The sequence below is a fragment of the Ceratotherium simum genome, chromosome 6, assembly GCF_057802395.1.
Source record: "Ceratotherium simum simum isolate JZ-2026a chromosome 6, ASM5780239v1, whole genome shotgun sequence".
NCBI classification, from domain to species: domain Eukaryota; kingdom Metazoa; phylum Chordata; class Mammalia; order Perissodactyla; family Rhinocerotidae; genus Ceratotherium; species Ceratotherium simum.
In genome coordinates this window covers 3,603,103-3,673,667 of record NC_141905.1, presented here as the reverse complement: position 1 = coordinate 3,673,667, position 70,565 = coordinate 3,603,103, and the positions used below count along the sequence as shown (strand labels likewise).

The window sequence follows — 70,565 nt, the reverse complement described above, 5'->3', positions numbered from 1 at the left end:
GCTGGCTGTTCACGGCATAGGGGGTAGGAGCCGACTCAAGTGTATTTCACCCCACAGTAGAACCCTACCGTAATTCACTTAGAAGGTTCCAAAAAATTCGATTTTATAAAATGTACAGGGTTATGTTATTGTGAGTTTAATGAGATGAAAAGAAGAGGAAGTAGTCTTTAGAGCTGGGACTTCCCCAAATCCATCCAGGTCCTGCCTGCATTTGGCGCTACCTGCTAGCAGATGGCTGCCCCAACCTAAATACTCATGAGGGTGATTCTGGGTTCTATGGCTGATTCAGAAGTCCAGGACAGGAGCAAACTCCCAGGATCCCTCAGCTGTTTGGTATCCAATTGACCTGGGATGAATGGGCCAGGAGAATCCCAGGAAGTTGGAGCCCACATTCTCTTCATTTCATTGCCTAATCTCACATCTTCTAACATCCCCCTACCCCTGAGAAAGATAAGAATTTTAGCTTGCCCCATTTGAAAAGGAGGAGGAGGGCCGAGAGGAGGGGAGAAGTGAAGCACCAATCTCAATAGATCTAAATTTGCATTATGTACAAATTTACATTATTTGTGGGGCAAATTATGGCAAGATTGTAATGTCTATAGAAATTAAAGACAATGAGAATGCTACATGTTGAATTAATGGGATACAGCCAAACTATATGAAAAGATAAACTTTTAACCTCAAATGTTTTATCATGTAAGAAGAAAGATGCATTGAGTGGTGGTGATGTGAAGGGATGATACAGTGGAGGGGTAGTGGAGAAGGTGTCCACAATAAAAACGGCACATATCACATGAGTCCATTTGCCTAAAATTACATATTTGTATGTAAGTGTGAAATATATTGTTAAAGTTCAAGATGATGAAAACAAACTAAGCTTTCCATTCAAGATGTTAGAAAAAAATCTCAAAATGAAGAACATCATAAAGGTTACTGAATCTGATTCAGATTCAATATACAGATTATTGAATCTGAAAATAGGAAAAGAGTAGAATTAATAAATAAAACCAAATAAAGAAGCATAAACAAGTAGACAAATGGTAGTAAGTGTAATGAAGAAAAAAGATAACACAATTACTACATGTATTAGGGGCAGTATTTCAAAAACATTAAACTACGTATTTTTTAATATTGTCTAAATCATGTTCCCCAGAAGCTGCCCTGCCATTATGGCCCCGGGAAGGTAGCCAAATGTCCACCACAGGAAGGAGGCATTAACAATGGAGAAGCAATTTCCAGACAAGAAGGGAAATAAAAGAAAGCCTTTCTGGTTCTGGGAGGAAAAGAGAGGAGAGAGAGATACTTACGCTGCCAGATGTCAGTGTCCTTGTGCTCACCTCTTTCCACATTTGGGTTCTAATGTTAAAATGGGGGAAGATGATAGAGAAAAATTACACCTTCAAATCAAAAGCCTAAAGCAAAAGGAGCTTGTGTTTCTTTTCCCATTTGGCACTTTGGAAGGATGCCCCTCACAGGGAGCTCTCACATCATTTTAGGGAAGAGGATGTGGCATGGAATGCTCATCAGAGGGAGAACTAGGGGAAGCACTCCCCCATCCCTGTTTCTCTTGTGGGATGCAAGGAATCCAGAAGTTCTTTTGAGCTCCCAGTAATGTGTGGGGTAGACAGCTGAGCTGAGAACAGTGAGCCAGCCATATGACCACCTCAGTGAGAGCAAAGGGACCCCAAAGCAGAGGTTGTGGTGGAGATGTGGACAAGGGCCCTGCAAAGCATAGCCCCTGGACCTGCCTCACCTGGGAGCTTATTAGAAATGGAAACTCTCAGCCCCACCCCAGACCTACTAATCAGAATCTCTAGGTGTGGTGCCCAGGAATCTGTTTGTTTGTCTGTTTCTAGTTTTATTGAGAAATAATTGATATACGTCATTGTATGGTTTGATTTACATATATTGTGAAATGATTATTGCAATAGGTTCAGCTAACATCCATCATCTCACATGGATACAATATAAAGAAAAGAAAGAAGGAAAATTATTTTCTTATTGTGATGCAAACTCTTAGGATTTACTCTCTTAACTTTCTTATATATCATATGGCAGTGTTAACTATAGTCATTATGTTATACATCCCTAGTACTTATTTATCTCATAACTGGAAATTTGTGCCCTTTGACCGCTTTCCTCCAATTCCCCCTCCCCCCCACCCTTCTCCATCACTGGTAACCACATCTGATCTCTTTTTCTATGAGTTTTTTTTTTTTTTTTTTTTTTTTGATTCCACATGTAAGTGAATCACCAGGCTCTCCTAGTGATTCCTCTGCATGCTGAAGTTTGAAAAGCACTGGTGAAGACAGCCTGGCCAGGAGCCTGATGGAGAAAGTGTCTAGACTCAGAGGGTTTGCAGAAGTTGGGGTGGGAGGCTCAGTTGACAGAGAGGGGCTCCCAGAGACTTCAGGTGTGTGCTAGACCCCATGGCCAGATGTGACACAGTACACAGCTGGGAGGCCTGCCCGGGGACCAGCCCTCCCACATCCCCAGAACACACCATGCTCCCATCAATCCAGATACTGATTTCAGAAGTAGGAAACTGAATATTGACAGAAGATTTATCTCTAATAAGCGACACAAACCAGAAGAGAAAGCTGAGTTTTTAAATGGCTGGTCTAAGTTTTTCTCATTACTCCACATGACAGAGACTATCATGTGATAATTACAGAGAAATTTCAAAGCTGCACTCTTTTGTACCTAAGTAGACCACGCAAACTTTTTACCCCACCACTGACACACAATTTGAAACAATAAAAGGCTGTTTGTAATTGACAATGGATGCTAATAAAGAATGATACAAACATGTGAAGAAATACTAGGCAGCCACTAAAAATTATGTTGTTGACTTTTTCCTGAAAAGTATTCATGACTTACTGTTAACTGGTAAAAAGAAAATTATAAGATGGTATCACAAGATTCATTTTGTAAAGAGATGTGTGTGTGTGTGTATATACATATATGGGAAAAAGACTTACAATATATACACAAATATAATGTGATTATCTTTGGTGGGTAATATTACAAGTAGCTTTTGTTTTCTTTTTTTGCTCATCTGCGTTGTCTATTTTTTCTATGATGAATATAAATTATTTGTGTAATTAAGTTTCACAAGAAAATTGTACAAGGATTTTATCAAAGTGAGCTTTAGGAAAAAGAAACTCTAAATTTTAAAATGAGGATGGCTAAATTTAGAAAAAAGTAATAGCTACAACTTATCAAATGCTCACTAAGTGACAGATCCTGATCCAAGCACTTTGCACATATTTGTTTACTGAATCTCACAACCACCCTGTGAAGTAGGTCATTTTACAGAGGCAGAAACTGAAGCTGAGTGTCCCCAAGGTCACACAGCTGGAAAGCGGCAGGTCAGGGCTCTAGCTCAGAAGATGTGACCGGTACACCTGCACTCTTAACCAGCACAGCGTTGTGTTTTTGGATTTGCCACTAACATGGTGTATCTACAGAGTGAGACCAGATCTCATTTAGATCAAATTTCCAAAGGACACATATTGCATGAAAAAAAGTGCCCATAAGACAATGTTAAGTGAAAAAAGCAAAATACAGAGCTGTGTGAAACATGTGTGTCTATCTTGCCTTCCCCACTCAAGGCCAGCTTCCTCTCACAGAGATGGAGAGAAGGTTCAGACCTATGTCTCTTGGGAGGGGTCCTTGCGGGGGGGTCCTCAGCATCAACAGCTCTTCCCTGGCTGCAACCTGCTGGACCGCTGGTTGCTGCTCATCTGGGCCCTGGCAGCTGCTCGTCCTCCAAGATGGCATAGAGACGTAGGGTCGTGCAGGAAGCCCCTCTCCTCCACCTCCCCCCTGCAGTCCCCAGGACACCCTCTCCCTATGCCAGCTATACAAGCAGGCACACTTCCATTTTCCGAATAATTTTATAGACTTAAAATTTTTTGTAGAAGTCATACACAAACATGGCTAAGAGTACTAAGAGGGTGATGAAGAGGACTATGGTAAAGCAATACCTCACGCCACCTCTGACCACACCCCAGCTCTCCCTAGACGACCACTTTTGATCATAATTTATTAATTTTAGACCTCTCTGTACTTCCTATAGATCATGATTTAGCTCTCTTACATCACCTTCCCCTCCTTTCATTCTCCCAATATAGCTCTATTATTATATTTGGTTAAATCAATGAGCAGAGGCTACCTTGTTATGTCTATGCTGACAATGTTCTTGGTAGCGCTAGAGGGTGTGTTGTGACTGCGTTTCCTTTCTTATATATCTTTGTGTCTTCTTTCCTGGAGTCCTAACATTCTTTCTTTTCTTCCATTAAACAATAACCACAAAACCAAGGCCCCCGTGATATCAGGTATGGCATTATTCCCTTTTTTCCAGGAGACAGAGCGCCCTCTCAGTGGCATCTGTCTGTCTACTCTGATCTGGACCTGCTGCCCTGATGTCATTTCAGGGACTTTGATTAGGGCAGGGGAGGAAGATCTGCAATGTAGAGGGTGGTAATTAGCACTTCTCCCCAAGATCTAAAGGACAGCACCAAGGAGATGAGCCCCTCACAGAAGGGGGCCCTCAGGTCATGACCCAGGTCCTAATCCAGCTCTGGGCCTCCTACTCACACCTGCCCACTGTGGGGATGACTCTCTCTTTAAACCTCCACCCACATTTTGGGCAACACAGTCCCATGTGAGGAACAGGATCTCACTCCCCACACCCATCCCTATACGTGGCCCCAGTACCTTTCCCCAAGTCTGAGTCTTTCACCCCAAGCAGCCCCCAGGGCTTCGGAAGGATAATGGAGAACCCCCACTCCCTGACTTAGGCCCCTGCGCATCTTAGGTGGGGAGGGGTTTGGTGCTCAGATGCCAGTGGTCCAGGTGGCCGCTGCCATCTGGTCAGCTTTCCTTTGCCATATCACCACAGGTGTGACCCTCGGGCTCGTCTGCTTCCTCAAATTATGCACCTGTTAAATCCAACGTCAACAACCACATGTCCCAAGGACAAACACCAATGCTAATTGTCAGGGGCAGTGCCCAAACCCACAATGAGGAAGGCGTTCTTCCCTGAACAGCCTCACGATTAGTAGCGCACCTCCCTTTTCCCTGGGAGTCAGTATGCTGCATTGTTGTGCTGTGTTGTGTTTGCTTCATATCCTGCCTTTCCTTGGGGCCCGCCTGAAAAATAAAGGAGCCACATGTGCCTCAGAGGAGGCTCCCTCAGTTACCCTGAGAGGGGCTGTGGAATGCCCCTTCTAAGAACGCCTTCACGTCGTTCTCAGCCAAGAGCCTTCGGTCCCCCAAGCCCTTCTGAAAGAAAGGGAGATAATGGCCAATTCTTCCCATTACAAGGATGTGTGGTATATTTCCAACTTTATATATATTGGGAAGAAAGAAACAGTAAGGAAATACACCGATATGCTAGCAGTTGCTATCTCTAGGTAAGGATGTAGAAGCAATCATTTTCTTTTTTATACTTTTCTACATTTTCCTATTTTTAAAACTATATCCACTGCGAGATGCTATTTAACAAACGTTAAAAAATTTAAAAAAAATATATATAATGTTGGTGGGGTTAGAGAGCCCATCCAGAGTTTGAACTGGAACCAGGCCTATTCGGACACATCTGACCACTGGTGCGATGGGAGCAGAGGTCTCTTTCAAGAGTGGGACTCCAGAGTGGCGGAGACTGTGGTCATTGCTGAATCCCCAGCACCTAGAGCCGGGCCTGGTGCATTACAGGCACACACAGTATGTTTTTAAAATACACTCCTGAGTGAACGAGAGGGGAAGAATTCCCACAGGTGGAGCCTGACCCAATCAGGAGCTTGGTCATAGGGAGGAGGCCAGACCCGGCGTCTCTCAGTTTTGTCTCTCAGCCCAGCCTTTAACGTCCAAGTCCCGGGAGAACAGGATGTTGTAAGCACAACTGAGGGAGCTGCCCTTCTAAAGACAACACCCTGCTTTATAACCACACCCAGAAAATGCATCACAGAAGGCAGGATGACTACACTCACTCCCGTGAATCTTTGAAGACCACCACAATCTTTGGCAGGAGGGACGTGCCTGCAACACGAGGGTAGAGCCCACCCCAGGGGCGCTGAGGTGCAGGGGAGGTGGCAGAGCTGCAGCGGTGGCAGTGTGGACTGGGTTCTGAGCAGCTGAGCTCTCACAGCAGGGATCACTGTTGTTGAGATTCAGCAGAGTAGCAGGATGCTCACTCACAGTTTCCTATCTGCGGGGAGGGTGGTGGCAGCTTCTATCTGTGTGTTTTCCCACCTGGCCGAGTCTACAAGCTCATTCTTGGGAGTCAGGAGACATAACTGGAATAGGAAGTGGGACTTCCCACCTCAGTCATCCCTGATTATTAGGTCTGTGGCCTAATCCTTCCTTGTTCTTACCTCAACTAACATCACACTGCCTATGTCAGTGTTCTCAGCGTCTTCACCAAACCTCAGCTTCTCTAGGACTGAGACCCTACTTTCAGGTTCAGGTGACAATTTTTTTCTCTCCTTGGTGATGCACCTGTATGAAATGCCCCAAAACGTCATTGCTCAACAGGCAGAGTCTGAGGGAGGCAGATGTTCCCAGACCAGGGGGTCTCCGGACAGAAGATGTCCACTTGAGGAAAAGGAACAAATATTTTCTACCTCATTTTTATCTCCATGTTATAAAGAGAGGCATTGTAGAGGAGAGGGGTCCTTTACATTGTCTTCTTTAAAAATGGGATCAGGGGCAAGTGAGCACCCCTCAGAAGCCAAAGTGGACTGAACATGCCCAGCTGTTCAGTGATGGACCGTTTCCTTGGACGCTGTGATGGTTAATTCTATGACAACATGGCTAAGCTATGGTACCAGTTTCTGGTCAAATTTTTGTCTAGATGTTGCCGTGAAGGTATTTTGTAGAAGTGATTAACATTTACAAGTAGTTGATTTTGAATGAAGCAGGTTACCCTTCATAATGTGGGTGGGTCTCGTCCCATCCGTTGAAGGCCTTAAGAGCAAAAACTGAGGTTTCCCAGAGAAGAAGACATTCTGCCTCAAGAATGTATCATGGCAATTCAGCCTCTGTCTCCAGCCGGCGGGCCCGCCCTGTGGCTTTCAGACTGGCCAGCCTCCACAATTACATGAGTCAATTCCTTAAAATAAATCTCTTTCTCTCTCTTCCTTCCTTCCCTCCCTCCCTCCCTCCCTTCTCTCTCTTTCTGTCTGTCTCTCTCTCCATAGACATATTCCCGCTGGTTCTGTTTCTCTGGAGAATTCTGATTGATACTGACAAAGACTCCCTGCTTGACCTTCTTGACTAGGTCTCACATTTGGCCTGCTGAGCCCAGTTTTACCAAAGAATCCTGCAAAGCCAGTTTATGAGGAATATTCCCTGCCCACCCCCCTCCAATATCGAGTCAAGTTTTTCTTCCTCCACCCTTGATACCTAACCAAGTTCCTCTTAGTAAATTTTTACCCTCTCTTGCACCCTGCCCCGGCTATAAATCCCCACTTGTCCCTGTTTATATTTAGAGTTGAGTTTAGTCTCTCTCCTAGTGCAACAATCTTTCTCCTGTTGCAATAGTCTTGAATAAATTCCGTCTTGGTATTTCTAACAAACCTTCACTGAATAATTTCTCTTTAACAACACAGACTGGAAACCCAAGGCCAGTTATTATAAGGGATTTATAGTACTCCAGAGTCAAACTCAGTTTCTCATGTGGCTACTATTTCCCATGTTCCTACAGCAATCAGAAATACTGAAATCAGGAACGGCACACAGGCTTGGCTGGGGTGCAGCAAGCAGGTGGAGGGGAGAGACTGCATTTTACTGTGTCCACTAAGGGGGGTGGTACAGAACGGAAGGTGGTAGCTCTAATGGATGGGAAAGTTTCTGAATCTCTTTGGCCCGAGTGAGTAAACCAGACAGCTGGCTGCAGTCAGGCGGGAAGTAGGGCCCAGGAACTGAAGATCAGGCTTAATTGCAAGCAGCTTCTTTTGTGTATAGGATGTTCTTTGTGAGTTTATCTGCAAGATGCACAGGGACCTCAGCAATATCAAATTGTGGGAAAGATTGGGAAGCCAGATTAGGTCATCACAGGATTGGAGACCCTCTCTAGAAAGCAGCTGGTGATCCACAGGGGTGTGGCGAGTACTCGTCTGGTGAGGGAGTCACAGTGACAGCTGGCACATTAAACAGATAGTGCCATCATTCTTCTGACAGTTGGCACTCATACAGGACTGAGCTCAGCTGTCATGTGAGGGCATGGGAGCCTCTTCCCTTCAACCTCTGGGCAAGAGACCGCAAGAGCCAGGTGGGAATCCAGCCCCAGCCAAGTGTCCAGCAGAGAAAACCAGTCAGGGACAAGGTTGGATGGACAAGGACAAGAGAAGGGGTGACCTGGGATTCAGTGGCCACCTGATAAGAGGCTTAACTGTGGCACAGCTGGTGGGTTGAGGCCGTGATGTCCTCCTGTCCTGGCTGGGAATGGTTCAGGACGTGAGTGGGGCTGCTGGAGAGGAATGCCACTGACACTCCAACAGGGAGGGTCTGGGGCAGCGAGGCCAAGTCCATCCTGTCTTTCCAGCTCCACTTCAGGGAATATGGAGACACACTGAGGAGTTGCTTTCTTTTATTGTTGAAAATCTGCAACTTTTCTTTCAGTGACCTGCATCACTGCACAGAAATGGTAATAATAAAAATAGCTAAAGTTTACTGAATACTTTCCATAGGCCAAGCACATAAATACATAACTGCATATGAACAACCCTATTATCCTCATTATACATGGGAAAACTGAGGCTTATGGAGTTAAGTAAATGCCCCCAAATTACACAGTTAGTGGAAACTTAATCTGAGTTGACACTTAACCATCACGCTATTATATTACCTTACAATAAAAGGTTCAACCCAAAGTGCAGTTATTGTGAACTGACCACATTTCAGGCATGGCTTCAAGAAGGGCTCTAGTCTTAGTGTGTCAGGCCCATTCTGTTCCCTGGGGACCTAACCACACACCAGGAAATCCCTACTTGCTGTCAAGTATTGATGCTCTTTGGCTTAAGTCACTGTCCTAGGGCATTGCCAACCCAAGTCTTCAGGGATGGCCTCACTTTCTGCCACTGAGTCAGAATGTAGCTATTTGTAGGCTCTTTCTGGCACCAAGAAGAGCTCCCCTGAAGGCTGAAGAATGGGGTATGGAGGGAGCAGGATCCTCTGGCTTCAAGCAGACCACCACAATAATAAATAATCAGTGATATTTATTACCCAATCCAAATGCTCCTTAATTCTTCTTACATAGATCAAAGGTCTGCAGTGACATTAACTTTTGGGAAATAGCAGCATCCAGAGTGTAAGGAGCTGGGGCTTTGGACTGAGGGAGACCTGGAATTAAATTCTTTCCCCACTGCTGATTAGCTAGGTGACCTTCAGTGAGTTCCTTAAATTCTCTGTGCCTCAGGTTCTTCATAAGTAAGGAAACACTACATAGCATTGGGAGGACCAAATAAAATAATGTTTATAAAGTGCCTAGCCCAGTGATAAACATAGATCCTGAGTTCTATGAACGTCCACTCTTTTCTTGTTCTTTGTTAAAAAGGTATCTGGGTGCAAAGGCAGCTCACATCAGGCCAGAAGGCCTTGGCTGATTCAGGTTTCGTTTCGTTTTGTTTTAAGAGACTTTTTGTTCCCAGGGGTCCCCAGCTCTGCTAGGCAGTGTTCCCCATGGCTCCTGGGAGGGAGCTGAGTCCATACGCTGCTACTGGGCAGAAGTGGGACCTGTGGGATCATTCAGCACTGAGGGAAGGGACAGCACCTCTTCCCTGGGTTCCCGTACTCCAACTCCCTGGGGAACAACTTTTGGCCATGGTGCTGAAGGACATTTTTCTAGATCCCCTGACTACTTTCCCTTCTCTCCACTTCCGTGGGTTGCAGGTTGGCTCACAGGTCTTGTGGTCAGCCTGAGTCTGGCCTCTGGTCAGTCTCTGTAGTTAAGCTCCACAGCTCTTCATGGGAGTCATTTCCCCAACTGAGGAAGAGGCTGAGTAAGGTTGGAAATTAGAAGAAAGGCCAGTTCTCATAATTTCTGATTCAGCATTCATCCTAATAACCAACTCCCTGCTCAGAAATGTAATAAGAATAACAATGCCGATAGCTAGCATTTATTGAGTCTCTACTACATCCCAGACACTATACTCAGTGTATTATTAAATTATGTATTGACATATAATAAGCTTGGATTCCAGCCTGATATACAGTAAGCACTCAATAACTGTTGCTTTTGCTGTTATTTTCATTTAATCTTCCCCAAACCCTGATGAGTAGATATCGTCATTCTCATTTTCCAGATGAAGAATCTGATGCTTATCATTAGTAAGTAGTATATACTGAGACCACTCAGGTAGAAAATAGCAGAGGCAAAGTTAGACCATAGGTGGTTAGGTCCCAAAGCTATTGTCAAAACATTATGATACTTCTTAAGATGTCCCTTGTGACGTGGGTGGAGGTTAGGTGGACTACTTGACCCTATCTGTTTCTTCCGAGCTCAATCCAGTGGTGTACTGGAGCTGACTCACAGGGTCTCTCAAGAGCCAATTGTGTGCAACTCTTTCCAACTGTGTTGGAAGCATGACATTAGTCATAGTGGGAGTATTTATACCACAGAACTAGGTAAACATTGCAAGTCATCACTTTCTAAATATTTCTAGAGATATAGCTTACCAGCACACCACTGGCCCAGTCTGTTAGAACAAGACATGGGCAATGTCAAGGGCTATCATTTACACTTGTGGTTTTTAGTCTGTGGTTTTCTGACTACCTATGTACCACACAAGGGAAATGGGAATTAACATAATTGGTGCATTAGCTATCTATTGCTGCATAACAAATTGCCCTGAAATTTAGTGGCTTAAAACAATAGTATGTATGTATTCTTTCTAAGTTTCTTTGGGGCCAGGAATTTGAGAGTGACTTAGCTGTGTGGTTCTGGCTTGAGGTCTCTCACGAAATTGCAAGCAAGATGTCAGCTGGGCTTCCAGTCATCTGAAGCTAGAACTGGAGGATCTCTGCAAAGTTGGCTCACTCACACGGCCAGCAAATTCAGGCTGGCTGTTGGCAGGAGGCCTCAGGTTCTGGTCACATGGACTTTGCCATAGGATTGCTTGGGTGTTTACCCGACGTGGGAGCTTACTTCCTCCAGAACGAGTAATCCAAGAGAGCAAGATAAAAGCTACAATGTCTTTTATGACTTAGCTTCAAAAGTCAAATTCAAATTTTGTCCTTTTCACAATATCCTATTAGTCGCGCATCAGCCCTGTCCAACATTGGAGAGGACTACACAAGGGCCTGAATCACAGGAGGTGAGAATCATTTGAGGATCTCGAAGGCTGCCTACTAAAATTTGTATAGAGAAATTGTAATTTGTTCATCCATAAGGGCTGGTAGCAAATCATTCTCTCCTAAATCCCATGGCCACCTGCCTGATATCCGTAGCAAGCAGCTTTTTTCTCAGCATTAAAGAGAAGGATGGCTGCTGGATAGCCAGATAAACGGAAGTGTCTGCCACATTACACCCTCTCCAGACGAGAAACCCTTCTTGTGCCCACCACACAATTGGCCTCTACATGTTTTCTCCCAGCTTATTAACCAGAATAAATTGCTCTTGTGTCTTTTAGGCTTGGTTTGCACAAGCCAACTTTGTGTCTCTCTGATTGAATAGAAGGCCTTTTCATGGGGTGGGGCTGCATCTCCGGGCAGAGGGTTAAGGAGAAAAAGGAGGCTGATGTGGAAATGCAGTTTTCTGTCTCTGAGGAGACAAGAGTAGATACTTCTTCTACCACATTTGGCTTGATCACAGATTGCAGAATTCTGAAGCTGCTGCTTGCTGTTAATATCCAGGTTGAAGGAGAATGTTCCGTGACTGCTCCCAAGACAGTTGTCTTTGGAAATATGTGAAACGTTTTCAGAGCAGTGTACAATGAAGGAAAGAGAGGTGAAAGCAGTTTTTTATAACAAAGTGTTTAGATTACTAACATTTGATTCCCTGATAATATAAATGGCACAAATGAGTTCTGAGGTAGGAAGATGCTATTTCCTTGGCATCACAGACTGTGCTTTTCACTCAAAACTTTAATATGAAGAGCTCAAAACAATGAGTAGTCAATAAACTTCACCTTGTAAAAAGATTTGGATAAAGTAGATGCTGCAAATTCCCCTCCTTATTCCCTTCAACCCCCAAATTGAAGACTTAAATCCAAGGATTCTCAAATAGAAAACATATGTTCCTTCTAATGGAGATAGCTGAGTCTGGGACAAAATGCTCCGAATGTAGCTTTCTTTATTAATTTGATCATTTGTCCCGTCCCCCTATGATGAGTGCACTGTGTAGAAAATCACAGCAAGCACAAGGCGTGCCATGCTCAACTGAGCACCTTGTGATGGGATCGCCAGAGAGGCCGAACAGAGAACTGCTTCAGACGGTGGGTACCTGGACTTCAGCAAGGCGCAGGAGGAGCACCCTCTCATTGCTGAGGACAGGAGTGAGGGATGGGGCTGGAGGATGATATCCTAGAGAGTCGTAATCGGTTGTTTTGAAAGGGTCCCAAATGACAATCTCTATCGACCTGAAGGGAGGTTCCCTTTCTTCCTCCTAGAAACTATTAAATATGTTCTTGTCAAAATCCCTCTTCACAGGGTCTTTTGTAGAGCAAAGGTTTTTAATTTTGATGAAGACTAATTTACCAGGTTTTCCTTTTATGAATCCCCCTTTTGCTAAGTCTAAGAACACTTTGCCTGGCTCTATATCCCATAGATTTTTTTCCTAATTTTTTTTCTAACAGTTTTATAGTTTTACATTTTATATTTATGCCCATGATTCATTTTAAGTTAACTTTTGTATAAATTTAACTAAGCATGAGACTTAGGTCAAGGTTCTTATTCATTCATTCATTCATGCATTCATTCATGCCTATAGATGTCCAATTGCAGCATTTGTTGAAAAGCTTCTCCTTACTCCATTGAATTGCTTCTGCACCTTTGTCAAAAATCAGTTGGGCATATTGGTGTGGGTCTTTTTCTGGGTTCTCTGTTCTGTTCCACTGATCTACGTGACTATTCTTCTGCCAATACTACAGTCCTGATTCCTGTAGTTCTATAATAACTCTTGAAATTGGGTAGATGGATTCCTCTCTGTTTATTATTCTTTTTGAAAAATTTTAAGTTATTTTAGTTCCTTTGCCTTTCCATATAATACTTTGAAAAATCTATATCTATAAAAAGTTTTGCTAGGATTTTAATAGGAATTGCACTATACCTGCATATCATTTTGGGAAGAATCAGCATCTTTACTGTGTGGAGTCTTCCAATTCATGAACAGGATGAGTCTCTCCAGTTATTTAAATCTTTGATTTCTTTCATCAGCATTGCATAGTTTTCAGCATACAAGTCCTGTATATGTTTTGTTAGATTTACACCTAAGTATTTCATTTTCTTTGAACAATTGTAAATGGTATTGTATTTTAATTTCAGTTTACACATGTTAGTATATAGAAATACAATAGATTTTTGTATGTTTTTCTAGGAGATTATTTGTATATTCATTGGGATTTTCTACATAGACAATCTTGTCATCTGCAAATAGAGGCAGTTTTATTTCTTCCTTTCTGATCTGTATGCTACTTGTTTCCTTTTCTTGTCTTGGTTACACTGGCTAGAACTTCCAGTACTATATTGAATAAGAGTTGTGAAAGTGGACATCCTCTCTTTGCTCCTGATCTTAGGGAGAAAGCATTCAGCTTTTCACCATTAAGTATAATGTTAGCTCTAAGTTTTTGTAGATGCTCATTATCAAGTTAAGGAAGTTCCTCTCTATTCCTATTTTTTCCAAGAGTTTTTATTATGAATGGCTGTTGAATTTTATCAAATGCTTTTTCTACACCTATTTCTACATCTAAGATCATGTTATTTTTATTCTTTAGTCTGTTAGTATGGTGGACTACATTGACAGATTTTCCCACTTTGAACCAGCCTTGTACCCTGGGAATACACTCTTCTTGATCATGGTTGTTTTTACGTATTGTTGATTTCTATTTGCTGATACTCTGCTAAGGGTTTTTGCATCTATATTCATGATGTATATTGGTCTGTAGTTTTCTTGTCCTGTCTTTGTCTGGTTTTGGTATCAGGGTGATAACAGCTTCATAAAATGAACTGAGAAGTGTTTCCTCCTCTTCTCTTGTCTGGAAGAGATTGAATAGAATTGATGTTAATTCTTCTTTAAACATCTGATAGAATTCTCTGGGCCTGGAGATTTCTTTTCTTGGAGATTTTAAATTATAAATTCAATTTCCTTAATAGTTGTAGGGCTATACAAATTATCTATTTCATATTGGGTGAGTTATGATAGTTTGTGCTTTTTAAGGAATGGGTCCATTTCATCCAAGTTGTGAAATTTATGTGTGTAGAGTTGTGTGTAGCATTCCCATATTATGCTTTTGCTATCTGCAGAGTCTGAGGTAGTGTCCTTGCTTCATTCCTGATATTGGTAATTTCTGTCTTCTCCCTTTATTCTTTGTCATACTTACTAGAATATTGCCAATTTTATTGACCTTTGGGGAAAAAAACTAGTTTTTTGTTTTATTGATTTTCTGTATTATTTTTCTGTTTTCAATTTAATTGATTCAGGCTCTTCTCTTTATTATTTCCTTCCTTCTGCTTGTTTTGGGTTTATTTTGCTCTTCCGTTTGTAGATTCTTGATGCGGGTGCAGGGACAATTCAGTTGACACCTATCTTCTTTCTAATGAATGCATTTATTGCTATCCATTTCCCTCTCAGCACTGCTTCACCTGTTTCTCACTCATTTTCATATGTTGTATTTTTATTTTCATTCAGTTAAATGCATTTTTAAAATTTCCCTTAAACCTTCCCCTTTGACTCATAAATCATTAGAAATGTTTTGTTTAGTTTCTAAGTATTGGGAGATTTTCCTGTTATCTTTCTGTTATTGATTTCTAATTTGACTCCAGCATGCTCAGAGATCATACTGTATATGATTTTAATTATTGTAAATTTGTTAAGGCTTGCTGTATGGCCCAAGATATGGTATCTTGGTCTATGTTCTGTGACCACTTGAAAAGAATGCGTCTTCTGCTGTTAGTGGTTGGGATGTTCTATAAATATTGATTAGATATGTTGTTTGGTGGTGGTGTTGAGCTCCTCTACATCCTGGCTGATTTTCTGTCTGGTTGTTCTCTTGATTATTGAAAGGGAGGTATTGAAGTTTCCAATCACAGTTGTGTATTTGTCTAGTTGTCTTGCCAGTTCTATCAGCTTTTGCTTCACATATTTTATGGCTCTGTTGCTTGGTGTGGACAGTTAGGATTGCTGTGTCTCCTTGGGGGGATTTACACTTATATCATCATAGTGTAATGATGATATAAGTGTGACTTATATCATCTTCTGACTCTGGTAATTTTCTTTGCTCTGAAGTCTTCTTTATCTGACATTATGTGGCCACTCTTGATTTCCTTTGATTAATTTTTCCTCTGTCCCTTCCATTCTGCTATTGAGCCCATCCAGTGAGCTTTTTATTTTAGTTATTGCATTTTTCAGTTCTAAAATTTCCATTTTGTTTTTCTTTATGTCTTCTATTTCTTTGATGAGATTTTTCTTATTATTTTCATTTGCTTCGAGCATGTTTGTAATTGCTTGTTGAAATATTTTTATCATGTCTGCTTTAAAATCTTTGCCAGATAATCCTAACCTCTTTCCCATCTTGGTGTTGGCAACTATTGATGTCTTTTTTCATTGTTTGAGATCTTCCTGGTTCTTTGTATGATGAGTCATTTTCAATTGAAACCTGGACACTTTCATATTATGTTATGAGTTTCTGGATCTTACTTAAATCTGTTTTAGCTGGCTTTCTAAAGGGGCTTTCTAAAGGGGAAGGGGTGGTACCTCCTCATTATTTCCAGGTGGGGATAGAAGTTCAGCTTCTCTATCTGGTCTCCATTGATACTTGAAGCAGGGAGAGGGCTCCTTATTGCTGCCAGGTGGAGGTGGAAGTCCGGGCTCCCCACGTGGTGTCCAACCACATGGAGGAGGGGCGCTCATTACCCATGAGTGATGGTGAAAATCATGACTTTCCACTAGGCCTCCTTTGTCACTACCCCAGCAGAGAGACGGAAGGGAGAGGTGAAAGTACAGGCTCTCAGCATGGTCTCCACTGACACTCTGGGGTGGGGCTCATTACTGGGGGTTGATTTAGTTGAGGATGAAAGTCCTTGCTCCCTGCTTGACCTTCCCTGACGCTGTCTTGGCACGGGTTTTGCAGTACATTGTTACAGCTTCACAAGAGTGGAAGTCTAGCCTCCTCACTCAGTTTTTCCTGGTGTGAGTGGGGAAGGGGTTTTTCCATGGTCTTTGGCTGGCTGGAGTGGGGCAGTTATTGTCTAAAAGTTTTCTGTCTTGCTAGGCTGGGCCTTCCCTGTTAATTTGGCTGGGGGGAGCAGGCTTTTATTGTGCTCTTTTTTTCCTGCACTAATTTTCATGACTTGGCTGCTGCTTTCTTCAGCTTCAAATCTGTGAGATATGAAGCAAAAAGAAAACCCAGGGAACTCACTGCTGTGTCATTCCTTGATCATTTTCTTATGTTAGTTTTGTATATAATGTCTAGAGTTTTTAGTTACACTTAGTGGGAAGAATAGGGAATAGTACATCTATTCCATTTTCCTGGAAGCAGAAGTTCTCTCATTGTGGTTGTAAATTGCATCCCCCTAACGTCTAATGATGTTAAACATCTTGTCATGTGCTTATTGGCCATCTGTAATCCTCTTCAGTGAAATTCAGCCTTTATTTTAAACCTTCTTCATTCTTCTCATTCTTCCCAATCCTCTGACAGTCTCAGTTCCTCCCTTGCAGATTTCCTTCTTCACAAACAAAATTGAAGTCATTAATGGGAATTTCCTTCAACACACCCAAATCTCCCTCCCTCCAGTCTTTCTCTCCTCCTGCATTGGGTCCTATCCCCTTCCTCTTCTCAGAACCCCACCCCATTACTGCTTATGTCTCCCATATGTTCAACCGTTCCTTCTCAATTGAGCTTTCCCAATAACACTTTTTTTTTTTTTTTTTGAGGAAGATCGGCCCTGAGCTAACATCTGCCAATCCTCCCCTTTTTGCTGAGGAAGACTGGCCCCGGGCCAACATCCATGCCCATCTTCCTCCACTTTACATGGGACGCCACCACAGCATGGCTTGACAAGTGGTGCGTCAGTGCACACCCGGGATCCGAACTGGCGAACCCCGGACCACTGCAGTGGAGCGCGCACACTCAACTGCTTGCGCCACCGGGCTGGCCCCCCATTAACATTTAAGCTTGCTCAATTTCACCTTCTTTACAAGAGCACACAGAGCTCCTTCTCTCTCCCATATTACCTTTATTCACTCTTTACCTCACGGTTAAAATTCTTAAAATAATCCCCTGTATTTCCAGTTTGGCTTCCATTCTCTTCCCTTCACTGAAACAGCTCTTGCTCAGGTCAACAATGGCCGCCAAGTCACCAAATCCAATGGACATTTTTCCATCCTTACTTTATGTGGCCATTCTTTCCTTCTTGAAACACTCACTTCCCTAGACTCCTGGACACCCTCACTCTAGGTTTTCCTGCTACTACTCTGGATACTCATTCTCTGTCTCCTTTGAAGACTCTTCCTCCCCCCTCAGGCCATTAAGTATATTGAAGTTCCTCAAGGCTCAGTTCAGGCTCTTTTCTCTTCTCCATCTATAATTTTTCCTTGGGAAATCTTGCCTAGGACTACAGCTTTAGTTATCAACTCTGTAGCAAAGGCTTGCATGTCTGCATCCCCATCTAGACTTCTCTGAGCTCCAAACTGAATCACCTTCTCTTCATCTCCGCTTGAGTATCACATAGGTACGTCAACCACAATTCCAGGCCAAACTCATGATCTTCCCCCATAAACCCAGCCCCCTTCCAAAGTTCTTTTCCCCATTTCCACTGCCACCCCCACAGTCCAAGTTACCTTTCACATGGATGTCTGTAAATAGCCTTTAACTGGTCCCCTGCATCCATTCTGCCTAGCAAAGACTGTTTTTTGTGCCAAGATGCTAAAACATAAATTGGTTCATATTGGCCTCTGTTTAAACCCTTTCAATGCCTTCCAATGGCACTTGGTGTGAAGTCCAAAATCTTTAACCTGGCCTATAAGGCTTTATGCGGTCTGGTCAGTGCCTCTTATCCAGCCTCAGCTTATATCATTCCTTCTCTTTCATTTGTTATTTCAGCCCCAATGGCCTTAGATCAATGACTCCTCTCTCATCTCAAAAACACCCCAACTAAAATATTATGACTTTCTTAAACCACAGCAATGCTGAGTCCAGAGAGTCAGAGCAGAGGCCACTTTTTGTTCTAAAGATGAACACTGCCTGCTCCAGGACCTAGAGTTAGAACTCCACTCCTCTCAGCCCATCTTCAAATCTATCCTTCATCCATGGTGCCCTTTGGATGCTTCCACCACTGTTTGCCTGTTTTTTCTGTACTCTGTCTCCCACTCAGATCAATAGGAAACCTAATGGATTGTGGCATTGGGCCATAGTTTTCTTATCAGCATTGTTTCTATGGCACACAACTGTGATACAAGCTTAGTGCTTGGCAAAACCATGCTACAAATCACAGGATAATGCCCCTTCCACCCTGACATTCCTTCCCTTACATCCCCATGGGCAGACTCTCCCACCCTGCTCCAGCCTTGAACATGGGGAAGATGTGGAAATTCTCATGCAAGATGTCTACTAGATATTGATTTAAAAGTGACTGTGAAAAAATGTATTCAGATGTAGAAGAAACATCCCCTGAGGAATGGATGGACACATGGGGCTTGGAGGATTTTGTGAATGTGATTTAAAGCTTGTATAGAGGAAAGGAAGGCACTAGCAAGGAGTATCAGAGTGTGAACTGGAACCTCGCTGCTGCAGTGAGGCAATGTTTTGGAAAATGATTGTGAGCCAACTATATCTCAGCTGTGAAATCTAGGAAGAGGAGAATTTGCATTACCTCCTCAGGGAAGTGTTCCTGGATCCCCCCACATAACTTTTAACTTTCCTCTGAGCTCCTGTAGCACTTTTAATTCACTTACCATAAAATTGAGATATATATTGAGATATAAGTCACACACCATAAAATTCACTCTTTTAAAGTGTATAATTCAGTGGTTTTTAATATATTCACAAAGTTGTGCAATCAATACCACTATCTAATTCCAGAACATTTTCAATATCATCAAAGAGCCTGGTCCCCATCAGCAGTCATTCTCCCTTTCACCCTTCACCCAGGTCCTGGCAACCACTAATCTACTTTCTGTCTCTATGTATTTGCCTACTGAAATAATGAAATCATATAAAATAAAAATAATAATAAAATGTGGTCTTTTGTGTCTGGCTTCTTTTACTTAGTATAATATTTTCAAGATTCATCCATGTTGTAGCATATATCAGTACTTCATTACTTTTTATGGCTGAATAATATTTCACTGTATGCATAACTTACATTTTGTTTATCCATTCATCAGTTGATTGATATTTGGATTGTTTCCACATTATGACTATTATGAATAATGTTGCTATGAACATTAGTAAACAAGATTTTTTGTAGAAATATGTTTTCAATTTTCTTGGGTATAAACCTAGGAGTAGAATTGCTGGGTCACAAGATAACTACATGTTTAAATTTTTGAGCAACTTCCGAACTGTTTTCCAAAATTCTGCACCATTTAGCATTCCTCCCAGAAATGTATGAGGGTTTCAATATCTCCACATCCTTGTAAATACTTGTTACTGTCAATCTTTTTGATTACAGCCTAGCAGGTATGAAATGGCATCTCATTATGGTTTTGATTTGCATTTCTCTAATAACTAATGATGTTGAGCATTTTCATGGGCTGATTTGCCAGTTGTGTATCTTCTTTGGGGAAATGTCTATATGAATGCCTTGCCCATTTAAGAAAAATGGATTATTTGTCTTTTTATTGTTGAATTGTAAGAGTTCTTTATATATTCTGGATACTAGTCTCTTATAAGATATATGATTTGCAAATGTTTCTCTTAGTTTGCAGGTTGTCTTTTCACTTTTTTGACTGTCCTTTCAAGTACAGAAGTTCTTAATTTTGAAGAAGTACAATTTACCCATCTTTGTTGTTGTTGCTTGTGCTTTTGGTATCCTAGTTAAGAAACCACTGCCTAATCCAAGGTTATGAAGATTTATGCCTGTGTTTTCTTCTAAGAGTTTTATAGTTTTAACTCTTACATTTAGGTCTATGGTTCATTTTGAGTTAAGTTTTGTATATGGAGTATAGTAGAGGTTTAATGTCATTCTTTTGCATGTGGTTATCTAGTTGTCCCAGCACCATTTGTTGAAGAGACTCTTCTTTCCCTGTTGAATTGTCTTGGCATCCTTGTTGAAAATTAGTTGATCATAAATGTAAGGGTTTATTTCTGGACTTGATTCTATTTATTAATCTGTATGTCTACCCTTATCCCAGTAGCACACTGTTTTGATTACTGTAGCTTTGTAGTAAGTTTTGAAGTCAGAAAGTGTGAGTCCTCCAACATTGTTCTTTTTCAAGATTATTTTGGCTGTTCTGGGTCCTGTGCATTTCCATGTGACTTTTAGGATCAGGTTGTCAATTTCTGCAAAAACACCAGCCAGGATTTTGATAGGGATTGCAATGAATCTGTAGACTAATTTGGAGAATATTGCCAGTTTAACAATGTTAAGCCTTACAATCCAAGATTACTGAATGTCTTTCCATTTATTTGGGTCTTCAATTTCTTTCAAAAGTGTTTTATAGTTTTCAGTGTATAAATCTTGCACATCTTTTGATAAATTTGTTCCTAGGCATTTAAAAAAAATTTTTGATGCTATTACAAATGGAATTGTTTTCTTAATTTATTTTCCAGATTATTCATTGCTAGTGTATTGAAATACAATCGCTATTTATATTTTGATCTTGTATCCTGCAAACTTTCTGTAGGATACAGGTTTTGAGTGTGTATGTGTGTGTGTGGTTTCCATAGGATTTTTTTATATACAAGATCATGTCATCTGCAAACAGAGATAGTTTTACTTTTTCCTTTCTAATTTGGATTCATTTTATTTCTTTTAAACTTCCTGGTTGCCCTCCAGTACAATGTTGAAGAGAAGTGGCAAGAGTAGCATCTTTGCCTTGTTCCTGATCCTAGTTAGAAAGCTTTCAGCCTTTCACCATTAAGTATGATGTTAACTGTGGGTTTTTCATAGATACATTTCATCAATTTAAGGAAGTTCCCTTCTATTCCTAGTTTGTTGAGTGCTTTTATCATGAGAGGATGTTGGCTTTTTGTTAAATGCTTTTTCTATGTCTATTAAGACGATCATGTGTAGATTAATGTTTTTCATTAATATTGTGAAATTTGGGGCCATTATTTCTTCAAGTATTCTTTCTGCCCCTTTATCTCTATTCTCTCTTTCTGGAATTCCCATTATGCGCATGTTGGTATGCTTGATGGTGTGCCATAGGTCTCTGAGACTCTGTTCATTTTCCTTAATTCTTTTTCCTTTCTGTTCTTCACACTGGAAAATCTCCAATGGCCTATATTCAAGTTCACTGATTCTTTTTTCTGCCTGCTCAAATTTGTCACTGAGCCCCTCTGGTAAATTTTTTAGGTCAGTTATTGTATTTTTCAACTCTAGAATTTTTACTTGGCTTTTTATATAATTTTTCTTTATTGATATTCTATACTTGGTGAGACATTGATCTTATAGTTTCCTTTAGTTTTTAGATGGTTTCCTTTAGTTCTTTGAACATGTTTAAAATGCCTGATTTAAAGTCTTTGTCTAGTAAGTCTAAAATGTGAGCTTTCTCAAGCACTGGGTATGGGACATACTTTCCTGTTCCTTTGCATACCTTATAATTTTTTGTTGAAAACAAGATTCAGCCATTTTTCCTTAACAAACACTTACCAGATTGTTGCAAGCTTTTGGTTAATTTCTAGGGTTATGAAAACATTGATTTGGACATTTTTTGCCAGTGTTCTTACTGCTTTTGTGGAGGAGAAGATTTTCAGAGGCTCTTATTCCATCATTCCTCCTGACACCCCCACAGCACTTTGAATCATCCTTGTTATAGCACTTGCAACAAATGGTTATGTAGGACCTACTTTATTTCCCTGCTAGGCTGTGAGCTCCTAGGGGGAAAGGCTGTGTCTTAGTCACCTCCTTATCTTCCCCTTCCAGAACAAAGCTGGATGCTTGGTAAACAGCAGATTGAAGGAATGAGTGATTGAACCCCCAAAGAAGGTACCCATTGAGAAAAAGTTTGTGTGTTGTCTTGGGAGGCTATGGCTTTATCTCTTTTTCTCTTTTTGTTTTTTTTGTGAGGTGATCAGCCCTGTGCTAACATCTGCCAATCCTCCTCTTTTTTTGCCGAGGAAGACTGGCCCTGGGCTAACACTCATGCCCCTAACACTCATGCCCATCTTCCTCCACTTTATATGGGACGCCACCACAGCATGGCTTGCCAAGCAGTGCGTCAGTGCACGCTCAGGATCCAAACCAGCGAACCCCGGGCCGCCGCAGCGGAGCATGCACACTTAACCACTTGCACCACCGGCCGGCCCCACGGCTTTATTTCTTAATCCTAGAGAATCCTGGAAAAACTATTCTTGCATTTGTATCTAGACAGTTCTTGAGGTTTCCATCCCAATTGTGTCGCTTATTAATAGAGTGTCCTAAGGCACTTTTCATAATCATTTAGAGCCTCAGTTTCCTCACATATGCAATGTGGATAATAACACTTAAGATCACAACATTGTGATCCTAGTATGGCTTAGATGATCAGCCGAGATGACGTGTGTAAAGTGCGTGGCACAGTGCCAGGCAATCCCGCTCTTAATTATGAGAGTTTCTTCTTCTTGCCTTTTCCAGCTCCAGGGTGCCCTTTAATCATTTCCTGTTTAACGTGAGCAAGAGTTTGGCAAGCGCACCCACCAACAGCAACTGAGGGACAGTGGTGTCTTTAGCCCTCTGAGGGACAGTGGTGTCTTAACCCTCTGAGGGACAGTGGTGTCTTTAGCCCTCTGAGGGACAGTGGTGTCTTTAGCCCTCTGAGGGACAGTGGTGTCTTTAGCCCTCTGAGGGACAGTGGTGTCTTAACCCTCTGAGGGACAGTGGTATCTTTAGCCCTCTGAGGGACAGTGGTGTCTTTAGCCCTCTGAGGGACAGTGGTGTCTTAACCCTCTGAGGGACAGTGGTATCTTTAGCCCTCTGAGGGACAGTGGTGTCTTTAGCCCTCTGAGGGACAGTGGTGTCTTTAGCCCTCTGCTGCCTCGGCTTCCACAGAGGTCTTCCTTGGAATCCAGGCAGGCAGGACAACCCGAGTGCCCTCCACGGGGTCCACACACTGACAGAGCTGTGAACAGAAAACATCTGCTCCTTGTGGTGCTGGCCAGTGTGGGGACAGGGCTGCAAGCAGCTTTCCTGCAGCACAGGGGGTTTAAAGCTGGGAAGACAGGCAACCCCGGACTTATGTAGAAAGGGAAGCAACCCACAGACTCCTAGAAAGCAAAGCAGACAGGTCCTCAGACCTTCCAGGATGACGGTCCTGGGGAAGGAGGATGGGGGACAACTAATACTGGGATGTCTCTAATTTATTTACACTTCCTAGTATGGTTTTTCTCCAAAATAAAATAAAATAAAATAAAAAACAAAGCCTTAGTTTTTTCTTTTAAACTTTGAAGACAACTGATCTAATCTAAACCCCTTATTAGATGAAAATGCAGGTCAGAAAGATTCAGGGACCCACCCAACGCCAGACAGGAAGGCAGCAGCAGAGCTGGAACTCCAGGGTGGGTGTGGTTCTGACTGGGAGTCCAGGGTTCTGTCCACCTCACCTGCTGCTGCCCCATTAGGTCATCTCCCGCTGCAGCTGAAAACACACCTGAGCACGTGCCATCCTGAGTCATGTACATACTGCGTCTCCAAGAACAGTGTATGCGACCGCAGATGCCTGCACCTGCAGCGCTCGCTGCTAAATCCAGAATCAAGGGATGAGGTTCAAACACAGGCTCTGGTGTCGTCAGTTAACCTGTGTGAATCTCTGTTTCTTCATCTAAAAATGGGGCTCCAAATCCCCTTCCTGCTTCCCTCCTTTGGTTGTTCTAAGGATCACAGAAATAAAAGACATGAAAAAGGTATTTGATTCTAATATTCTTCAGTCCACATGTTCACCCATTTATTCCCTTAGTAACAGAATGCAGATGCTCGTGGCTTGCTTTGTTTTGGAGAATCACTAGCCCCAAACCTCCCATCAGAATCGAGGCCTCCCTGCTCCTCACGCTGAGCTGTCAAGGAGAGACTGTGTCAGTGGCTGGAATGTGTCACTCTGTCCCACACGTAGAGGATGCCATGTGGTGTGGGTGACTCCACCCAGGACAATTCCCTTTAGCTCCTGCTCGTATTTCCAAATGTGCACTGGACTCAGACACTTGAGTATCTAAAAGGCATCTGTATTTATTCCCTTCCAAGCTTGTTTATCTTCCCCATCTTAGCATATGACACCTTCACAGACCTTGGTGTCACTCTTCTGTCCTCGCATGCCTTCAAACCTCATATAGTTCACATAATAGAAACTGTAATTCTATCCTCAACATCCATGCTGTTCTCCCCAACCTGTGCCATTTGGGTAGGACTGACTGCACCCATACCTTAACTGGTCCAAGCCAACCATGATAATCACACCCCCTTACCCATGGTGATTGTTTCCAGTACCTCCTATCTAAGCTAACCAATTCACTGGCAATGGAGGTATAGTGGGGATATTAAGCCAACTATCTGATCCATTCTCCTGGCAACAGGGACTTGTTCAGAGATGGCACAATCAATTCAAGATCAAGATTTTCATTTTATGGTTGTTGGAAATGACGCTTGCTCCTCCTCCATGCAAATGGAGCCATCTTGCAACCATGTATGTATCTTGCTCTCGAAGATCTCTTGCAACCATCTATGAAGTCAGCATAAGGATAAATGGACACATAGAGGGTCAGGGAGAGATGGGGCAGGACTGAGAATTATAGAAAAATAAGGCTAGAACCCTGATCAAACCTTGCCTGAAGCCTACATCCATCACACTTTTCATTTGTGTAAGTCTGTAAGTTGCTCTTATTTTCTGAAGATAGTTAACATTGTGTTTTGTTTCCTGAAATCAAAAGCATCCAAACTAATAAACTTATTCAAACCATCAAACCATCAGCAAGTCCTGTCATATCTGTTTCTAAAACCATATGCCAGGTCTGTTCACTTCTCAGCACCACCACCCCCACCACCACCCTAGTTCGATGCAACAGCACCTCCAGCCTGAGCTGTTGTAACAGTCCCCACTTCACCTTCCTACCTCCACTGTTGGCCCCTCCAGTGTAGTCTCCACACAGCAGCCAGAGAGACCAGTGAAAAATGGAAATCAGATCTGGTTACTTTATTGATTAAAACCTTTCAAAAGCTTTTATTTGCTCTTAAAATAAAACCTAATCCCTCTTCTCCATCCACCCCCCGCCCCCAACTACAGTCCCGCTAGACATGGCCCCTGCAACTTCTATCGCTTCTCCTCGGCTCCGCCCGCTCCAGATCATGAATCTCTACATCCTTGAACAGCCAAGCCCTTTCCCACTGGCTGGTCCCTGGCCTGGAGAGCTTTTCCCCTGCTCTCACCCGACTGCCTTATTCTCATCCTTATTCTCAGTCAATTGTCGCCTCCTCAGAGACGTCTCTCTTGACTACCTCTCCCAGTCACTTCCCACCTTGTCCCTTGTTTATCTCCTCAGAGTGCTTATCACAGCTCGCAGTGGTCTATTTTATACACTTGTTTGTTGTCACTAGAAGGTGAGCTCCTCACGAGGACCTTGACTGTCTTATTTAAACTTCGTCTGACATAATCAGGCTCAATAAATATTTGTTGGATGAACACCCAAGAGCTGCTCAGCAACATGAAATCCCGTAGGGCGTGTTCCCAGAGTGCCACCCAGTGGTGAGTGAGGTCGGCGTGGAGGTCGGGGACTCCCACAGCCCCACGACGCACCTTGAAACGTTGGTCTGAATCATTTGGTAGGTGGGAGAGACCAAATGACACTCCCGTCGGCTGCTGGGAGGTGAAGGCCAGGCAGCAGGGCTGGTGGATCATGGTGCACTGATCTGGCCACACACACCACAGCCTCAGCAGCCTCGCTTCACTAGGGAGCTCGTTACAGATGCAGCACCTCGGGGCGGCCAAGCTCTACTGAACCAGAGATGGCACCTGACAAGATCCCAGGAGATTCGTGCGCACTGGATGGTTTGAGAAGCTGGGCTTTCTACACTGGACATGCCCTGCCTGCACTGACCCCCGAGAATCTCTGGGCCCGGAGTCAGGAGCCAGGATGCCTGACTGTCAGCAGGATGGGGAACCTCATCACGTCTTAGTCCCTCCACTACTTACCAAACTTGACCCTGTTATCTTGTAAATGAAATCATGGCGACACAACGAAAAGCCTGGGCTGAGTGTGCCTGCTGGTCTGTGATCTTTGGGCTTTTGGGAATTAGTAAGAGAAAGATGAGGGCAAGCCATAGGACAAGATGCGGTGAGTAAACAAGGAATGGACTTCTAGAGAGAAATGTGTGTGCAGATATGTGTGTGTATATATATATATATATATACATATTATATATTCATATCAAAGAGCAAAGAATGGCCCTCAGAGATGACTCAGAGAAAATTTCAGCTAAATCACTCTTCACAAAATGGAAGTGTCCGTACCTCACGCCTGTTAGAATGGCTATAATCACCAAGACAAAAAACAACAAATGTTGGAGAGGATGTGGAGAAACAGGAACCCTCATACACAGCTGGTGGGAATGCAAACTGGTGCAGCCTCTATGGAAAATGGTATGGAGATTCCTCAAAGAATTAAAATAGAGATGCCCTATGACCCAGCCATCCCACTACTGGGAATCTATCCAACGAACCTGAAATCAACAATCCAGAGAGGCTTATGCACCCCTATGTTCATTGCAGCATTATTCACCATAGCCAAGATGTGGAAGCAACCTAAGTGTCCCTCGACTGATGAATGGATAAAGAAGATGTGGTGCATATATACCATGGAATACTACTCAGCCATAAAAAAAGACAAAATCGTCCCATTTGCAACAACATGGATGGGCCTGGAGGGTATTATGTTAAGTGAAATAAGCCAGAAAGAGAAAGACAAACACAGTATGATCTCACTCAGATGTGTGATATAAACCAACACATGGACAGAGAAAACTGTACTGTGGTTACCAGGGGCAGTGGGGGTGGGAGGTGGGCACAAGGGGTGAAGGGAGACATGTATATGGTGATGGACAAACAAAAATGTACAACCAAAAATTTCACAATGTTATAAACTATTAAAACATCAATTAAAAAAAAACAGGAAAAAAAAAAAAGGAAGTTCCGTTAACACAGACCCCACCAAAATCAGTGATTCCTAATCCTGGCTGCACAGTAGAATCACGTGGGAGCTTTCCACAGCCCCAAGACCAGCTGGCCCTTCAGACCAATGACATCTGAGGCTCTGTGGGAGGGACCCAACAGTGCTGGTCTGCAAAGCCCCGCTGTGCTTCTCAAGCTGCAAGGTGCGCACAGAGCACCTGGGGGGTTGTGAAAGCACGTGTGGTCAGCCCGTCTGGGGTGAGGCCTGAGAGTCGACATTTCTAACCAGCACCCAGGTGAGGCTGATGCTCCTGGTCCAGGGACCACTTTGAATCACCAGACCCCAAATGACTCAAACGTGCAGACAAGTTTGAGAACTATGCTGTTGAGGATGTTGTGGGGAATAAATGAGGCAGCAGATGTGACGCATGTCGCATATAATTGTCACTCATCATAATTCCCCCATACATCCCTTTCTTGAGTGACTAATAAAAATAATCAGAGAATAGCAAGGAATAGCTGATAAGATCCCCAACGGAGGGAATCTAATATTTATTGAACACCCACTACATGCCGTGTGCTGTAAAATATGCCACCCCAATGAGTCCATTTTGGTGGGAGTGGAACAAATTCTGAGAGGAGAAACTTGCTCAAACTTGGCCACGCATTGCATAAACGGCAAATCCTGGATTCCTGCCCAGGTCTTTCCAACACCCAGACCTAATGCTTTCCAACTCCACGCTGCCTCTCACCTAGAAGAGCCAAGGACGTGCACGTGTCTTGACAGCTGCGGAGGGAGGGCAGCTGGCCCGACGGCCTGCGGGGAGACAATGGAGCCACTGTGGCAGCAGCTGGACGGCGGAGGGAAGAACAGGTGTGGGTGTCTGGGCCAGGGAACAGCTTAAGACGGGAGCGGCACGATACCTCAACCAAGAGGGAGGGAAGGTTTAGGGATTATGATTTTGGCTTTCATCCAGGGCTTTTCCAGCACTCATCACCGTAGGCACCTTACCATCACCAAGCACCCTTTACTGCGCATCTGCTGGGCCGTGGCTGCTTCTCCGGGCATGGTGCCAGGAACGCCCTCCTGTCCTGTACCCGCCTACAGTGTGTTCCCACATGTAATGTCAGCATAAGGTGCTCACCCTACTGTCCAGATGAACGATCCAGGTCAGAAATTCAGGGACTGCCCGTAATTCTCACGATTAGACAGGGGCAAAACCCGGACCCGGACGTCCTCACCAAATCCTCTGCGCAGGAGGACTTGGGGGTTTACATCTGGCTGGGCTTCCAGCAGCTGTTCTGCAGGCAGAGAAAAGGGGCACTCTAGACTAGGGCCGCCTGGGAGTCCTCTGGCCCATGGGCGTGCAATCCTGTTCCCTTCAAGGAGAGATGTGGAATCACATCATCATTTGTGGTAGAAAACAGCTAGACATCAGGCTTCTGTACCAAGAGCAGAAAAGAAAGCTCTTCGGAGACCCCGCAGGAATCAGTAACTTACCCATAAGGCCTTGCCGGGGAGCTCCCTGGCTCTGCAGGAAGACACCTCCGGGGCTGGAGGCCCAGGATGAATTTATCATTGAGTTAGCACTGCCACCTTGTAGTGGAAGCTAAGTACTGCGGCATCCTAACCTGCCAGGTATTTATGCAGATCAGATCTTTGCTTTGTTTTCCTCCTTTTCTCTTTATTTAGCTTATATGACAGGGCAGATAGTGATAATATTTATTGAGATACGGAAGATAATATGAGAGGTATTTTGGTGGGAGGGAGAGTGAGCTTATATTTGAGTAAATTGAACTAGGAGTGCCTCTAACAGGGAAAACAGCAAAAATCCTATCAATTTCATGACAAGGAGAATGATACAAATAAATTAGGCCTACTACCTTGCCGCAGAATTTATTTCTCTATGTGGAAAACTTGAAAACTCCTCTTACTTTTCATAGAGAATATAGACATGGTTTAGGCTATAATTAGTTTATGTTTCCTTTTTTGCTAATCAACCAGGCACACAGTCCCTCTCTCCCCAGGAAAATTGTCCAGTGGGGATCCTGGGAGGAGGCCAGGGACTGCACATTCCTTTAGCTCAGAGACAACTTGCTACTCTATTTGTGACTTTAATTCAGGTCCATTTGTCAATAGGCAGAGCCATCTTACCCAGCAAGAAGATGGGGTGGGATGGGGGATATAGTTCTACCTTATATTTCTTTGCTAAAGATCTTAAATAAACTCTGAAATCAATAGATCTTAGAATGGTAGGTGATCTTGGAAAACAAATTTTGTGTCTTTTAAATTGGGCTTCATGCAATCCTGGGGTTCTGCAGAAGTGGCACTGGGTACTCTGCCGGGGGGGCAGTGGCACCAGCCGGGCTCCCCATCCCCTCTGCTGTCATTTGTTTTAAACAACGAGCTTTGCTGTAACATTGTATTGGTCTGCTAAGGCTGCTGTAACAAAATACCACAGGCTGGGGGGCTCAAACAACAGACATTGATTGTCTCATAGTTCTGGAGGCAGAAGTCCAAGATCAAGAGTTGGTGTCTGGTGTTGGTGTCTGGTGACAGCTCTGCCCTTGGCTTGCAGACAGCCACCTTCTCGCTGTGTCCTCGCACGGCCTTTCCTTTGTGTGTATGAGCAGGGGAGAGAGGGGGAGAGAACACTTTCGTATCTCTTCTTATAAGGACGATAATACTGTCAGATCAGGGCCCCACCCTATGACCTCATTTAAGCTTAATCACTTCTGTAAAGGCTCTATCTGCAAATATAGTCACTTTGAGGGTTAGCGCTTCAACAGATTAATTTTGAGGGGACACAAACATTCCATGCATAACAAACATCTTGTTTGAAAAAGACTTAGACTTATAGTTTGAAAGCCCTCTGCCCTGTCAGAGCCCCTCAGATGGAGAAGATGGAGAGAATGGGCCAGAGAGGACTCGTGACTCACCCAGGGCCCCCCGTGAGGGGGTGGCAGGGCTGGATGGGGCCCTCCTCCTCTGGAGGTTACATTTGAAATATGATGGTGGCATTTAGGTTTTTCAAAGTCAGGGGGACAATTCTGTTGAAACACACAATTAAACCGAGTCCACACTGAAACACAGGGGGCATGTTTAATTTATCTAGAATGAGGAAAAAGGCTTTAGTTTTGAGGTAAAGACTTGCCGAGATTGTAAAGGAAACTTCTGGGTACTCTTGCTCACTCTTGTCGCTGTGCCTGATTCCACTTACTCAGGCACAGCTGTACCCTAGTCTCTGCTTTGGACTCCTCAGCAGGGTGAGCACCTGGTTTACGCTCACAGATGCGGGAGGAGACCAAGAGGCCGTGGGCTTTCCCGAGGGAAGTGGAAAGGGTCTTGGCCCCTCGTCCCGTCAGCGCAGGGTCTGACATGATATTACTGAATGAACAGGTGAGCAAGAGCTACGTGACAGAGTCGGGGGACCGGGGTCAAAAGGACACAGACTCACAAGTGAGGAAGCGATGGCTCGAGGCGGCCTTTCCTGGCTCCTGGCACTTGCCTGGCCCTGGTTGTCGGCCCAACTCCTGGAGGCCTCCTCTGAATGCTGTGGGGCCTGGAGCACAGGCAGGGCCTGAGGCGAGGTGGGCGTCCCCAGGCCCCAGTGAGGACGCCCTGAGGCTGCTTCCACTCTTCTGTCCTGGTCTTGGGCTCGGACTTCCCCTCCCCAGCATGTGGCCTCAGTTCTCCTGGCATGCAGAGACTTGGGGAGAGTGTGGTGGCCCCAGTGATGGGTGGTGTGGGCAGGGGAACCATGCTGGCGAGTCCCCCAAAGCCCATTGTGTCGGTGTGTGTGGCGGCAGGGAACCATCCCTTCTGGGCAGCATTAGGGCCACACGAGTGAATGGAGGAAGGAGACCCCAGGGTGCCGGAGACGGGCTAGAGGTTGCTCACCAAGAGCCTGAGAGGGGCAGAAGGGTGAGGGGGGTGGGGAGGGACCGTCGCCAAATTCAGAGGGACAGAAGGGGCCAGGAAAGGCAGAAGCAGTTTCTTCCTCACACGTGTTCCTTGTAGGAAATCAGCAGACAGAGTGAGGGCTGCGGATCCACCGGACCGCGCAGAGCCAGCCAGGCCAGAGGTTCTGGGGCGGCGGGTGCTGGGCACCATCCAGGGACGGCGGCTCTGACCCCGCTCCCTGCCCAGTGACTGTGCCGAGGGCCTGCAGGGAGGTGGGCCTCAGATGGGACTCAGCCACCTCCGTTGTCCCTGTGGCCCCCAGAGGTGGCTGAGCTGCTTCCGGGAGGCGGGCGGGTGCTGGAGGTTGTGGAAAGGAGGGCAGAGGGGAGGCCTGCACAGGGTCCACAGGCAACTCGAGATCCTGAAAGGGCTTTGGGACATGGCAAAGGTGACAAGGCTCCCTACACCCATTCTGTGAGTGAGACGCGGGGTGTGGGGGACTTGGGGCTTCTGAACAAACGGCTTCAGGCGGGGCCCTGGCCATTCCCCACAGGGTGCTGCTCCAGCCCCTCCTGTCTCCTGCCCACCCAGTCCAGCGGGGCGATGCCGAGCCCACCGTCCCCTCCTCCAGACAGACTTGGGGATGCAGGACTTGAGCCTACGGTGTGCTTGACTGTGCCCCTGACCTGCCTTCCTCCCCCTCTCCTCGGAGCACAGGCGGGGCCTGTGTCTTTGGGGACACTGTTTGGGGACACTGGCCTCCCCTGCTGGGTGTTGTCAGCCAACTCTTATCTCCCGCCCCTTCTCTCCCTGAGTCTGGAGATCGTCTCCCTTCTCTCCTCACTGTCCTCCCTCGTCCTCCTCAGGGCCTTAGTGTCTCTGGTGGTGGAGTGAAGGGCGAGTCCCCAGGGAAGACAATTAAGGATCCACGGGCTATGGGGGCAGGGTCAGCACCTCTGGGCCCCGGACTCCATTGCCATCCTGCCCCTACTCAGCCTGTGTGTGAGCCCGGCCCCCACTCCAGGGCCCAAGACAAGGACCCATGTGGGCGCTGGGGTGAGGCAGAGGGGCCTCTTGTCTCCACAGCGCCCGGCACAGGGCCCTGTCTAGGAAATGGCACTGTGGGAAGGCTGCCTCCCCTCCCCACCCCACCTGGTTCTGCAAAATGACTGAATGGCCTCTGCTTTGTGCAGGCTTCTTGTGAGTTATATGTTCACAAGGCCTGATTTTCTGCATCTGCAAAACTGCGAGGCAGGTCCTGGTGCACAGGGGCCCCAGATGCTGTTCTCATGACCACTCCACTCCCCACCCCCAGAGACTTGTCTCTGCCCCCGTCAGTCCACGGAACCAAGCTTTTGTCCTTCCTGCCTCCTCAGTGCATCGGGCAGCTCCCTTCCATCATCAGACCTTCTGCAGAGCCCTCGATCACTCTGCCAACCATCTCCATTTCCCTCTAGGGCAATGGATCCCACCGAGGTCTGTGCACCTGCCACACCTTGTCCCCGAAGAGCTGACTTGGAGGGAAGTGCAGACGTACATCCAGGGATGGGGACCCAGCATCAGTATCACAAACCCAGATGCCCACAGGTTCTGCAAGAGCAATGAGCTGCAGCTGATGGGAGGTGACACGCCCTGGGCAAAGGGCAGAGGCATGCTGAACTCACAAACCGTCCCCGTGGAGGAGGGCAGGCCAGTGGGACCTCATCCTTGGACATCTGGAGGTTTAAATAAGTTGTTCTGATTTTTTAATGTCGGCAACTAAGCAACATGCAGCCAGCTGTCTTCGGCTGGTGGCTTCTGGTGGCTAACACAGAGAGCACTTAACATGCCAGGTAACGTTCCGGTCCTCTCTGCACAGTCAAGTCACCATTACTGTCATCACGTCTCACAAGCTGGGAGACAGATGCAGAGCAGAGTAGGGCACTGGCACCAGATCACAATTTAATAAGTGGCATTTGAACAAGTAAACCCAGGGCTTTCACCCCTTTCTACGTCAGACACTGAGTCCTAACAGCTCTGTCTTAATGAGCAGCTTCTGTGTGCGTGGTGAGTGCACGTTATCTTGTTCAAGCCCCACAACAGCCCTGTGGAGTCCATGTTAACATCCTTACTTAGGGGTCAGAGATAGTGACCTTCCAAGATCTCTCAGCCTGTGTGGAAGGCTCTGACCAACACTCAGGCCTGTCTGCTCCAAAGTCCCAGCTCCTTCTGTGCAGCTTGGTCTCTCTGAATCCCCTGTGTCCAGCCTGGGGCCAGGCCCACCAGGGCCATCAGAGACGGTGGGTGAGTGTCTGGAGCTTGGCTTCGGAGGCTGCTGGGCAGGACTCCTGGGGGAGCCTCCCGGCGTGGGGCTTGGGGAGGGTGGCAGGACTGGGCCTGGGACTGAGCAGCCCCAGGGAGAGGCTCACTGGGCTCGATCCCGCTCACTTTTCTGTGGCGAAAGGCACTGCCAGATTCCCTTGTGGAGCATCTCACTGCCCAGGGCATAGTTGACAGCATTGATCGTGGGCACCGTCTTGGCAATGAGGGCAGGTACCTGTTGTGACAGAAAAGTCCAGGAGAGAAGCTTCAGAGCCTCTGCTCCTCTCCCTGGTCCCAACTGGTGACCCCTGCCTCCCCCACCCGCCCCACAGCCACCAGTCTCTTGTCCTTGGCTGGATTCTGCAGGCTTGGAGCTTTCTCTGAGCAGTTGGCAGATGCGTGGGAACGCCCCCCTCCCGGGCACCAGTCTCAGCCCCTCGTCCCAGAGTGCACTGTTCACCATCTGGCTGTCCCTCCCTGTCATCTCACATGAGGCCTCGCAGTGTCCAGCCGCAGCCCCGCGTGGCCGGGTGACCAGCAAACACGCAGTGTGGTGAAGATTCAAAGGAAAAGCAAAAGAGAGACTATCGCGGAGGCCATAAGCCAGAAAGAGAGACAGGGCGAAACAGAGACACAAAGACGGGGAGGGGTCTCGCTTGGGTACTGGAGGCGTCTATACCATCCGCAGCTTGGGGGAGAGGGCGGTCGCATCTGCGATGGCGGCGTAAAGATACAGGAGGGCATAGGGGCCCCAGCAGAGCAGCAGCGTCCTGGCTGGCAGCGTGGTGTTCACCTGGGGAGAAATGGTCACAGGAGGGAGGCATCGACGTGCTCCAGGTGGCCGGCAGCCCCACGAGGCCCCGGGATCCTGTCGGCACTAGGCAGGGCTGCGGGCAGATGCTGAGCCTGCGGAGGACCTTGGGACCAGATGAATCTCTCTTCTACTTAAGATGCGTGACCCTAAGCCTCTCATTTAAGCTCACTTGACCTCAGTAGCCTTGTCTGTAAGATGGCCTGATAAGACCTGACTTGCCTGGAGGCAGGGACTGGGGGCGGAGAACGAGCTTCCTTCCTGGTCGGGCTGCTTTTGAGAACTCCTGGGCTCCGTGAGTGTGGCCGTGTGCAGGAGGGTCCCCTGGCTGAGCCGCCCTCACACCTCAGTCCCAGACCCAGCTCGTCATCAGCAGCTACAGCCACCTGGCCGGACAACCTGTCCTGGGTTCAAAGGGGCCGCTTTCCGCCCTGCGAGATACAACCAGGCCGTGCGGTGCCACCTGGGGCCGCGGGGGGCGCACGACTGGCCCTCTAATTGCGCAGTGGAAGCTGCACGTTCCTGCTCCCCATATACACGCAGATGCTCAAGTTTAGACGCTGGGAATCAGTGCCTGTGTTCTCGTTGACCACGCCTCCCTTTAACAAAGAAGGTGATTTAAGTTGGAAGAGGATACTTTTTTTTCATGGAGTTTTGACTTTTAAAATATATTGACTGGGAGACATTTTTTTCTCTTGAATTGTCCCTCAATCAAAAAAAAAAAGGTGCTGTGCGGGCCCGTGGCTTAGTGGTTAAGTGCCCGCACTCCGCTGCTGGCGGCCCGGGTTGGCACCCAGGGCGTGCACCCACGCACCGCTTCTCCCGGCCATGCTGAGGCTGCGTCCCACATACAGCAACTAGAAGGATGTGCAACTATGACATACAACTATCCACTGGGGCTTTGGGGGAGAAAAAGGAGGAGGATTGGCAATAGACGTTAGCTCAGAGCCGGTCTTCCTCAGCAAAAAGAGGAGGATTAGCACGGATGTTAGCTCAGGGCTGATCTTCCTCACACACACAAAAAAAAAGGTGCTTAGCACAGAGGGAGGGCCTCCTGGTCGGAGGAGAACTGACCCCCTCTGCGGAGAGGCCGTGTGGCCTCCTAGGGGAACCACTCAGCTTGCAGCCTGGGTCCCTGGGCTGCACAGCGGCCTCTGCTGATGCTGCCAGAACTGATGGTTCCAAGTCGACCCGGAAAAGGGAGAAAATCCTTGTGGCAGCCGTGTCTCCTGGCTGATTGAGCCTCCGATGAATAAGGTGACTTGGAGCACCCAGGCGGGGCAGCGCGGGGGACACCCGGGAGGCAGTGATGAGCAGGGGAGCGCCCAGCCAGGGTCCAGGGATGCGATCTGGTCCTGGCACAGCCTCACCCTCCTTCTGTGACTCAGGGGAACCTGGGAGTCCAGCTAAAATCGATTTGTACAGTCCTTCTCCAATTCTCAGGGGAAAAAAGGTGGCAGGTTAAATGTCTCAACAAAGAGTGTTTCTTATAGGCATTATGATTAACCACTTGGGTCCTGGTGGGCCGGACTTCAGTTTGGATCCAAGTGGTCTATTTCTAGTTGTGTGGCTTTTGGTGAGTTGCATAGCGAATCCCTTTCAGCCTCCATTTTCTAGTTGTAACACTGGGATAACCTTCCTTCCTCAGAGAGCAGTTGTGAAGACGTCATAACATAATGCACAGAATGTAATATTTATATATTTTTTGAATCTTTGATACTTGTTATGACTCATCTGCTAGAGATTGTCCAGGCAACAAAGTTAAAAGAAACTGGTGACGGGAACATATGAATGCAGAAGTTCAGAACTGGCTGGGGCTTATTCTGAGGTGTCGTTTCTCTCAGACAAATGTAGCTGCAGGTGTGATTTCATGTTGTGGGTCACAGCCTGTGCCTGTGATTAAATTAAACATCCCAGAGCAATTTAAAAGCATGTAGTGTTGGGCCAGCCCGGTGGCATAGTGGTTAAGTTCATGTGCCTTGCTCTGGCGGCCTGGGGTTCACAGTTTCAGATCCCAGGCACGGACTTAACACACTGCTCATCAAGCCATGCTGTGGCGGCATCCCACATATAAAGTAAAGGAAGATGGGCACGGATGTTAGCCCAGGGCCAATCATCCTCAGCAAAAAGAGGAGGATTGGCAATAAATGTTAGCTCAGGGTTAATCTTCCTCACCAAAAAAAAAAAAAAAAAGGCCTGTAATTTCGTGCCAACCCTCAAATCCTTGGGAAGCAGTAAATGGAACAGCGTGGATGGTGGCCGGCAGGGGGCCCTGGCTCTCCAGGTTGCGGGGTGTGGGTAAGTCTGAGCAGTCCTTGATCTTTCCTCCTGGGTCTTGGCAATTCCCAGCAGAGAGGAGGGTGTGTTCCTGCCCTGACACCCAATGCTATACGGTAAGTGGATTTTCTCCTGATCGTTGAAGACACAGAAAACCCCTGATTGCTGTCTGTCACTTTGTTCACGTTCCCTGGTGGCCCTGAGGGGGACAGAGATCTCTCCTGCTCTGGGAGTTGGCCCTTACCTGGAGATGGCCAGTCTTCCCGAGCTTCTGCTCCATGAGCCGATAGGATGTGACTGTGATGAGTAGGGGCAGGAGGAAGTTGAAAAAGGCCATAGTGAAGAGGAAGCTGGTGAAGTTTCTGCAGGTGGAGGGGGAGAGGAGCAAGGATCATCCCTCAGGGATCATCAGCTGCCCTTGAACATCCATCAGACTTTGGTCTAGACGGGCAGATGGGGGAAGTGCTCCTATCAGACAAGTGCTCAGAATGTGGTCACTCCCGGGGTCCAGCGGGAGCCGAGGAGCCACCAGGTCCTCCTAGAACTTGCCTGTAGGGGCAGGGGCCGGATGAGGGAGAGTCCTCCTTCACCTGGCTGCGGGGCAGTTCAGGTGCTCAGCCCTGCTCTCTGTGTGTGCCCCTGGCATGGAGAACGGGACACTTCAGCTTGGGAAACATGTTTACCAAATGGAGGAGATGTCAGTGGACCGAGAGGAAGGATCACTCAAGGAGTGTTCTAGGCACAGCGATTGGAAAGGGCCTGCAGATGAATAAAAAAGGCTGGACATTGTGTCACTGAAGAAATCATTGAAGGGACCACAGAAGAGCCTGGGTCATGACCAGGTGGTAGTCATGGGGAGGTGGGGGGGGGCTGCCCAGGAGCAGGTGAGAGTCACAGGGAGGAGATTCCCATTCCGTGCAGCAGAGACCATGTCACCTTGGCACTGTCCTCTATGGAGAGGTAGGAGGAAGGACTGGACACCGGCTGGGGCACTATCTGCAGGGAATGCCCTGGATGGACACTTGGTCCAGACCCAGTGTTCTCACGCGGGTTTCACCTGGGAAGCCTCTCATCAGGGCAGATGCTTCATGAGTAAACACGAGAAAACATGTAAAGCAGATGAATGCAACATGGCTCTAGTGGAAGCAAGAGGGAGGCTGAACCGTGTGACCACCCCTCCCCCAAGGCAGCCCCTAATGGGTCTCCCTGAGCCCTGGTCTCCCCAGAGCCATGTGGATGGGGCAATTCCAGGCACGTGCTCCGTGATGGTGGGGGCCATCATGCATTCAATCCTGTCTCTCTAGGGCTTGGCCCAAGGGTTGGCTCACAGCAGATGCTCAGGGAATTCAGAGAACTGAACTCCATGCCAAGAAGGCCTCTCCCAATGCAAAGACCTTAACATTCTTTGAATCTGTTGAACCAAGGATATGGCTCCTTCTAGAAATTGATAAAGTCAGAGCTGGGACAGCTGGCTGTGCTGAAGATGGCAAAGGGGTCACAGGGCTCAGTGACTGTTATAACTGACACAGGCCAATGGCTCACTGGATAATGCCCCATCCTGGGCACAATTCTATGCCCCGATCTGCATAATGTTGCCATCACTTGGGCTTTCCCCAGTCCTGCTGTCAAGTGGGCATCAGGACTAAGGAGTCGAGACTGTCGGGCAAGTGTTGACATTTCCCCATTTGGATTCTCAGCTGTGAATGTGTTGTCAGAAGAGCTCAAAGCCAAGAATCCCATGAAAAGGAGCCTGCAAGCTGCTCCTCCCACCTCACCTGTCCCCCTTGGAGTAGTCCAGGGTGCAGCATGTCCCCAGTGGCTCATAGTCATAGTGGCCCCAGCCCAGGAGGGGCATTGCTGCCCAGAAGGCAGAAGACAGCCACACAAAGAACACCAAGAAGATGGCCGTGTTCCACGCCAGTCGGCTGCCTGCATGGACAAAGGAGGAGGGTGGTTGACAGGAAGAGATAGTTTGGCAGAGTGGAAAAGAATGGACGTCATGGTCACATGAATGTCCCTAAATCCTGGCTCTGATGCTTAATGGCTTAGCGCCTCAGGCAAGTGAAGAGTTTCTCTGAGCCTCAGTCTTCTCCTCCACAGAATGGGAATGACAGTCCCTTCCTCAGAGGATTGTTATGAAGAATAAAAGAGATAAGGGACGCTGAAGGTCTCCTAGGAGACACTCTGTACCATCTTCTTCAGAGGACAGAGAGAAGGAGGGGGTGGCAAAGAGACGGGTGTGTTTCCCAAGCCAAGTTAGGGAAGAAGCCTGGGCAGAGGTTCAGGTGAGGGTCGTGGGGAGGAAGGCAGAAGTCTGGTCTCACCGCCATCCTTAGCTCTTGCTCAGAAGCAGGCCACTGCCTCCGCTTCCACTGCCTGATGCCCCTCAGAGAACTCCGAACTTAGGGGTTGGGGCCCCACCGCAGTGCCAGTGGCAGAGGCTGGGTTCCGGCAGCATCTTCTGGTGTGAGCAGTCCCACTGAGCTGACCTCCTCCACAGTCCCTCCGCCTGTGCCCCTCACAGCCTCATCCAGCCCTTCCCATCCAGTGGTTCCTAGATCTGGCTTCAGAATGCCTTTCCCAGGTGCCTCCTCTGTCTATGGGTTATCTGTCTTGTTCCTTTGCAGACAAGACCCCAGGGCAGAGGACAGGACTCCAGGGGGGTGTGATCAGCAAAGAAGAGCAGGTCTATGACCCCCTTCATCCCAACACTTGGCTTCCCTTGACACAGCCCCAGGTGGAGTTTGCCTGGATGTGTCCCCGCTGTGGATTGAATGTTTATGTCCCCCTAAAATTTATATGTTGAAGCCTTAATCCCCATAAGATGGTATTCAGAGGTGGGGCCTTTGGGAGGTAATTAGGTCATGAGGGTGGAGCCCCCATGATGGGATTAGTGCCCTTATAAGAAAAGACATGAGAGAGGGGATCTCGCTCTCTTCCATGTGAGGGTACAGTGAGAAGGCAGCCGTCTGCAAGCCAGCAAGAGGGCTCTCACCAGAATGTGAATCTGCCAGCACCTTCATCTTGGACTTCCAGCTTCCAGAACTGAGAAATAAACGTCTGTTGTTTAAGCTGCCCAGCTGTGGTATTTTGTTATGGCGGCCTGAGCAGACTAAGACCACCCCCCAACTGTGGGCACAATAATTAATATCCACCTTGACCCGTGTGTCATATCAGCTTTTTCGGCTTTGGAAACAGATGACCACAGTGGCCTGCCCAAGGTCGCCTGGTAGTGGAGTGATGAGCTCAGACCCCTCCCCTTCCTTGTTTTCCTACCCCTCCAGCACAGAAGGGGCCCTGATCTGAGGCCCCTGGAACAGGGATCAACCGCTCCATATTAAGGCAGAGAAGCCCGTTGCTGTCTGAGAAGGTGTGTGTATGTGTGTGCGTGCACGTGTGTGCGTGCACGTGTGTGTGTGATGGTCCGAGGGAGCTCTGGCGGCAGGGCTGGAATAGGAAGGTGGGAGAGGAGCTCCATGGTCAGGTGGGGCAGGGTAGGAGTTAGGGTAGGAGAAGAACAAAGGCCAGATTTTTGGCCTGGACGGAGGCATGTGGCTTCGCCAAGGGCAGGGGGCTGTGTGTGTCTGTGGCAAGGGCAGATCTGTGATTCCAGGGGGTGATGTCAGGGCTTGAGGCCGTGCTGGCCATGGACCACACAGTAGCCTCCGTCCCAGGCACATCCACAGCTCTGGACTCGGAGCCCAGGAGACAAAGGGAGAGACCACCTCCGCAGGCAGCCAGGCCATGCCCACTCCCAGCTCTGCCCTACGAGCTGTGTGACCCTGGGCAAGCTACCTAACTTCTCTGAGCCTCTGCTTCCCAGTCTGCAAGCTGGGGGTTTGCCGTGAGGGTTGGCTGAGCCACGGCTCCCCAAAGTATGTTTGCACACCTCTGGCGGTGAGTGGAATTCTAGAGGGTTTATGAGTGAATGTGTTTATTCTTTTCATGTATATTAAAATTATAAAAACATTAAAGTTGTGATTTCACAGATGTTATTTAGAATGAGACTAAAGCAGGTGTTTAAATGTTTAAAAGTGTGTTATTTTTAAGAAAAAAATATCAAGTAAATAGCAGAGCAGTTGGTACACTGATATGGCCAATTCAGAAGATGGTATTTGACAATACAGCTTGGAAAATCTGGAGCTAGGTTAGTTTTCATGAAGCCCCAGCATAGCAGAAGCCCTGTGGAAGTGTGAGGTACAGGGGCACCTGCCTAGCTACATACACACACACACACACCCCCCACCTCTCTGACTCCCAAAGTGCCTGTCTTCAAGGGCATTTTCTGTATCCATGATCTCATCTGATTTTCAAAATAAAACTGTGATGTTGGTTACAAAAATCATCTTGCAGAGGAGACTAAGGTTCAGAGAAGACCCCTGACTTGCCTGAGACTCCAGTGAAGGTACAGGCAGCCTTTCCAGCACGTGCCTCAACACCTTTCCTGTACTCTCCCTCCTTCCCCGAATGCCCACACCCTACATTCATGCACCCTCACACCCACCCACACTCCCCTGAACTGGGAAACACCAAGCAGACCTTTGGCCTGATCACCCTCCTCATGTGGCTGTCCTTCCACTCTGGGACCCAAAGACAAGACGTACGCGTGCAGTAGTGGTGATAGCGCCCCCAGGCGATTGCCGCGCTGCTGCAGAGGCTGGCCAGCGCCGTCACAAAGCCCTGGAAGCCGTGGGCCTGGCAGCCTTCGGAGCCATAGGGCCAGCGCCTGTGGAGACACTGGGCACCAGTGAGCCCGCCCTGGGTCCCTGCCCTCCCCCACCTGCAGCGGGGAGGGTACCTTCCTGCACGTGGGCCCAGCTCCTCAGAAGAGAGCTTTGTTATCTGCTTTTCCTCTGAGGGAACTGAGGCCTTAGAGAGCAAGTCATGAGCGGGAAGGGGTGAGCCCGGGGCACACTCTCAGGCGCAGGGTCTTTCACTGACCTCGGCTGGACCAGAGGGTCTCTGTGTGATCAGATGCCTCCATCACAGGAAATGGGACACCCCAGCTGGGAGGAGAGCCCATGCCTTTATTCTATAGATGGGGAAACTGAGGCTCAGAGAGGAAAATGTACTGAGCCAAGGTCACAGCAGATGATGGCAAAGAGGGTAGACCCCAGGCCTCCCAACTCTCAGCCCATGGGCCAAGCAAAGGTGGAAGCTTCAGTTGCCCCCTCCCCCACCCTGGGCAGGGGCAGCAGGATATCAGGGTTAAGGAATCCTCATTGATTCAGGCCCCACGGACTAGTCAGCCCTGAACATCCACAGCCAGGTGGGCTCCAGCCTCCATCTGTAGTGCCCGAAAACAGAACAGGAATGTTCCGTCCGCTTAAGAAAACCATCCCGGAAACACCTTCGGAGGCCATATTGGCACACCCTGGTTTGTACATGTGGAGGTCTGAGACACTTTTCAAAATCCTATTTGCTTTCACAAACACTCAGTTAGGGCTTTCTAGGTGCCAAGCATCATTTTGAGTTATTTACAAGTAATAACAAGCTTTCAACCACCACATAAGATAGGAAATAAGATCCAGTTTACTGAAGAAGCTAAGGGATGGAAATAACGAAGCCTGAATTCAAACCCAGGGCCCTGGTTTCAGGGCCTGTGCTCTTAATCCCTACAGTCAGCCAGCTCTGTGGGCCAGGTCCGAGCAATTGCTGTGTTCCAGAAATTGGCTGCGGTTCTTCAGGGATGGTCTGGAATTCTGATTTAGCCTAGTTCAGCCTGCTCACCGTCTCTGCTATAAGTTTCTATAGTTGGGAAGAACGCCCCTGGCCTGGCTGCTCGATGCCCAGAGGTCAGACCCCAGGCAGGGTCCCGGGGCTCGGGGACTGGGGAGGGGCGGGTACCGGAGGAGGCTGGAGGTGGCTGCGACGAGAGCATTCAGGCTGAGCCCACTGTCCGCCAGAGCCAAGCTCAGTACCAGCAGGTGGCTGGGGGTCCGCAGCTCTGGGCTCTTGCAGAAGGAGAGGATGGTCAGGCTATTGAGGCTGAGACCGGCGAGAGCTGAAAGGAAGGGTGGGGGCTGGCATCGGGGCTGGAGAGGCCTGCCCGGGTCAGAGCCAGGGGCCTCAGTGCCTCCTCTTCAGGCTCACCACCCTCCCAGTGCAGCTCGTGGACCACCTACGAGGTGGGCTGGCCCTCAGATACCGAAAGCCACAGACGCATACCCTGCCCTCTACCAGCTCAGTGTGATGGGAATACAGAAGAGGAGGAAAACCAGTGAAGCGCAGCCCGGTTCACTCCAGAGCCATCACATTCAGGGAGGGCTCCAGGCACCGTCACTTGCCGGGCACATGCTGAGCACGTTCCGCGGCTCCTCCCATGCATCTTCACTGGGTACTGCCCTCCCCATCCACAGCTGGGAAACCGAGGCTCAGAGACGCCAGCCAACTTGCCCTAAGTACACAGCTGGTAAGTGGCAGAGCTGGGACTCGAACTCAGGTCTTTCAAATTCCAAAATGCCTTCTCCAAGGGCTGTGGAGCAGCATCAGGGCGAGCCTCGGTGGGGAGGAGCCAGGTCAGAGCTGGGAGCCGCCCTGGCCCCCAGCAGTGAGCTGAGCTGGAGGGGCGTCTCCGGGGGCAGACAGGCCGACCTTCAGTTTCAGCTCCGTCACTCACTTGCTGCTCCTCATGCTCCTGAACCCTGACTTCAAAACTATGAGAGTGTACAAGGAGGACAGGGTGTGGAAGAGCGTTCTAGAAAAAGGGAATGGCATAAAGTGGTCATGTTTCCATGTTTGAGGACCTAGAGGGGTGCTAGGTTGTGGGGCTCACAGAAGAGGAAGAGGGGCTGGGCCACCAGACAGTGGTGTCCCGGGCTCCAGGACCAGCCTGGTGGCTGCTGCTCCCTCTCCACTGCCAGCTCTCGTTGGGTGAGAAAATGTGCTGGTTATTTTTCTGGATCTGCTTTGAACAGGGCTGCATTCCCCATCCATCTAGTCTTGGTGGCCCAGCTCCAGTGGCTACAGTCCCAGCTCTGGCCTCAGTGAGCCTCTTGGGGATTCTGAGTTGAGGCAGGTACCTCACGGACCCAGGTAGCCCCTGGTGGAAATGCTTAGGGCGGAGGGAATGGGGATGGTGGGGGTCATGTGGGGCTAGGGAGGATGGGAGTGAATGACCTTAAATCCCAGTGTCTGTCTAGGCCAGCACTTCACACCCGTGTTCCCATCTAACCTTCACCACCACCCACTGGAATGTCAGGGAGCTGAGGGTCAGAGAGCTTGAGTGACTTGGTGACAGTCACACAGAGAGCAGGTGGCAGAGCTGTCTGTCTCCAGAGCCTACCAGGGGCCTGATCTTATACAAGATTCTTAGCAGGATTTCCAGGGAGTGGATTAAACTTTCTCCTGGCTGGATGGACATGAAAAGGCCTGAACCTGGGATCTTGGTCATGCCCTGCGGAGACGTCTGCCTCTCAAAGTCCCTCCCTCCCTGACCCTTGCCTGGCTTCTCTCTCGGCTCCCAGCCTGCAGGCTGCATCCCACAGGTGCAGCCATCAGAAGCCCCCAGAGGTCCAGGCACAGGAGTAGGGTTTGGGGACCTCTCCTTGCCAGCTCCACGGCTGCAGCCTGGGTTCTGGGAGCCCACTGGGTCCCCGCTCCACCCCAGGTCCTGCCTGGCTCACCTTCTACCAGCAGCACCGTCCCCACAGCCAGCACCTCCAGCTCCCCAAAGCCGGGGGGCAGGGACCCGGACTCTGCCATTCTCAGCCTTCCTCCCTGCCGCCCAGCTTTTCTCTGGCTCCCCAAGGCCAGGACCCTCCCTTTTAAGGGGCCATTCCACGTGCTAGCACATGCAGGTGATTATGCTAGACTGCGGGCTGCTTCTTGCTGCTCCCCCACTCCTCAATCGTGCTTTTGGCCCAAGCAGAAGGAACCCATTCACCAGCTGGACAGTGCAGCCTTTGTGAAATCAGAATGGAGCCCTGTCTCCTTCATTTCAGCCCCATCAGGCAGGATTAAGGCCCCAGATTCTGAATGGTGTGTGGCTGAGAGCCGAGTTAGAAAAGAGTTGTGTAACCAAGGGAGGGTGGGAGCAAAAGGAGGGATCTGAGCTGCAGCTGGGCCTGAGAAACCGCGAGGGGCCGGGCCCGGCCATGTGTGTGGGTGCCGACAAGCTGGGCACCTGTGTTTGTGTGTGTGCGTGAGTGTGTATTCATGTGTGTGTCCACACACTCACATGTGTCCTCACAAGTGATGGGGGAAGGATGATGGTTGGGAAGTCCTCTGCTGTCATAGAAAGAACCCCGACTGGGACTGGAGACTGAGGTTCTGGTTCTGAATCTGCCACTAACAAGCTACGTGCCCTGGGGTGGGACCACTGGGGTCTTTTCAGGTTACTCCTTTGCAATGTAAGCATCTTCTTTCGTGGCCTGTTTAAGTCTTGGTTAGGAGAATACATCATGGGTATGGCCTCCAGGGCTGTGTTCCTGACTCCATAGGGCACGTAAGCTACACAAGCATACAAGTCTCCCAGGGCACTGGCTTGGGACAACGGGCTGCTATCTTTTTGTCAGTGGCCCCAAGATCCACTACAAGCTTTGGCTCCTACAAAGGAGGTCCTGGTAAAGTTACGCACTGGCTTGTGGTGAATTTACATCAGGAAACACTAATCTAGAGCACCTCAACTCACTCTCAGATAAAGAAACCACGGCCCGGAGCACTGTTGGCAGTATGGCTAATGTTTATTAATGCTCACTAGGGGCCAGCACTGTGCTGACCCACCTCAGGACGACTCCTGCGACTCCATCGATTAGACACCGTCATCCTTTCCATTCCACCTGGGGAAACTGAGGCTCAGAGAAGCGGCCTGAGATCACGCGGGGATTCATGAATGGAGCTGGAACAGAAGCCCGGTCTCCTATCCCCTGGGCTCCTGCTCAAGCAGCTCATTCTATTCTTTCTATTCCGTAAATGTCCATTTCCCACGCCTTTCCTTGTAAATGTCCATTTCCCACGCCTTTCCTCTTGCTGGTCCCCGCTTGTATCCCAAGCAGCCCTCAGGGCTGAGCTGATGGTCCACATCCTCCTGGAAGCCTTCCTTGATAACCCACTTACCCCTTTCCCAATTTCTATCTTGTATTACTGGTTAATACACATGTCGGGGTTTTTTTTCATGCCTGCAATATCCCAAAATACTTGCAGGGAGAAGAGAAAGCAGGACGGGGCCGGGAATCAAGGGTAGAGTTCAGTGAGGCAGAAGAGAGAAGGGAAGGCATCCCCAACAGAAGGAGGAGAAGGCAGAGATGTGGAAAGGGCAGGGCTGGCCTTTGGTTTGTGGAGGAGGAGGTGGGGGGAAGCACTGAGCAAATCACACTGGCTAGATGGAAAGAGAGGAAGGCACGGGGACCAACATTTCCTGGAAGCCAATATAGTCAAAACAGGCCTGGAGCAGAGCTAGGCACCTCCCGCGTGCAGGTATCTGCCTTGGTCACACCTCACAGGTCTAGGCCTGCCTGAGACTAAAGAAACTTCTGGAAAAGCCAAAGGAGCCAGGTGGGGCATGCCAGACTGGAGAGCAAAGCCTTGGGGTCAAATGTGAAGAACGAATGAGTGTAAGGTGGTAGCTGGGTGGGATGAGGTGGGGGGAGGGAACAACGGTAAAAATTGGAAGGGCCTTCTCTAAAAACTCGGAGATCTCGCTCTGGGACCTTCCTTGGAGAATGACGACCGGAGGAGGGGCGCTCTGTCCTCACGTGGCGACACCTCACGCCTTCCGCATTAGTGGGAATGCCCAGGAGGGCTTGGCCCAAACAGCCCTGTTCTAGACTGGGTGTCCACAGGGTGCCCAGGGAGCAGCTGCCTGCCCCGCAGCCTGGGAGAATTCACAGCCCATGAGAGACACTTCGGAGGTCCCCCAGAAATATCTGAATCTTCCCACCTCCTCTGTGAGCAGGAGCTTGTCAGGGCCAGCGAAATGGGATCCTTACTACTCACGAGAGAGCTTCTGTTCCCACAGGCTGGCAAGGTCTGGGAATCAACAGCCTGAGTAGAGTAACATTGCTTCCCTTTCTCAGATGAGAACACGGAGGCCAAGAGAGACCACAGGACTTATCCAAGGTCACAGCCTGGAAATGGAAGAGCTGGGATTTGAACCTAGGCTGGCCTGGCCCTGGAGCTAGGGCTCTTTCTAATGCCTTCACCGCCCTCATCTCACTGCTTTTTCACTACAAAATAGTGTCACAGGAGAGAATTTCCAACGGCCCTTGTCAGGGGCCAGGGTCTGTCTTCACCTTCTCTGAGTCCAGGCACCCCAGCGGGGTCTGTGCAGCCCACAGCCCAGCAGGCATGGGTGGCTTTGCAGGAGGGCAGCCCAGCCGGCCGTTCCAGCAGCCTCTTGTCCCTGGGTGGCTGCCCACCTGCCCCACCTTGCAGCGCCCTGGCCTCTCTAGGCCTGGGGCTGTTGCTACGGAAGGGGATCCCTCACCCCACCCCAGGACTGGGTGATTTCAGGAAGCAATAAGCCGCTGAGTGCTGTGGCCGGAGCTCCCTCCCTAATCCCCAGCCTGTCCTTGTTTATCCAATGGCTGGGGGTGGGAGGAGGGGGGGCCAATGAGCCAGTGGGCAGCTGCTGGGCTTGCTGGGCCGGCAGGACAGAGCAGTCCAGGGACAGGGCCCTGCCTGGGCTACAGAGGAGCCAGGAGCCATGAGGGTGGCAGTGGGCATGCTCTGGCTCCTGGCCCTCGGGGGGCACCCCCAAGCCCGGGGCTCCTGCCCTTCTCAGTGCAGCTGCAGTCTCCACATCCTGGGCGATGGCAGCAAGGCGAGGTATGGCGCCACGTGTGTGGGATGGGTAGCCCAGCCCCGTTGCTCTACCAGCTAGGTTGGATTGGATGCAGGCTCCTCAGACCATGGCCAGGTGAGATCTCCATCTCCCTGCCACTCGGGGCCCAGGGGTCCTATGGGGCTGGTCTGTGCTGCATTATCTTCCAGCCAGCAGAGTGTGGCTCTGCCTGGGAGGTGCCAGGTACCTTTATACATGGGGTTGGGGGTGGGGCACAGAAGTGCCAGCTCCAGGAAATCCTTCCTGAGTCCTCCTCCAGGATGCCGGTGGAGAGGAACCCTCCTATGGGCACAGGAAGTCTCCCCCTTACCTCTTCTTTTCCTCTCCTTCCTTCCTTCCATTCCATCATCCTCTATATCTCCCCAGTCCCTTCCCAGGCCTCTTCCATTCTCTTGCCTCACCTCCAATCAAATCTTACCACCCCACCCACGAGGGACCACCTGCCTCCTCATGCCCCCACTCCCCAGCTTTGGGTCTCCTCTGGCCCAGCCCCCAGCAGCCTCAGCCTCGACCCCTTTCTATGAGCTCTCTGAAAGGCCAGGAGTGCCCATTCCACTGGAGGCAAACTCCTCTCCATCCTCAGCCTCTTCTTTGACTTTCCCCAGCCCCTTATCTGAGTCCTGAGAGCACGGCATCCCCTCCTCCCCTCTCCACCACTGTGGCGTGTGGACCCTTGCTTGTCCGCCGCCACTCACGCTCTTTTTCTCCTCGGCAGTCTTTGAACCATCTTTTCTCTGACATCTTCAGCTTATCCATTAATGACCCCTTCTGCATTTCTCAACTTGCTCAAGGATTTCAGCCCCTGGCTCAAGGCCTTTCCCGCCATCTTTCCAACCTTCTGGAATTCCATCCTCCCTTTCTCCCCTGTCTTAGATGGGTGCTGGGGAGCCAATGATAGTTTCTGATCAGGCGGCAATGTTATCATTGCGACTTTTTCAATGATCCTGGCAATGCGTGTCAGGTTGATTGGGTGTGAGGGGAGGCAGAGAATGGAGAGGCACCCCCAAAAAAGGATACCCCGTATGGTCTGAAGAACAGGAAGAGCTCCATTTTTGGCCCAAATCTCTGGTGCTCCAACTCATATGGATCATCTGAGGTGAGGGTCCTCTCCCCAAGGGAAGCCAGGGCTGAGCCCTGAGCAGGCCAGGAAACAGCCCATGGCCATTGATGGCTCACTGCGATGAAGAGCCTCTCCTGCCACCCACAGAGAGCATGGGGCTCAGGTTACACAGCAGCGGAGGCAGACCTGCTCCTGGAACCCAAACTTTCATTGCCATTTCTAGAACTCTTCTCGTCAGCTGATGCGGTCATGGGCAGGGACCAGGAGAGGGCTTCTAGTAGTAGGTTAGCCTTGATGGAAAATGAAATTCCAAGGGTAGTTTCCAGGACCCCTAATGTCAGCCAGTGGCCATTCATTCTGTGAAGCCAGAACTCTCACCATCAGTTCTACCTGCCTGACAGTCCTACACCTGATACGCACCAGCTTATCTGCGTGGAGCGTCCTATGAGGGGCATGAGGCCACGAAAGGCTATGGGGGCCCTGCGGTCCCCAGTGGCCATAGGCATAGATTGTGCAGTCAGACCGAGGCTCCCTCCATGTCTCAGATGCCTTCCTCAGCCCCCTCTGTAACTGGGGCCTCAGAGGACCCCGTCCTTACGTCTGAGCAGCCCGGGTGACCTGCCCACGCTGCACACTCCTGTATTGTGAGCAGAGCATGTGTATCTGGGAGTTACCCGGGGGTTACCCGGGAGGCGGCAGTTAGAGCACCTAGACAGATGTGTCCCCATGCTCTTTGTGCCCAGTTTGCCCCACCAGGAGTCATGCTGTTGGTCTGTGCTGGGCCCTTATTGGTTTCTCTGATCCCTCCCATGACCGCCTTCTCCCCCCTCCAGGACATCTTTTCCCATTAACTCCCTTCCTCCCACCCACATCCGGACCTTCCTCCTTGCAACACCCAGTCCTCTAGTATCATTGAAAATATCATGGCCTCCAATGCTCTCTCTTCCTTAGCTAGATTACAAGCTGTATGGGGACAGGGGCTGTGGGTCTGATATTCTTTGGAATCCCACAGCACCCATCACTCAGTAGGGGTTCCACGGATGTCTGAAGCATATGAGTGGATGGAAGTAACTGTGCCTTTTGTGGGCACTGTTGACAAGGAAAAACAAGCCCAGCCTGGCTGACTTTGAGTAGAGTATGGAGTGAAGCTGATGGATGCTAGTGCAGTGTGTCTGTTACACCAGGAAGCCCAGACATGAGCAATGTGTTATGACATTACATGCGCATTACATTGCAACCTCCCTTAGCACAGCGAAACATGGCCACTGACCTCACCTCCTCCAGCGTGAGCGCAGCAGCCCTCCAGGTGACATGGCTGCACAAGGGGTCCCTCACACCCAGCCTCCAAGTTTTATCTTCTTGAGAACCTTTCCCTTTTTCCCTTATGTAGGTGTGATAGCATATAACACAGCACCGAACTATAGGCTCCTTGAGGGCAGAGACTGCTTCCTCTTATCCCTATATCCTCTGCTTTAATGTCAAACTCAATAGAACAAGGTTTAAGAAGTAACTGTTTGGGCAGAAGGAGCATTGGAAAGAGCTGGGAAGACCGGCCCGTCTCCCTTCAGTGCTGGGCTGCAGAAATTTACAACAGTGGTCCAAGCACTGGGTCCTAGGGTGACAGGCACGTAGGGCTGGGACACACATCGCCTCATTTACACTCCGAAACCTCCCTGTGAGGTGGAGTCTACTATTATGGGGAAACTGAGGCAAAGAGAGGTTAGGTAATAAACTCATGGGGACACAGCCAGCAAGCCAAGAGCCCAGATGTGGATCCAACCGCGGGCTGCGAAGTCCCAGCTCCTACACACCGTGATCATTTCCTGGTCCCTCAGAGTCAGGAGAGGCTGAGGTGCTTCCGTTTCTGATGCCCTTGGTGTATTTTTTGAAAAATGAAGAAAGGCCAAAATGGTTACAAAAACTGAGGTCTAATTTAACAACCGAAGGCGTGTATCACACATACGCAATGCGGCGATGCACAAACTGGTCTCGGACTTGCCAACACTGTTGGTTCTTACTGCACTGCAGGGGGTGTGGGCTGGAAAGGACATGACGGTTCAAGCTTGAGGTCCTTCAGGCCAGTGGTCGGGACCAAACGGCCCTCCTGGGACCCCTGTGGAAAGCTCTGAAAGCAAGACCCCCGCAAAGAAAACAGCGGAGGCTGCTTGTTTCCGCCCGTCTCCAGGGCCCACCACAGCTTGGAGCCTGGGTTTGGGGTCCCGCGTTCCGTGCAGACCGGGAGGCCTCTCGGAGGGAGGGAGGGCAGGGGAGGCTCTCCGACCCCACGGGACGCTCGCTCAACTCTCCCCATTTCTGTGACCAGGACGGTGGTGTGCAGCGACCCTGACATGACGCTGCCGCCCGCGGCCGTCCCTCCGGACACCTCCCGACTGCGCCTGGAGCGCACGGCCATCCGCAGGCTGCCCGGCGAGCCCTTCCGGCCGCTCGGCCGCCTGGAGCAGCTGTGGCTGCCCTACAACGCGCTGGGCGAGCTGGGCGCCCTCGTGCTGCGCGGCCTGCGGCGCCTGCGCGAGCTGCGCCTGCCCGGGAACCGCCTGGCCGCCTTCCCCTGGGCGGCGCTCAGGGACGCCCCCCAGCTGCGGCTGCTGGACCTGCAGGCCAACTGCCTCGCCGCCGTGCCGCCCGAGGCCGCGCGCTTCCTGCGCAACCTCACCTTCCTCGACCTCTCCAGCAACCAGCTGCTGAGGCTCCCGCAGGAGCTGCTCGCCGCCTGGGCTCCCCTGCAGACCGGGCCCTCCCTTCCCGGCCACCGCGCCAGGCTGGTCCTAGGTAAGAGATGGCATCCTCCCCTTAGAACCACCTTGGTGAGTCTTGGGGTCTTAGGCAAGTTTCCAAGCCTGTCTGAATCTGGATTCTTTGTCTGGAAAATAGAAACCATCCCTGCCTTCTGGGTTTGAGTGAAGATTGAGTGAGAGGCACACCTGGGCCGGTTTAGGAGCTCCAGCTCCAAGTCAGACTGCCGCAGCTCAAATCCTAGCTCTGCCTCTGACTAGCTGTGCGTCCTGGGGCAAGTTACTTAGCTTCTCTGTGCCTTGGTTACCTTCTGTAAAGAGATGATGATAATATCTGTCTCAAATGGTTAGTGTGGGTAAAAAGAGCTTAGCACGCAGTAGGTGCTTGTGGCAGGTAGGTGATGTGCCATCCAGATGCCCATCAAGGTGGGACTGGCTGCCCAGTTTCTGGTATGCTGTTGGAAGCTGCCTTCAGCAGTCAGCCCCCTCAGAGGCAGCCTCAGCCGCAGAGCAGCCTCCACAAGGCCACATACCCTTTCTGCAGACGGCCCTCATCCAAAAACCTGTCCGGTGGGAGCCCAACTGCCCAGCCACTTGGGACGACTCTGAGGGGCTCTTCCAGCTCCAGAGCCCCGGGGTTCACTAGGCCCGCATTGCATCACAGCTCCGGTCTCCTCCTGCTTCCTTCCTTTCTCCCTCAATAAACAGCCTGCGTACTAATCTTCTCTGAGTCGGCTTCCAGTCCAGCTTTCAACAGTCTTCCAAGCACGTGAATCCCCCTCCCCCTTGCGAGTCTCCTCTGAGCACCAGGTATTCTTACATGGAAGGTGGTCGCACTCTTTGCTAACTGGTCCGTCCTTACATCCTTACTAATGCATTGGTATTAGTGTGGCACTGAGGTTTCCCTAAACTTCTAGCTTCCTCATAGAACTTGACCCTCCCCACGTCCCAGGGGTAGATGGTGCCAGTACAGTGAGCTTTGTTTTGCAGATGAACCAACGTAACCTGGGGTGAGTCAGTGTGGGTTTGGGCCTAGGGCTCCTGTCACACAGGCTGCTTCTCTTTCCCCCGTCCATGAGGGCAGGAACCACAGTGGGGTCCTGGAGGGCAGGGTGGGCAGTGGTGGGTGGGTAGAATCAGAAGAGAGACCTCACCTCCTGGGAGGGACTGTCTGGATGCCTCACTTCCTGGAAGCAGGCCGGGGAACAGCAGGCCCCGTTCCAGCTCCATCCACCCTGGATAGACTTTCTCAGCTGATAAAGGACATGGTATAGGGTAGTACTTATATGGAAAAAATTGTTGTTTATTTGAAAATCAGAGTTCACTGAGTGTCCCTTTTTTTTCTAAATCTGGTAACTCTATTCCCACAACCATGTCAGGCAGCCAGGGCAACCGGTGTTGACCTAGCGTTGTTGCAAGTAAGGAAAATGAGGGCCCAGAGACGGTACCCTGAGACTCAGTTGCCCAAATCAGAGTTAAACGGGTTACCCAGCTGGCCTCTTTCTTTCATTGATTCCTTCCTGTTTCTAGCAAACCAGTGGCTTCTGAGGGGAACCAGATCTCCTTTCCTGCCCAAGGCACCTGCTGGAGGGTGACAGGTGGGGGCATAACTCATTCTGGAAAATTAATTTTGGTTTTAATTGCACAACTTATTCATGAATATATGTAATATTTAAAATGTTACAGAAAAGGCTCAAGACCCTTTTGTCTCTTCTTCCATTTCCAGTTCCTCCTCTCCCTCCTCACAGGTAGCCAGGATTATGTTTATTTGCGTGTTCCCTGTCTTTCACAGTACTTTTACATACACATACATGTATACATACATATACATACATGCACATAGAAGTCGTATCTGTGTGTTTTATATAAAATTTCATCATATTGTACATATAAACCAGCATCAACTCTTTCATCCAGCAATAGGTCTTGGAGATCTTTGTAAGTTACTGCAAATGGATCGACTTCATTTTTTTAAACTCCTGCATAATATTCCATAGTATAGCTATACTATAGTTTATTTAGCCATTTCCCCTTGAACGGACCTTTAAATTGTTTCCAGTATTTTGTTAACACCTATGATGCCACAGAGAACATTCCTGACAATGCATCCTTGTGCGCGCAGACATGTTTCTCTAGGAGAGGAACCGAGAGTGGAATTGCGAGGTCCTGGAGTGTGCACGCCGGACGTTTTAATATCAGTCTGATGGTCTCTCAAGTGGCTGAGCCGATTCTCACCTCCCACCATGGTGTGTGAGACCACCCACATGAGTGTTCACTCTGCAAGTTTATTTGCATGCCTGCCAGTGTGTGGGCTCAATTCTAGGTGCTTAGGATACAGCAGAGGACAAGGCAGATGAAAATTATTCCTTCATAAAGCTAATAATTAAAACAGCCAGAATGTTTAGCTTTCGCCGATCTGACAGGTACAAGTTTCACTGTGGTTTAACTTTGCCATCTGCATGAGTTCTTTGGGGACTCTGTTGTCACGGTGAAAGCCAGATAGCTCACCACCAGAGCTGGGCAGTGATGACCCTTGGGGGGCGGATGTGTCATTAAATGCATTGAACCAGTGACACAGGGTAGCAGCCCCCGGTGGGATGGGTGAGGGGGTGGGTGGGAGAAGGGACTGGCACCCTCCCAGCTAGTGCTCAAAGGGGCCTCAGAGTCATGGATGTCCAAGCACATCTGAATGCACCCTTCCCAACCCTGGACATTTCCCCTTCCAAATATATCCAATATAAGTATGTAAAGATGTAATATGCCATTGATTATTAGACACAGTATCAAATTTAGTAACAATCTTTGGGGGATAAAAGGGGCATCATATTAAATGCATTTATTTTGTATTTCAGAAATGCAAACACATAAAAAGGAATTGTGCCTTAGAATTGGGGACACACGATCCCCCTCTATCTATTGAAGCCTCTTTGACAGGGTGGGTGCCGTGACCTGCTTTCAGCTCTATAAAGATGTTCAGTTTTAAAGCAAAGAGGGCTGGGGATGTGACACAGGATTTGATTTTCTGGCCACCTCACTCCTCTCCTTTTGAGCCTGTGTCCAAGGGACCATGGCTCAGAACAACCACCCTCATTGCTGGGGTGATGCTGAAAGTGTCATTTATACTGAAAGGACAGGGGTCAAGGGTCAGGGATCATGAAGCATTTCTAGAAATGGATTTTGGCATTGCAATTATTGCTGAAATACTCACTGCCTGGTCAGTAGCCTGAAAGGATCAGTCCAAGAACGGGAGGAGTGATTGCCAATCGTGTCGGTATGCTGTATGGCCTACCCAGTGCTTAATATGACTTATCTTCATTTCTGCTTATAGCAACCCTGAAAGGGAAGTAATACTGTCATTCAAGATGAAGAACCAGCGAGCTGGACAGGAGCTGGGCCTGGAGGCCAGTTCTGCTGACTCTGAGCTCAGGACCCGCCTTGTCCTCCCTCCCCGAGGGGACTGGGAGCTGGGCCTGGGGATCTGCATAGCGAGGCCTCACCTTTTGCCTCTCCTCTCGCCTTGCAGGGCTGCAGGACAACCCCTGGGTGTGTGACTGCCGACTCCATGACCTGGTCCGTTTCCTGGAAGTCTGGGCCCCAAACCTGGCCTTCATAGAGGCCAGGCTGAGGTGCGCCAGTCCTCGCAGCCTGGCCGGAGTGGCCTTCAGCCAACTGGAACTGAGGAAGTGCCAGAGCCCACAGCTCCGTCCAGGGGTGAACAACATCAGGTCCCCTTTGGGCAGCACAGTATTGCTACGTTGTGGGGCCACCGGGGTCCCTGGGCCCGAGATGAGCTGGAGGAGGGCCAGCGGGCACCCACTCAATGGCACAGGTGTGTGAGCGACAGAGGGGGCTGTGCTGAGATCCCAGACGGGGCAAGTGGTCGGCATCCCTGGTCGCCAGGGTCAGGTTTGCTACGGAGAGGGAGGTGGGCTGAGCAAGGCTGTTTACTCCCCTTCCATTTGAGTGGAGTTGGACAGGCTCTGCCCAGAGGCACTGCGTGGGGAGAGTGGCTTCAGTGATGATGATGGCTCTCAACCTGTCCTATCAGAGCCCACCAGCCGCTCTTCACAGACTCAGGGCCCACCCTGAGAGGAACAAAATACTGGCTTTTGGTAAAAGATACTCTCTTAGTGTGTTTAACTCTCTTAGTGTGTTTAATGTTCATAGTAAGTTTCCCAGTTGTAAATATGAAGCCAGTATCACTGGGAGTAGTTGATGATCTGTTGGGCTCTTCGTGTGTTGTGTATTGTGCACATGATGCCCTTGAACTTTAAAGAGCAACCTGATTCTCCTGCTTATTTTGCATATAAGTAACCTGAGGCTCTGAGAGGCTAAGTGCTCAGCCTACATCACACGCTGGTACAAGGAGGAGCTGGGAGTCCAGTGCAGCCTGGCCGACTCCACAGCGTGCGCTCTTTTTGCCACGCTCTGTAGACAGAGATGGTTCATCTCTGGCACTGGAAGGGGGTGGGTGGGAGTTGCAAGAGCCGTGGCCCACCAACATGCAGAAAGGGGTCAAGGAGGAATCGTTTCTTACACCTGACCAGAAAAGCTTACGTCCCTCCCACCTTTCTTCTGTGTCTCCCTCAACTTGGTCGGCAGCTGTTGCTCTAGGACTTGTTTGAAATCAACTCACAAACAAAATTGTATAAGGAGCTCCATACGTAAGACAGAAAGTGAAGATGCTCTGATTGATGTGGCAGTGGTGCTGGGCAGGGGAGGGGAGAGCACTTCTAGCTGGGCCCCTGCCTCATGTTCACCCCCTGACCCACCTTACCCCCAAGGCACCTGCCCGCCGCCCCTAGGGGTCAGCTCTGAGGAATTGCAGGGCCAGCAGAACAGAACTTGAACATTTCAATTTAGGAGGCAGATCATCTTTAGGCTCTGCTTCAGCCTGGGGCTCCAGGGAGGCCCCAAATTTGAGCCCAGGAGATCTCGATCCCTTGGGCTAGTTGAAGAAAAGTTGAATGACTCCCATGTGTTCTCGGGATAACAGGGTCTTCAGCAGAGTGTGCACAGCCCAGGGGCTGGGAACTTGGCCCTGAAAGGAAGCCTGGGGCAGGTGGGCCCGTTCCTTCTCCCACGTGTGCCTCTTTCCCCACAGTGCACCAGGAAGTCTCCAGTGATGGCACGAGCTGGACGCTGCTGGGCCTGCCTGCGGTCTCACATGTTGACTCTGGAGACTACGTTTGCCAGGCCAAGAACTTCCTGGGAGCCTCTGAGACTCTCATCTCCCTGGTTGTCACCGAGCCCCAGACTTCCACAGAACGTGGTGGAACCCAGGGGGCACTGTGGACAGGCGAGGGGGCGGAAGCTGCTGCGTACAACAACAAGCTGGTAGCCAGGCATGTCCCCCACATCCCCGAGCTTGCTGTCCTGGCCACGGGACCCCCTGTGCCCAACATGAAGGAGGAGCTGGCCCTCCAGCACTTCCAGATGGGTGCCCCAGGAGAGCGCTCAGAGGGGCAGGCGGGACTCCAGGAGGCCCGAATGGTGACGTATCTCAAGGTGGTGGGAGACACTTACCACAGTGTGACCTTGGTGTGGAAGGCCCCCCAGGCCAGGAACACAACTATGTTCAGTGTCCTCTATGCCGTCTTTGGGCAGCGTGACATGCGCCGGGTGATGGTGCAGCCCGGGAAGACCAGCATCACCATCCACGGGCTGGAGCCCAAGACCAAGTACGTGGCGTGTGTCTGCGTGAGGGGCTTCGGGCCCCGGAAGGAGCAGTGTGTCATCTTCTCCACTGATGAGGTGGTGGACGCCGAGGCCACCCAGCGGCTCATCAACGTGGTAGTGATCAGTGTGGCCACCGTCATTGCCCTGCCCCTCACGCTACTCGTCTGCTGCAGCGCTGTCCAGAGGCGCTGCCGCAAGTGCCACACCGGGGGCACCGCCGAGGCCACGGGTGCCTACGTCAACCTGGAGAGGCTCGGCCACAGCGAGGACGGCTCGGAGGAGCTGTCCCGGCACAGCCTCAGCGAGGTCGACAGGCTCCTCTCAGCCCGTTCCAGCCTGGACTCTCAGGCCCTGGGGGTCAGGGTGAGCAGACGGATCAATGAGTACTTCTGCTGAGGGGCACGCTCCCCCCACGCACACAGATGCCCACACACCTGCTCCCGTCCTCCAGTCTCCCTCTTCTACTCCCTCACCCTCACTCTGACACCTGAGTCCTTGCTGAGCCACTCTTACCCACTTGGGTACCTGCTTACTCATACAGTCACACACAACAACAGCAGCTAACACTTATTAAGCACTTACTTTGTGCCCAGAAGTGTTCTTAGTGCTTTATATGCATTAACTCATTTAATTCTTCTAACAACTCTGCAGCAGGCATTACTATTCTCCCCATTTTCCTAGAGAAGAAAGAGGGGGTTAAGTAACTTGCCCATGTCAGTAAGTTTTTGCTGCATAACAAATAAAAGCAAAATATCAGTGGTATACAGCAACAAGAACTCATTTTCACACAACCCACGGGTCTGTGGGTTGACTGGGGTGACTCTGCTCCATGTGTCCTACGTGGGGCCCAGGATGGAGGGTCAGTGGCCACCTGGGGCAGGCTTCTTTCATGGAGAGGTCAGACAATATCAGAGGAATGAGCAAAAACATGCGATGCCTCTTAAGCTCTTGGCTTAGAACTAGCACACGGCCACGTCTGCCCATGTTCTATCTGTCAGAGCAATCCCATGGCCAAACACAACTTTAATGGGGCAGGAGAGGACAGTTCTCCAATGGAGGTGATGTGGGGCAGGGAATATTTTGCTGGGCAGTGATTCTCTTCTACCATATTGCCCACAAGGACACAGCTAGAAAGTGGCAGCTCTGGAATTTGGACCAGGCAACTGATCACAGAGTTGCTAGTCCTTACCGCTCTCCTACACTGCATCTCGATCACATTTGTGCTGACTCATAGGCACTCGCACACACAGTCTCTTTATGCGTTAGTCACGTGCATACGGTCACATGCGTACACACAGAGACATGCAGCGTGCCCTCACTGTGCACGCTCACAGATTCTAACATTTTTTCTCTGGGTGCCATTCTGCCTAGAGATAATCATTTGATCTTCAATAAATTCTAGAGGTTTGGATGATCCCCAAGAGACTACTGCTCAATTACTCTCAGAATGTCAGGCTGGAGGGATCTGACAGACCCTCCGTGGTGGGTGGTACAGTGCACCGATGCTGTCTGGCACAGAGCTCACCTCTGTCCCCAAGGAGCAGCCTTTGTGATTCTTATGAAACTTACCTGGGTTCCTGAGGGTGTCTCAGAGCCTTCCTGGTCACCCTAAGCCACTTCAAAGGGGATTACTCTTCAGTTGGCTGAAAGCTGGGAAAGGTCTGAGATGTCATCTCTGTGCACAGGAGAAGGCAGACGTCCCCAGCAGAAGGGCCGATGTTGTGTTTTGTCTGCAGGACTGAGCTCTAATGAGGGGAGTGTCAAGGGCAGGTTGGTGCCAAGGCCTTTGGGTAACAACTGAGGAAATTTGGGGACAGCAAGTGATCCAAAGGAACGATTTTGCTAGTATCACCTAAGAGACTCTGTGTTGTGTTGGGCATTTGCTAGATGTAGGCTAGTGTGATGCAGTGATTTCTAAAGTTACTGTACTCCCCCTTGCATTTACAAAAGACCTTATAACCTATGACCTTACAACATATTTTCCTATTTTCTCTCATTTGATCCTCATAACATTGCATTATAGAGGCTGGGCTACTTGATTTTACAGATGAGGAAACAGATGCCCAAAGAGTTGAATAATTTATGGAGGCTGCTCATGGATTTTCTTGGAGGATCCTGGTCTGTGATAACTTTCTGGCCAGGCTGAGGGTCTTTATTCAGTGTTGATCTCTGCAGTGTAATACACAGCAGGTTCACTATGGATTTTTTCAAGCAACCGAAACCTGGGCTCAAAACCTTGAGAGCGCCAGTATTTCCATACGTGGATATTTTCTGCCCATCACCTGGAGGGTGCACCTGACTATAACTAGTGGGCCATAGCCATTGGTAAGAGAAATTATTTGGTTGGAAGATGACAAAACCACTGTCTGCATCATGGGTCAGCACTTTTTTCTTTAAAGAAAGCCAGATAGTAAATATTTTGGGGTCTGTTGCTAAAGCCAGATAGTAAATATTTTGGCGTCTGTTGCTACTGCCCAAGTCTGCTGATGTAGTACGAAAGCAGCCATAGATAATATGTTAGTTAATGGGCATGAATGTGTTCCAATAAAATGTTATTTGCAAAAACAGGTGGCACACTGGATTTGGCTCCCAGGCTGCAGTTCACCAACTCTTGGTCTAGATTTATAAAGGCATTTCTGCTGTGTCTTGGGAGACCCAGATTCAATTCTGAGTGTTTGATATAGAGATTGACAGGCATTCCTAAAATTAGAACAAATATAAGGGCAATGGATGAAAGCAACCATCTGTTGAAATGAGAAAGAGGCTTTCTCTAAATGATTGACTGAGCCAATGAAGATTGAACAATTATTGGCCCAAAGACAACTAACAGTCAGTTTTATTGAACTTTGAAGAAAATTCAGGAACTTGAAAGCAAGAATTTGTTAGTATTTATCCAATATTGTGTGTGTGTGTGTGAGTGTGTGTGTAAAAGAGAGAGAGTGAGAGAGAGAGGAGATTCAAACTTTCCCATGATTCATTAAGACCTACCTTGGTGGTCTGGATGGAATGGCCCCCAAATGGTCAGTCTCCCAATACCCATCTATCAGCCTTCCTTTGTATGTTCTATCTTCTCTGATTTGCCCTTGTAGAGAAGAATCATCCTGGATTGTGCTCATCAATTTTCAAGGCACTGGAAAAAACAAATTCTCATTGTAAAAAATAAAATGATGTGTAGTTTATATGTTAGTCTTTTGGTATATGAGTCTGGTTAGTATGAGTCACTAACTGAAAACCTAATGTCTTCTGAGAGTCCTGGAAAAAGAATTTCTTGCCTCTCCCTGCTGAAGACCAGCCTGTACTATGATAATCCCACAGCATGCTGCCCTTGGCAGCCTTGTTTGGAGGTTGGTTGAAATCATGGCATCTCCATCATGTCTTTTTCTGACTGCAACGTGGTCATATTTCTTTTGACCTAGGAAGAGGGTATGTCTGATGTCACTTATCTGTAGTTGCATGTCTAAGTTGCAGGCTACAAAAAGGCAAATAACAGGAATTCTATCCTGGGAAATGGATGTGGGATATTAAAACTAGGCTATCAATCAAGGAGACTCAGTGAGCAGTGTGCTTAGTGGACTAGAGCTCAAAATTTTTGTTTTAACTATCATATAATCCAGTAGAGACAAAAATCAACTTACAAGTACTTGAGCGTATTTTATTTGATTGCAAGGGCATTGTAGTCATGATAGGTTAGGCTTGTGCTGTGCCAACAACTCCAAAATTTCAGTGGCTTAACATAGAAAAATTTAGTGCTGCTCTCCCAGAGTCTACTCGAGTGACTGGGAAATGTGGATGGAGGGACGGCTCTGTTCCACTTATTCACTCAGGGATCCAGGCTGATGAAGACTCCACCACCTTGAATGTCGACAGTTGCTGCAACAAGGGAAAAGAGAAAGTGGAGAATCATATAGGGGCTTTTAAAACCTTATTTCCTCTAACATTTCATTAGCCAGAATATTTGTCACATAGCTCACCTATTTCAAAGAGGCTTGGGAATGTAGCCTTCTGTGTGTCTATCAGAGGCATGCCACAGAGCATGGGTAGCCAAAGGGACCATCTCAGACGTGGTTGACAGCAGATGGAGGAATGAGGGAAGAGCACCAGTTTGAGAAAGAGGAAGGACAGCATGTCTGCTTCTTGGTAGGTCACCTGGTTCTCTGTCTGAGCTATCTCAAAGTTCTGCTAATATTGGTGTGGCATTTTCCTATTGAATAGATAAGAAAATCTCTTATTAAGATTTTATTAAGACAAGGAGGGTCAAATGCCACCCAGAAGCCATTTACATCTAATTATTTCATAAACACAGAGTAACTCCTCTCCCATGACTCTGTCTCTACCAATAACTCTAAGAGCCAAGTTCCTAAAAGCATCCTGTAGGCAGGGATGTAATATTCTCTGTTCACTTCTCTTTGTTGTTAAATCTCTTGAGTTTAGGAACACCACTTAACCACTAGTTATTTAATATAAATGACATGATCCAAGCTAACTTTAATTATCCTAGTCTTCTGCCTTAACTGACAACATAGCTACTTCATATGCCCAATGAGGAAACCAGAAGATGAGGCAGCCAGGAGAGGAGAAGGGGCAGGGCAGAAGTGGCCTGGATGATTCCAAAGATGACATGCCAGTGGGTGTTCTTCTCAAGCTTTCAGCAAACTACTGGAAGGTGGAGTTGAGCTGGATACATTTGAAGAGGCTAGCATGGGATGAACAGAGAAGAAATTGTGGGGGATGAGGGCTCTTTAGGCCTTTGTGTTTTGGAGTAAGAAAAGAATTCCCTAGTGGGTTTGTGATGCCCATGGATTAAATCACATTTTTCCATGAAGCACGCATGACAAAATCTTGGCCAGCCTGGTAGGGGCCTCTGAAACGAGAATCACCCATCAGAGTCATCCCCCATCAGGCCTAACTCGCCGGGCCCTTGTGCCCTCACTACCCTCAGTCACTGCATGTGGGCTGCCTTGGGAAGGGCATGACCTCATGCAAGCACTCCTTGCAGCTGAGAATCAACTCATTCCTTGAAGGGGATCTAGGCAGCACATCTCCACGTCTACCACAAGCTTTGTGTCCATAGCTCTCTCCTTGTTTTGATTTTCACCTTGATATAAACTCCAGAGATCTAGCCAGATTGTAGAGTTACACTGTCTGGAAACTCTAGAAAATATATCTGGCTTGGATGAAAAGCTGGAGTATAATCAGCTTAGTTGGTGACCCATTTCCCCCCTCACTGGTTAGCTACTAAGCGGATTTTCTTCCCTGAGGCCTTTTCTAGGGTATAATGTATATCATCGGTCTTGGGGGAACCCATGGAATTTCAATATTCATCAGGAAGTACTGCAAGTAATGGGGAAGCGGACTTTGCTGCTCTTCAAGAGTCTGTTGGTGTGAGAGGTGAATTAAAATTGATTGGGCACCTACTGTATGTTAAATTAATTATTTTACACAATCTCAAAATTTCCTGGAAATACTATGAAGTATTTATTAATATACTTGCTTTGCAGAGGAGAAACTGAGGCTCATAGAAGTTAAATGAGTTTCCAAAGATCTCAAGACTAGGAAGCATAAGCTAGAAAGAAGACCCTGATGGGACAGGGTCTATAACAGTCTTGCTTACCACTGTGTTCCTTGCACCTAACAAGTGTGTGGTTTAGGGCAGATGACCAATAAATATTGGTTGAATGAATGAAGAGTGGCAGAGCAAGTATCTAAAATCACATATATCTTACTTTAAAATGTAAGCCTTTCATTTTTATCGTGTGAAATACACAGCATTCAGGAAAAGTTGTGAGATCCGTGATAAGAAACACGCTTTGGTTTAATCAGAAAGCACAGTCTTGTGGTTTAACCCCTGCACTGTGATGCTTCTCTGACTCTGGTCGTTCTAGCAGCAGATGCAGCTGTCTTAATGCAGTAGAGGCGTGAATCTGCCACACAGGTGTTGAGGAGAGAACCATTTCTAGGAGTGGTCACAGAACTACTTTGTTACCCACCATCTGCACTCACTTTTAGGGAATGGTTGAAAATTCTAGGTTTCAGGAGCCAATTGTGATTGATGAAATGTTAGGTGATCTGGTCAAATCACCTGAACCATGGTGCTCAGAATGGCATTACTTGCTAAGAGGCTAAGGGAAGACAGTATCTGGCACTATCTGAATTCAGTATCTGAATGGGACATCTGGCTTAGAGTTTGCATTCCAGACTCAAGAACCAGACAAAGGGTGAATTTTCTGACCTTAGTTAAGAGACATAGCTCCATTTTCATGTTTTTTTTACTGAGCTTATGATCTGGGCCATAGCAGACCTCAGAGTGCCCAGGGGCTTTGCCAGTGCTGTGCTGACCTACATCACCATGGATTACCAATAATAGGATTTGCCACTTGGAAGCTTGGACTATACTTATTGAAAACTTGCAAGGTAATTTTCTTACAGAACAATATGGCTTCAGTTTCTCACTATTTCCTAGTAGTTCTGATCTTTCTGGATTCACATGAAGCTCAGCCATCCTGTCTGCCAGGATAAACCTGCCCCGAAGAGAGTTTGGGAAGGTGCGCTGTGCTAGCAAGATGCCAGAACGTTGTAGGGGATGGGCTTTCTTTGGGCATGATGTGGTGTGGGAGGAAGCTTAGATTTGGCAGGAAATCAGCCAAATCTCTGTGAGACTCATTCTAGTTGGTGCTGAACTTTGGTGAACTGTGCACTTTTACCAAAACGGGTCTAACTTGTTTATTTCGAATGAATAATATATTTTTCTTCTAATTCATACATCTAATGCCAAGATAAGCCTGATCCCACTTCCCAGTTCCCTGATGTTCTTCTTAAGGCTTTCTAGTTTCTTGTGCAGGACTCTACAGTGCATGTCCATCTCTTTGGGAGAGATCCCAGGGAAGCTTCCTGACGAGTTCAAGCAAGTGAGAATTGAAAATTCACCCTTATTTGAACTGTCCCGAGGGTCTTTCATCAACATGAGCAGCTTGGAATACCTTTGGCTCAATTTTAACAGTGTCACTGTGATCCACCTAGGAGCCCTGCAGCACCTGTCAGAACTGAAAGAGCTGAGACTGGAGGGGAGCAAACTCTGTTCAGTACCATGGACAGCGTTCCACACCACTCCGCCTCTGAGCGCCTCGGATCTCAAACACGACAGGATTGAAGTACTCCCTGAGCTGGCTCTTCAGTTCTTGATCAACCTGACCTACCTTGACCTATCTTCCAATAGGCTTACAGTTGTATCCAAGAATGTCTTCTTGAACTGGCCGGCCTACCAGAAACACCAGCAGCCTGGCTGTGGAGCCAAGATTCTCTCCAGCACGGGGCTGGCGCGGCACAACAACCCCTGGCTATGTGACTGTCGCCTAAGGGAACTTGTCCAGTTTGTAAAGTCCGTTAGCCTCCCAGTCATCCTGGTGAATCCCTACCTGATGTGCTGTGGCCCTCTCTCCAAGACAGGGCAGCTTTTTCATGAAACTGAACTTTGTGACCGCATGAAGCCACAGATCTCAACCCCCAGTGCCAATGTCACCATCTGGGAGGGACAGAATGTGACCTTGCAATGCCTGTCACGGGCCAATGCCTCACCAACCATTGCATAGACTTATCCCCTGAGCATGTGGAGGGAATTTTATGGTAAGCCACATGCAGCCTGTCAACATATCTGGGGGAATGGGGAGGTCTGTAGCAACCCTGTCTTCAATAGAGAGGCTCTAGACTGGGTCAGTCATGAAGGAAGGGTACAGGAAAGATTGGGAAGGCCTGACTTATATTCACCACAATAGGAAAGCTTTCAAGATAGTATTCCACTATTGGCATTATTTTAAATGGTTGCATCCAGATCTCTATAGGATATATATAGACACATATGTAAATATATATATTGGAGTTGACAACATATTGTACAAATATTGTAGAATTGTATATGAACAAATATATTCTTTGAGAGCCTTCTAGATGCAAAACACTATACTGTGTATTTTTAAATCATAGAATTTCTGACTAGGACCAATTCTAGGGATGATCTATTACTTATTTCCTAAACTTGCCTGAGCAGACTCGCCTGGGGTGCTTGTTTGAAACAAGATTTTCTGGCCTCTGCCCTGGAGATTTGGATTCAGCGAGTCCAGGGGAGGGCCTGAGAGTGTGTATTTTAACAGGTGTTTCTCCTCACCACCCCCATCCCTCATCCCCAGCTAATTCTTACCATCAGGCAAGGTTGAGAAGTTCTAGATATTGACCTAATTTTACACTTCCCACCGCTGTGTTGATCAGACATTATTGGCTTGAAGTTATAACACTGGGACCAGGGAGAGGAAGTGACCTCTGTGAGCCCCACAACTGGGATTCAGACCTGCCTTCACTTCCCAGAGCTCTGTGCTCTGCTTTCATACCTCAGCTGGAATCACCTTTAGTGCCACCCTGCAGGGTGGGGCACGTCACAAAGCCGGGGATGGCCTCCTCCAGGGTATCTTGAAGGTGTCTAGAAGACAACTGGAAATATCCGAGTAAAACTTGAGAAATACAGTCAGTCATCTTGATATTTGTTATACATGGTGACAAAACTCTGGATGATTAAAAAATAGCTAATTAACTGAAATTTTGACTTTTTCCTATCATTTTGCTCACATCTTATTGGCTTGAGGTTAAATACCTCAATGAAGGAGAAATGTAGAGTTTATTGTGGCCTCTTTGAGAACAGTGAAATGCATCCCGATCTTGTCTTTTGCGATGCTCTGTAATCAGTCTCTTTGACACCACATTATATCTATTCTCTCAGTAATAATAACTGCTCACACTCACTGAGCACTTACTACCAAACTTATGAGTGAGTACCGTTATCATCCCATTTTATTGATGAGGACATTGAAGCCAAGAGAATCTAAGCAACTTTTCCAAGACCATATACCTAGCAAGAGATAGAACCCAGGCATTTGGCTTCAGGCTCTGAGCCACTCCACATCCAGGAGGGAAGAGCACACTTCTTGAAGCTCACGATATCGCACAGTCTTGCAGTTGTGAGCGATCTCCTGGAAACCACGGTGTTAGCTCAGCAAGGCTAAGACAGTTTGGTGTGAGCAGCTAGTGAAGTTGAAAAAGTGTGGTATTCATAGACAGAAGAACGAGTTTCCAGATCAATCACTGCCTCTGAACAACCCTCACTATGGGCAAGTTGCTTAACTGCTTCAATCCTCAACTTCCTATGTGTAGAAATTGGGTATTTACCTTAGAGGGTTGCTGAGAGGCAAACATGTGGCACTCAAGTCCATGCTTAATAATGGTCACCACCACCCTTTAACAAAAACCTAGCCTTGCTGGACACTCTCCAGCTGTCTATCAGAGAAATGCCATCAGAGCTCTTTTGCTGTCTCTCCATCCAGTGTTGACTTCATCTACTGCAGAAGATGCTGCTCTGTCAGAGCTGGTCATACCCGCTGCCCATCTGGTGGACAGGGGCAATTACACCTGTGTGGCCTCCAACTCCACTGGCAGTAGCGCCCTTGACATCTCCTTCCACGTTCTGCCTGCCCAGGCCCTGCCTGCACCCCATTCTCCTTTCTCCCCCTTGGAAAGCAATGCCTACGTTGACCTGCAGGTCGTCAAGCAGACAGTGCATGGGATCCTGCTGGAGTGGTTTGCGGTGGCCGACACCCCTGTGGAGAAATGGGTCACCCTCCACATTGCGTTGGAGGAAGTCCTCAGGAAGGAGGTGGTCCACATTGGCCCCGGGATCAACACATATGCCATGGATGACCTCCTCCCTGGCACAAAATATGAGGCATGCCTCAGCCTGGGGGGCCAGCCCCCACGGCAGGGCCAGTGTGTGGTCTTTGTGACAGGCAGAGACCGTGATGGGCTGGGGAAACGAGAGCGCCTTCTGCACGTCACAGTGGTCCTGTGTGCGCTGCTGCTGGCACTGCCTGTGGGCACCTACGTCTGGGCAGCCCAGGCCCCCTGCAGCTGCAGGGAGTGGGGCCTGTGCTGCTGTCCTCATCACAAGAAAGCCCCCAGGTGTCCCCGCGCAGCCCCACAGCGTGGGGACAGCTCCTATAGAGACCACACAGCTGTCTGTGAGGACAGCATGGAGCACAGAGATGCTGAGGGGGACGAGGAAGATGAGAGGGAGAGATTGGCTGAACAACTCGGGCCAGGGGGCAACACAGTGGGCCTCTAGCCCCTAAACTAACCCTCAGCAGCTCAGCTTGGCTTGATCCATTTATTCAACAAGTATTTATTGAACACCTACTGTGTTCCAGGCACTGAACTTAGCATAGTGATCAAGGAGAGACAATTCTTATCTTCATGGAGCTGATGCCAATGGATCTTTGTCCTGTCCAATTATTTGTTTCATTATACATGGTGGCTGAAAATTAGTGAATGTTACTCCTTCCACATACATAGCTCTATAACATTTACAAGTTTACAGGTAACGTTCACATAGATATTTCATGTGTGTTATCCTATTGGAGAAAGGTAGAATTCTACCCCTTTTTATAGGTGAAGAAACTGAAGCCCAGAAAGTTACAATGACTTGCCCAATGTCACTGTCTAGCAGGCGGTGGAGGCACCTCTCAAAACAGGTTCTAATTCCATTGTTTCCTCTAAATGTCTGCTTTTCAGTATTCTTGTGTCTCCCATTGTTCAGAAAGTGCTATTCTTCCTCTTAATGGCAGACTCCCAATGAGGTCGCATAAGTTTAATATTCCAAAGAGCTGCCCTTTGGGGTGATGAGAGTCTCTGTTTGTGGATATCTGTGCCCTGTGAGCACTTCTTGGTGCTCCCGAAGGCCTGGTGCCATGAGCCCGAGGAGCAGGGGATTGGTTGCTGCCCAGGGCTCGTACTCCAGCGATTGTTGGGATCTATATAAAATCACACGACTCTCTTTAGTCTTCTTTTGCACAAAGGAAGCTACACAGTCCCGAGTCTCACCTAGTCCCATGAGACTGTGAGCTTCGCGCTATTTTTTCAGCCCTGTGTCCATAGCGTCTCAGAGATGAGCATGACAACTGTTTGTTATGTGAGTGGGGATATAATCCCGCTGGCTTCCCCCGGTCAGTGTTTGCTATGAAATCCCTGAGAGGTGGTCATTGCTTCTCATCTGGGCTCACGTGGAATGGAGGGGTCCTCACAAACCCCGGGACAGCTCATCGTCCTTCTGGGCAGCCCTGCTGGTGGAGACATTTCCCAGGATTAAACCCACACCTGTCTCCCTGCAGCTTCTCCCGCCACCACAGGAAATCCCCTGACGACTGCTGGGTGTAAGCTCGCCTCCTTGTGACGTCCTCCAAACGTTTTCTTCCTCCTTCCCGCCTTCCTTACCAAGCCCAACTCATCCTTCCAGGCCCATCTCAAGTATCACGTCCTCCAGTCAGCCTTCCTTGACTTCACGTCTCTGGGGAAAAGAAGCACTGTATTGAGCACGATGTGCGATGTTTGCGCTGGCTGCGGGCCCTCTGGGGCGGAGAGGGTCTCTCTCGCTGCAGCTCCTGGGCTCATCCAGCACCTGGATTGTGCTGATAATCAGTGTGGGCTGAAATGAATTTTTAAAAATTGAAGACAGCTCTCATATTCAGACCAATTGTTTCCTCATTTCTTCAAGTTCTCTTCATTTATTTTCTTCTGAGCATTAGAAGAAAAAACATTTTTCATGGAAATTTTCCAACATACTGAAAACAGAATCTCATTCCTCTCCTTCAGTCAGCTTCAATAATTTTTAGCATTTTCCAGTCTAATTTCATCTAGTCCTTGCCATCAATTTTTTTTTTAAACTGGAGTATTTTAAGGCAAATACAAAGCTCCACAGTTTACCTGTAAATATTTTAGTTTTATCCCTAATAGATAACGAAGTTTTAAAAAACATAAGCACAATGCCATTATCACACCTAAGAACATGTATTTTTAAATTATATGTACATATATATAGTTATATATGCACATGTGTACAAACACTTACATATATGTAATGTAGCAGAGAAATTGTTCACGAGAAATTTCCCAGGATAAAGTTTGCAGAAAAGTGGCTGGAACAAGGCAAGAAATTGTACTTCTATTGGCCTCTGCGTACCTCCTTCCGTGGCATCCAGGGCTGTCCATGGTCTTGGTGGTGCAGCCATAGTGAAGCCATGGAGGCAGGAGTGGATATTCTGGTCTCCACTTCTGGCAAAGCTTCGTGGTGGGCATGGGACAGAGGGGACAGGAGGAGGGGAAGGGGCCATGGAAGCGGAGCATAGCATAGCAGTGAGAGCGAGGAGCATGTTGATGAGCAGGGCAGTGTTCGGCTGCTTCTGTGAACATGGAAATTTAGGGAGAAGAAACAGGTCTAGGGAGGATTTCTGGGGATCTGATATTTTAAGCCCCTTGGACTGCCCTTAAACACATCCTAGAGTACAGATGCACATTACTCAGATTGTTTAGGCAATATGACAGTAGGGATAAGAGCATAGACTCAGAAGCCCAGTTTCCTGGGCTTAAATTTTGGTTTTGCCTCTTACCGGCTCTGTGACATCAGGCAGGTTACTCTATTTTTCTGTGTCTTAATTCCCTCATCTGTAAAATGGGGGTAATAATAGTACCAGCCTCATAGGGTTTTCCTGATGATGATATGAGTTTTTACATGCAAAAATCTCAGAACAATGCCTGCCACATAGTACGCCCTCAGTAAGTGTTACCACAATAAACATTGTCACCATCTAAGGCATCTGTGCCAGCTCATGTTTTCTTTGAGAGTGACTCAGCATACAGACTGGGCCATTTGGAACATCAGATCTTATTAGGATTACATATGTGTGTATGTCTATAAATATACAAGTAATGACATGGTATCTATGCTAATATCATGCACATATTCCATTTAATTAATGTTTAAAAGATGCTATAGTTTTAGATTCAGTCATGCTGTTGGGAAGCTTATCAGTTTAGAGCTGAGACCACACAATTTTAAGGCGAGTGCCTTTGATTCAGGAGACATTTGTAAGCAGGGCTATTTGCTTTTAGAATGAAGCCATCGCTAGTCGCGGGCCTCTAATATTAGCAACTTGAGGGAGGAATTTTGTCCTTTTTCTCTTTTCTTCTGCCTTGTTAAAGCCTGTATCCCTAACACCCCAAAGAGGGCCTGGCACAGATGACATACTCACAACAGGTGTTGTTGAAAAAGTGATTGATTAATGAATAAAGGACTGGACCTCATTCAGCCAAAGAGGTGCATTTGTATGATTTCATAATGTCATGCAGATGTCCCCAACATCATCAGCCTGTTGCTACAAAATAAGGTCACTTACTTTATTGATCAAATTATGGTTGCTTAAGCCATCACCACCTCACTCTGGAAACCAGGTCTTTCAGAGCACCTCCCCGCCTCGTTATTTCTGTGTATCTCCTAAGGGTCCTCCCTGTGTCCACTCGGCAGTCTGGCGGTCTTAGTCCTCATGCAGCATCTTCCCCTTTCTCCCTGTCCATCCTCCCAAAGCCAGGGCCCTTGAAGACTGTCAGGGAAGCATTACTGCCTGCGCACAGATGCCAACCTCCATGCCAGGTGTGCTGACCCGGGGTCCTCTCAGAG

At 48.3% G+C, this 70,565-nt stretch overlaps 3 protein-coding genes across 5 annotated transcripts; 2 read left to right on the top strand and 1 right to left on the bottom strand.

The window, feature by feature from the left end:
• Positions 1-33,762: 33,762 nt before the first annotated feature.
• RGR (retinal G protein coupled receptor) lies at positions 33,763-44,451 on the bottom strand. Of its 3 annotated transcripts, XM_014789048.2 has the most exons (8): positions 44,373-44,451; positions 42,595-42,751; position 42,181; positions 41,352-41,484; positions 38,523-38,676; positions 36,992-37,109; positions 34,339-34,452; positions 33,763-33,894 (listed from the first exon to the last, which is right to left on the bottom strand). In XM_014789048.2, exons 1-8 carry the CDS (start codon positions 44,449-44,451, stop codon positions 33,763-33,765), a joined length of 888 nt encoding a protein of 295 aa, XP_014644534.1. The 3 variants fall into 3 exon arrangements, with proteins under 3 accessions (XP_014644534.1, XP_087289067.1, XP_087289068.1); XM_087432941.1 differs by lacking the exon at position 42,181 and having other exon boundaries at positions 41,352-41,473; XM_087432942.1 differs by lacking the exons at positions 34,339-34,452; position 42,181 and having other exon boundaries at positions 41,352-41,473.
• A 2,941-nt stretch (positions 44,452-47,392) lies between these two features.
• Positions 47,393-58,643, top strand: LRIT1 (leucine rich repeat, Ig-like and transmembrane domains 1). Its single transcript, XM_004432484.3, has 4 exons — positions 47,393-47,514; positions 50,914-51,380; positions 54,867-55,172; positions 56,448-58,643. Exons 1-4 carry the CDS (start codon positions 47,393-47,395, stop codon positions 57,416-57,418), a joined length of 1,866 nt encoding a protein of 621 aa, XP_004432541.1. The 3' UTR covers positions 57,419-58,643.
• A 4,811-nt stretch (positions 58,644-63,454) lies between these two features.
• Positions 63,455-67,181, top strand: LRIT2 (leucine rich repeat, Ig-like and transmembrane domains 2). The gene is given in 3 exon segments (XM_004432523.2): positions 63,455-63,564; positions 63,861-64,642; positions 66,388-67,181. Coding segments are annotated over 3 exon segments (1,686 nt in total).
• The last annotated feature ends 3,384 nt before the right edge of the window (positions 67,182-70,565 follow it).

Bases quoted from the DNA above. Each gene is read 5' to 3' on its own strand.
- RGR (XM_014789048.2), bottom strand. From the start codon at position 44,451: ATGGCAGAGTCCGGGTCCCTGCCCCCCGGCTTTGGGGAGCTGGAGGTG. The intron at 42,752-44,372 runs GTGAGCCAGGCA...CCTTCCTTTCAG, and splicing joins GACGGTGCTGCTGGTAGAAG to CTCTCGCCGGTCTCAGCCTC. The intron at 33,895-34,338 runs GTATAGACGCCT...CTGTCACAACAG, and splicing joins TCTCCCCCAAGCTGCGGATG to GTACCTGCCCTCATTGCCAA.
- LRIT1 (XM_004432484.3), top strand. From the start codon at position 47,393: ATGAGGGTGGCAGTGGGCATGCTCTGGCTCCTGGCCCTCGGGGGGCAC. The intron at 47,515-50,913 runs GTATGGCGCCAC...TTCTGTGACCAG, and splicing joins GGCGATGGCAGCAAGGCGAG to GACGGTGGTGTGCAGCGACC. The intron at 55,173-56,447 runs GTGTGTGAGCGA...CTTTCCCCACAG, and splicing joins GCACCCACTCAATGGCACAG to TGCACCAGGAAGTCTCCAGT.